Below are 72,089 nucleotides of genomic sequence, written 5' to 3'. Positions count from 1 at the left end.
TGGGATGATGACAAGGGGATGATGAAGGGGGGATGTGTGGGATGATGACAAGGGGATGATGAAGGGGGGATGTGTGGGATGATAAGGGGATGTGTGGGATGATGACAAGGGGATGATGAAGGGGGGATGTGTGGGATGATAAGGGGATGTGTGGGATGATGACAAGGGGATGATGAAGGGGGGATGTGTGGGATGATGACAAGGGGATGATGAGGATGTTAATGACGGGTCTGGATGATGACAGGGGGGATGAGGTATTTCCCACCCTAGGCTTATACTCGAGTCAATAACTTTTCCTGGGATTTTGGGTTGAAATTAGGGGTCTCGGCTTATACTCGGGTCGGCTTATACTCGAGTATATACGGTATTTGCACATAAAGCCTCAAACGCAAGAAAAAACGCCAGAAAAAAAGCCAAGAACGCAGGGCAGTTTTTCTGGAGTTTTTTCTGGCGTTTTTTTGGACAAAAAAAAAAACCACTGCAAAAAAGTCAGTGGAGACCCAGCCTTACAGAGTTAGAAAAATGCAAAATTTTCAAATTTTTCATGACATTTTTGAATGTTTCACCAAGAAATTATGCAAGTATCGACGAAAATTTACCACTAACATAAAGTACACAAAAAAACAATCTCAGAATCAGTATGATAAGTAAAAGCATCCCATAGTTATTAATGCATAAAGTGACAGAGGTCAGATTTGCAAAAAATGCTCCTGTCCTTAGGTTCAAAATGGGCTCTGTCCCAACAGGTTTAAAGAAAAAACAACTACGCATTATTGAGTATGCATATAAGAAAATAAAGGACAGGTGATACAGCTAAAGGAGGAATTGCTATGACAATGGAAAACAGAGGATTTATTTTGTGACCACGTGCTGGGATTCTGCAACAGAGATCAAGAAAATACTTCAAAAACACTGGCACATCCTCCAGAGTGATGGCCTTCTGAAGGATGAATTGCCAAATAGACCACAGATTACTAACAGGTGGGCTCCTTCTCTTAAAAATCTACTTGCCCCCAGTGTAATTAAACACCACAAGACCTTTTCCATGGATTCTACTCTACCAATAGGTTCCTACAGATATAATAACGTTGTCTATTTTGTAGAGATAAAAAATGGAATCACAGGATACCATTCAAACATGAAATTCAGACTCATGTCAGTCCTCTTATGTAGTTTACCTTCTGGAGTGTGTATGCGGACTCCCAAATGTTGGTTGGACGATTCAACCCCTTCGGAATCACCTTTACAAGTATAGGCAGAATATAAGAAATAAATTCCTCCTACACTGTGTATCCATGCACTGTACTATAAATCACCCCGAAGGGGAGGATCTAATTTCTGTCATTCCCATAGACCATATTCCAGAGACTATGTCCAACTTCTTCAAATTGTGTACTCATGCTTCAGCCAACTCCAGGCTGTGTCATTCAGCCACTATGTGGTCTGCTCATGCTGCCAACACCTCCACACTGTGTCATTCAGCCACTATGTGGTCTGCTCATGCTGCCAAAACCTCCACACTGTGTCATTCAGCCACTATGTGGTCTGCTCATTCTGTCAAAACCTCCAGGCTGTGTCATTCAGGCAATATATGGTTTACTGATACTGCTGCTGGGCCTGGGTCTGGGAATAAAATTTTTGTTATGGTAGGTAGTACTAGCTATCCAAAATCTTCAGTTTAAATTTCTGAATTCATTTTTTAATCTTAGGGATTGTGAAGGCCTAGTATCTACTCATGCTACCAACACCTCCACGCTGTGTCATTCAGCCACTATATGGTCTCCTCATGCTTCAGCCTCATCCAAGCTGTGTCATTCAGCCACTATATGGTCTCCCCATGCTGCCAACACCTCCAAGCTGCATCATTCAGCTACTATATGGTCTCCTCATGCTGCCAACACCTCCACGCTGTGTCATTCAGCCACTATATGGTCTCATGCTGCCACCACCTCCACGCTGTGTCATTCAGCCACTATATGGTCTCCTCATGCTGCCAACACCTCCACGCTGTGTCATTCAGCCACTATATGGCATCCTCATGCTTCAGCCTCATTCAAGCTGTGTCATTCAGCCACTATATGGTCTCTTCATGCTGCCAACACCTCCATGCTGTGTCATTTAGCCACTATATGGTCTCCTCGTGCTGCCAACTCCTCCACGCTGTGTCATTCAGCCACTATATGGTCTCCTCATGCTGCCAACACCTCCACGCTGTGTCATTCAGCCACTATAATGTCTCCTCATGCTGCCAACACCTCTATGCTGTGTCATTCAGCCACTATATGGTCTCCTCATGCTGCCAACACCTCCATGCTGTGTCATTCAGCCACTATATGGTGTCTTCATGCTGCCAACACCTCCGCGCTGTGTCATTCAGCCCCTATACGGTCTCCTCATGCTGCCAACACCTCCACGCTATGTCATTCAGTCACTATATGGTCTCCTGACACTGATGCCACCTCCAAGCTCTGTCATTGTGCCGCTATGCGGCAGTGATTATAAAAGCAATGCCGGTAATCTGCATGTTATTCTGAATAACAGTATTATTTCACTACCCCAGCACCATGCGTTTTAGAACACAGTAAAGTGTTCCACACCCCTATTGAGGCTCTCTGTAGACCAGAAATAGCTGCTTTTAATATAGATTCGCCGCAAATAAATTCGGATCAAAACAAATTTTTTCGAAAAATCTGGTGAATTGGCCGAATGAAATTTTTGAAAAGTTTGCTCATCTCTTATTAAGACGTATTGACCCGTTACCAACCGGGGGTGATCGAAATCAGGAGTTATTGAGACAAGAAACAGTACTCATTCTCAGAACAGAAGCATTGGGCCCTATGGGTATGAATGAAAGGAGCGATTTGAACAGTATATTTTAATGAATTTAGTCAAGACCTGACTGATGCATTGTATACATTTGTATTTTCCCACCCATTTTTTTCTATTATTGATCTTAATGGATTATAGTTGAAATGACATTTGTTTCATACTAACTATTTTTAAGTATGTCCTTTCTCTGTTCCCTGCTAATAAAGTTTGTTTGGGAAGGTTGGGACTTTTTAAGGGGGAGGAGATCCCTGGTTCAATTAGGCTGTGAAAAAGCTACCTGTGAGTAGCAAAACAATTGTTGCTGAGCATTTCCACCTGCAATAAACTGCTTGACCCGATCCATTGTGCCCAGTGCTTTTTCGTCTTCACTTACTTCATGGAAGTCTGTCCTACTTTTGGCTGAGAGCACTGGTGGTCAGTTTTGCAGACGTCTGGAGGTTTGCTGGGAGTTGCTAGATTCTTGTGGGACTAATACAGTAAGAAGTGCCGGCTACATTTCTTGTTGGAGTATCTATATATAATGTGTTGTTGCTTTAAGAAATGTACCCAGGAGGTACCAGTGACCAGGTGATCCCAGAGGTGACCTATGGGCTCCCTGCTAGTCTCCCCCATATAAGCCCTGAGTGGAACTAGCTCATTCTCTTGGAGCTTAGAGCTCTTGTTGCTGAGGTCCAGTGCAATCAAGTCGTGTCTAGGTGTGTGTCCAGAGTCATTGGAGGCCTCAAGTCAAGTCTGCAGCCACAGTCAATTGCAAGACAGTCATAGCTTTGTCAGTCCCTGTCAGCAACTGTCAAGTCAGCGTGGCCTGCATTAAATTGTCAAATCCTACTACAAGTCCCAGCAAGCCCCTAAAGGGGTACTCCGGTGGTCAACGTGTTTTTTTGTTTGTGACTTACCCTATTTGTTTTGTTTCATTTCTATTCTTGTTGTTTAGACGACTCTATTTCCGTTCTTTGTTGTCTTTTTATCCCCCACTTTGTTTTCCTATCTTTGCTTCTATTCCCTGTTTCTTGCTGTGCTGAAAACTACAAATCCCAGCATGTCACATGCCTTGCTGGTTTGGGGCGGCTGCTTTTTTTTTTTTTGTTTGTTCCGTCCTTTACCCATCCTACCATTTTCCCGAGTCGGCCCCCTTCTACACAGCACACTAATATAATCAGCCCTCTTTGGGATACACTGGCATACACACACAAAAGGGACTACAACTCCCAGCATGTGTCATTCAGGAGTCTTCAGTCTGTGGTATAACACCAGCATGCTGCCTCTGTAGTCTCCTGGGGGTTGTAGTTCACCACACCTCTGTAGGGCATACACCAATGTTTCCCAACCAGGGTGCCTCCAGGTGTTGCAAAAATACAACTCCCAGCATACCCTGACAGCCTTTGGGCATGCTAGGAGTTGTAGTTTTGCAACAGCTGGAGGCACACTGGTTGGGAAACACTGGTGTAACATGATGTGTATGCTGAATGGGCTAGAACAGTGTTTCCCAACCAGTGTGCCTCCAGCTGTTGCAAATGTCCAACTCCCAGCATGCCAAAAGTCTGTCAGGGCATGCTGGGAGTTGTAGTTTTGCAACAGCTGGAGGCACACTGGTTTGTAAACACTAGCATACACACACACAACAGGGACTACAACTCCCAGCATGTGTCATTCAGGAGTCCCCCCCCTCCCCTTTCACATATAGAGATCTTCCCCAGTATGAGATTTATTCCCCTGCAATCCATACATCCCAAGCATGTGTACCTTGTCATCCTCCCCTTCAGATAACACACTCATCTTATCTGTGTTCCTTCTCCTGTGCAGACCTGCGTCCTTAGAATACAGAGCAGGGGGGAGGGGAGGTGATGAGCTGTGTACTCAGCTGGATGAGATGAGGGGGCGTGGCTTATTTCTCTCATGCAGACAGAGAAAAAAAAATGCTATGACATCTTGTCCACAACAGACTCAGAACTGTGGACAACAGTAAAAGAAAACCCTCTGAACTACAGAACTTCCTGCCCAACAAACAGGTAAGAAAAACACACACATGCTGCCAAAACATATAACACATGTATATTGCAAAAAAACAAAACTTACAAAGAAGATGCCATATAGACAAAAAAATTAACCACTGGAGTACCCCTTTAAGGTCTCTGAGTCACTGGTCACCTCCGTGGGCCCTGGCTGAGCTGTATAGACTTTACTCTCAGTAAAGCTACCGTTATCCGTAACTTGGCGTCGGAGTCATTATTGCCCCCATGCCTAGCCCAGGATCTAGCGGTATACCTTCGGGTGGTATTGAGGAGAAACCCCGCCCTGGCATCATGAATATAAGGGGTTAATTCCTTCTGCCCCTAGGGTAACAACATCTGCCCTCATCACACCCCCTAACCACAACTTTTGATGTCCTACAAACAGGATACGGGTGTGTGCCTCAAAATTATATATTTTTCCCTTAAGATGAAGCAGTGGAGAAATCTTGGGCACTGAAATTTGCGAGTATATGCTTGGATGGGCAACTGCTATGAAGAAATGTAATCCATAAATCCGTGGTTAAAATTCCATTTTGCAGGGGATTATGATAAGGGTTGTAATCCCCCTCCATTGTTGTTTAATAAAGAGAAAGTTTTCCACAGTGGTATGTAGGGTGAGGATAGGCCTCTATAAAGCTACATACAGATATTTGGTAATGTTGTAATCCTCAGATATAGGTATTAGGTTTCTATGTCTTGGTGTTAAGTTTTACGCTAATTTTATTGGATTTTTATAAGGAAATAAGTAAGCAATATTTACAGTGTAGAAAAGAATAACAGGGCACTCACCATAGGTGTATAACTTCTTCTTTATTCCATATCAAAGAAAGGTGCTTACAGACACAGGAACAGACAGACAAAAGGTGCGGGGATGACTCCATTGGCAACATTGCCGTTTGACGCGATTATCGCTTCAACTGGCCCACAGCATCATGACATCAAAGTAATGTGGTAGCTTGGTGCTGTAGGGTATATGGGGTGTAGCTGTGCGGTACTTTAATGGGATCTGTTTAACCCTTTCTACTCGTGACGCCAGGGTGAGGGCTCCTCTGTAATGCTTGTTCTACCGCCACCCTTCCCAAGAGCGATAGGGAGGTATGAAATAATTGAATGTCTACAACCGGAGAGTTTGCTGAAAACAATCGGAACTTTTACTGAAGATTTTATGCAAGCTTCATAACCGGACCAGTCTCTGTACAAGCAAAGTCTCTTAGATATTGACAGTGGTTGGGACCTTAAGCATTTAAGAGTCCATAGACTGATATGCGCTGTTCCGCTGGATTTAGGGGATTTAGTTGAGCTCCCGCAATCACGCTAGCTTTAGCAGGGATTTAGTTTAAGAATCACGTTTTGAGTTCACGCTGAGGCCAGCAGGCTTCAGGCCTAAGGTTGTCTTTGCAAGTTGCACAGATCTTTCCTCTCTGATAGTCCGGGACCCAAGAGAGCAATCATTGGCTGCAGCTCCCTTATATGGGCAGGGGCTGGCCTTAAGCTGATTGGTCCAATACTTCTGTCAATTATCTGTACAAAGAGTTATGGGTTATCATTATGACCCAAGGGCTTCCAAAGGTCCTCCAACATACTATAGAGGAATTAACAGTCACATGACCGAAGGTCCTGCGACGCTACGAAGGTAAGCATACTAATATACATTATATTAAATATATACATTTAAACATTACAAAATTAGAAAAGAAAAAGGCGACTAGGGGCTTTCCCACCTGGGGAACCCTACCTGAACGTAGTAACTCTGACTTTGGGGACCACCATACAGGGTACGGTATGCAATACGGTACCGGGACACCACAGTATGTCTTAAAGGGGTACTCCGCCCCTAGACATCTTATCCCCTATCCAAAGCATAGGGGATAAGATGTCAGATCACCGTGGTGCCACTGCTGGGGAGCCCCGGGATCCCCGCTGCGGCACCCCGCTATCATTACAGCACAGAGCGAGTTCGCTCTGCACGTAATGACGCGCACTACAGGGGTCGGAGCATCGTTACGTCACGACTCTGCCCCACGTGACGTCACGGCCCGCCCCTTTCAATACAAGTCTATGGGAGGGGGCGCGGCGGTTGTCACGCCCCCTGCCATAGACTTGCATTAAGGGGACGGGCCGTGATGTCACGAGGGATGGAGCCATGATGTCACGCGGCTCCGTCCCCTGTATCGCCCGTCATTACGCACAGAGCGAACTCGCTCTGTGCTGTAATGATAGCGGGGTGCCGCAGCGGCACCACGCCAATCTGACATCTTATCCCCTATCCTTTGGATAGGGGATAAGATGTCTAGGGGCGGAGTACCCCTTTAAGTAGCCTTTCACCTCACGTTCCCATGGTGATGAAAATAAACAAAAGTGCGTGACAAGTTAAAAACATCTCTAAAATCAAACAATGACAAAGGGGTTTATAGAAGCGCACTATATTCGTTTTTTTTCCATTAAAGAGAACCTATCATAAACTAAACTTTCCCCAATCCTCCCCCCAGCTGTCCCTGACTCTCTTTGACACTATCCCTGTATTTTTTTCTTTAAAAACAGCTTAAACACCTTATTTCCTTTGAGCTCTGCTGCTCATGCTGCCGGCCGTCTGTGAGAGAGTGGCCCAGCAGGCATGACATCACATGAAGCCTGGCTTGGCTAACTTCCGTCCTCCTCTATGCTGCTTTCCATCTCAGGAGCGCGCATAGAGACTCAGCAGAGGGCAGGCACGGCCGCTTTGAATCTCCTCCTCCCTGTTATGATCTGCACGTGCCATACAGAGAGGAGAGAGATCGGAGGACAGAGCTGCTGTGCCCGGCAGCAATAAATCAATAAACAATGGTGGGTGCATTCTAGAAATGTTTACAGGAGAAGGATGAGATGCAGGGGAAAGGGATATTTAAATTAAGCATGCGCCGTGCACGCACAAGCACTGCGCTTGCTCTCTGCCTGTTTCTTATACAGGCAGAGAGCGAGCTGTGGCCTGACGTAATTTCCTGGGATGGGACCACTGCCCGGCCAGCAGTGGTCTGAATGTGCTGCGCGTGAGGGGGTGAAAATTCATGCTAGACCAGTAGGGAGACCCCTAGTGGCCAATATTTCAACTATAAAAAAAAAAGTGTTATACCTAGATTTTTTTTTAAACAAATATATTAGAAAGATTTTTATTTTTAAATAAGGTATAACATATCAAAATTTATTTTAATGAGAGTGCCCATTTAAAGTCGTCGACAAAACGTAAGTATAATTTTGTCTTGCCAATATAGGAATTTTTTGATGTGTAAATATGATTGCTTTCCAGTATGGCGCGGAATATATTGGCGTATGAACATGAGGCTGGGGAACCCATAGGGGTCCCAAGTAATTGCCTATACCACTCCCTGCCATATTGGAAAGCATTGTTCTGAAGGATAAATTGTAGGGACTCTGTTATAAATTCTATGAACTCCATAGATTTATCTGTGCTTGCTAGCATTTCCCGGGTCGCCTGTACACCCGCATCATGAGGGATGCGGGTGTACATGCTCTCCAAATCTATGGATGTGAGCTTTAGCCCTGGCTGCCAATGAAAATCCTCCAATATTGTTATTAAGTCACCTGAATCTTCTAAATAGGATGGTATTCCTTTTAATAGGGGTGCGATTAGCCAGTCTATATAACTAGACAGATATTGAGTTGGTGAGCAGATCCCCGAGATGATAGGACGTCCCAGGGGTCGGCTCACCGATTTGTGGACTTTAGGTAACAGGTACCATTTTGGTTTCCTAGGATTTTTGGGGAGAAGTTTTTCTGCTGTATTTCTGCTGATAATGCCTTTTTCATGAGATCTACGTAAAACTGACCTGTTATATGACTAGTAGGGTCACTTTTTTTTATTCATATAGGTGTCATTATTACTCAGCTGTTTCATTGCTTCATCATTAAAATCCTTCTTACTCCACAAAACAACTGATCCTCCTTTATCAGCCCTTGTAATCAGGATATCCTTTCTTTTCTTTAGTTTCTCAAAGGCTTCCTTTTCTCTTATGGAAATATTAAAGTGGGAGGGTGGATATATTAGGGCCTTTATCTCCTTAATCACTGATTCATGAAATAGATCTATGGGGCTTCCTTGCACAATAGGAGGATTAAATACAGACGGATTGCCCCCCTTGAAACTCTCATCACTATTCTCCTCTAAATCATACACATTGTCAGTTAGTAGCATCAAACTCATTGTTTCTTCCCCCACAAACTCTTTTGGTACACAAAAACCCAAAGGGCCAATCTGACATCTTTCATGACCCTCTATTTTGTTTGTTGAGAACAAGTTGCATTGAATTGTCCAATTCCATATCTGTGAGGTTAAGGACGATGTCTTCATTAGGCACTATTTCCTCCAAGTGACGGGCTTCTGTTTCGGGGTTCTCCTCCTTAGAGTCCCTTGATTTTCTCCTTCCCCTCCTGATTTTTCTTTTCCTCCCCCTAATGGGATGGTAGATGTGGCAGTGGTAGCAGATCTTCTCTCTATGTCAGATTCATTGGGTTTACTACTATCTGAGTCCGTTGTCGTAAAGTCCGAGATTTTTCTTTTATAAGAAGCATTTCTTTTCTGATGCTTCCTCGCCTTTGTTCCTTTCATTTAACTCCAAGAGAATATCTGCTGCGTCTCAAAGTCTCTTTTATTGCATAAAAATTTATCACACTTGATTTCCTTGATGAAGTTTTGTACTCTAAATTACGGATGAATGCGGTATATGCTCCTTCAGACAATCTTGTTCTTAATTCCAGTTTGGCTCTGCATTCTGCCGTCACCTTCTCATATTCGCTAACATGTCTATCCAGCACTAGCTTTTGAATGTTAAACAAATGTTGCAAATGCAAGTCGTCCCTCGCTTGGATGAAATCTGAATCTTCAGTATATTGAGATGGATATTTGTAGACTCTCAAAGCTCTTGGTATGCAATTGTTTTCTATGTACGCTTTTAAAGAATTAATCGTCCAAAATAGACAAGTTTCTTTATCCGCTAGAGTATTAATTTTAAACTCCAGTGTCTTAGTGCTAAGCACCTGTATCTCGTCCCTTTGTTCACAGAATGGGAAGAATATCCCCGCTTCTGCCTGTCCTGTCCTGATAGCTGTCTCTTGGGAGACACTTGGCATTTCTTTTTCCCTTGTAGATCGAATAGGGTTAGATTCACACTATTGCATGCTCTGGGTGCCAAGACAAAGTCCAACTATACAAATGCATCCAAAAGAGAGACCCGGCACTGCTACTGACTCTACCCTTGGAAGTTAATTGACCACTCCCGACAGCTCACCTGCCAGGTGGTGCTCACTGCTCCCAAAACAAAGTAATCCAGCATTTACAGTGTAGAAATGAATATCAGGGCACTCACCATAGGCGTATAACTTCTTTATTCCATATAAAATAAAGGTGCTTAAAGACACAGTAACGGATGAACAAAGGTGAGGGATGACTCCACGGGCAATGGTGCCGTTTCGCTCGATTAGTGCTTCAACTGGCCCACAGTGTCATGACATCAGAGTACTTAAGTAACCTTTCACCTGATTTACTAATGTGTCGCACTGGAAATTTTTTTGTGTCGCACGGGTTGGAAATTGTGTTGCATGGTAAATTGTATATATGCCCCCCACACAGTGCAATCATATGCCCCCAGCAGCGCATGTGTATATATCTATTGCCCCAGCACAGCGCTATGATATACCCCCCGCAGCGCATGTGTATATATATATATATATACCCCCCGCACATCACTATCATATATCCACCACAGCGCATGTGTGTATATATATATATATATATATATATATATATAAATATATATATATACACCCCCCGCACAGCGCTTCTATACACATATGCCTCTGAAGTAGTGTTGAGCGGCATAGGCCATATTCGAATTCGCGAATATTCGCGAATATATGGACGAATATTCGTCATATATTCGCGAATATTCGCATATTCGTTATATTCTTGTTTTATTTTCACATTTGTAAATATTCGCGTATGCGAAAATTAACATATGTAAATATTCACATATGCGAACATTAACACATGCGGATTTTCGCATATGCGAATTTTCGCACGACAGTCTCACACAGTAGTATTACAGCCTTCTTTACACCACACAAGCTGGAAGCAGAGAGGGATGATCACTGTGAGGTGTACTGTGAAAAAAAAAAAAAAAAAAAAAAACGAATATTCGTAATTACGAATATATAGCGCTATATTCGCGAAATTCGCGAATTCGCGAATATGCGATATTCGCGAATAATATTCGAATTGCGAATATTCGTGAGCAACACTACTCTGAAGCGCTATCAATGACTAATGCTTGTCATTGATAGCGCTTCAGAGGCATATGTGTACAGAAGCGAAGTGGGGACCAGACATATAGCGTTATCTGGTCCCCACTTCGCTTCTATACACAATCCTTCTGAGTACAAACACCACAGCCACCCCATCGCCTCCCCCATCCCCGGTGTTATAATTACCTGTTCCCGGGGTCCGCGATCCTTCTGGCTCCGTCACCGTTAATGCGCACAGTGACAGCACACAGCAACAGCGCCGTTGTGAGGTGAAAAATTAAAACCCATGAGAGCCAGAAGGATTGCGGACCCCGGAAAAAGGAAATTATAACACCGGGGATGGGGGAGGCGATGGGGCAGCTGTGGAGTTTGTACTCAGGAGGATTGTGTAAAGAAGCGAAGTGGGGACCAGATAATGCTATATGTCTGGTCCCCACTTCGCTTCTATACACATATGCCTCTGAAGCGCTATCAGTGACAAGCATTAGTCATTGATAGCACTTCAGAGGCATATGTGTATAGATGCGCTGTGCGGGGGGCATATATAATATATATCTACATGCGCTGCAGTGTGTATATGATAGCGCTGTGCGGGGGGCATATGTATATACACATGCTCTGCGGGGGGTATATGATAGCACTGTGCGGGGGGCATATGTATATACACATGCTCTGCGGGGGGTATATGATAGCGCTGTGCGGGGGGCATATATATATATATATATATATATATATATAGAAATGCGCTGCGGGTGGGTGCGGCAGGGGACAAGACATATAGCGAAGCAGGGGGCAAGATATATATAGAAGCTGTGGGGACATATACATTCCCCCCAGCGTTTCCATATATCTTTCCCCACCGCAGCTCTTCTATTTGAGAACCCCGCCAGGATCCCTGAATGGCTCTTCAGTACCGGCCATTCAGGGATGCTGGCGGGGAATTTGAAAATGAAAGTAAAATACATTGTACATCGCTGGGGAGCGGAGCATGCCGCCCGCTCTCCTGCTTAATAACTTTTGATCGGATCAGGTCTCAGAAGTGAGACCCGATGCGATCAACCCTTTAGCCCCTGTACTACTACCCCCAACATGGAAAAGACCCTGTTCCATGATGGCGATAGGATTCACTCGGTTTTCAGTAATTTCCCGACAGCTCAGAGCTGTCAGATTTTGGTGAAAAAAAATTCACAGGTTTTCCTGTGAGTTTTTCATCATACTTCGAGTGTTTTTTCTTTTTTGTCGGGAACACGCCCCTTTTTGGGATAACCACGCCCATTTTGACGGGTTTAAAAACACTCGGAGTGATTATATATTTTGTCGGGTTGTGCGCCCAAATTTGTGTCGTGTGGGCTATGCGACACAAATTTGGTCGCACAACCAGACAAAAAACGTCGGGTTGACACTAGTAAGTGAGGGCTATTGTTTCCTTCTTTTATCTTCTGGTTTATAGGTGTATAAATGTTGTATATTTGAAATTAAAATAGTTAAAAAAAAAACCTGTGTAGAGGAAGGGTGGGGCAGTTGTCCATGGCAACCAATCAGATTGCTTATTTCATTTTTCACAGGTCTCTTTAAAATTAAAGAAGCAATCTGACTGGTTGCCATGGACAACTGCACCACTCTTCCTCTGTACAGTTTTTGATAACTCTCCCCCTTGTGTATACCAAGTAATTTTTTTTCCATCTTTCAAACTGGTTAAAATATTTTAAGCTTCATTTCTTAATGTTTGAAAAGCTGTACTTGTGAAACCCATTCAAATAAAAGTACAAATAAATACTATTTAAATGTTAAAATGGTATTCTGCAATTAAACTAGTGTGCCAGGCTCAGGGAAACGATGCAGCAATAAACAGTCACCTAGGGATGCTTTATACATCCCCAGCTTACTGTTAAAAGATTCCCTAGCCCTGGAGACAGTAGGCCAGCACTGACATACCTACTAATGCTTAAAGGGTCACTCCGGTGGAAAATATTTTTTTTATTCAACTGAAGCCAGGAAGTTAAAGGGGTACTCCACTGGAATTTTTTTTTTTATCAACTAGTGCCAGAAAGTTAAACAGATTTGTAAATTACTTATATACTATAATTTTTTTTATCCTTTCAGTACTTATCAGCTGCTGTTATGATCCACCGGAAGTTCTTTCTTTCTGAATTTCCTTTCTGTCTGACCACAGTGCTCTCTGCTGACACCTCTGTCTATTTTAGGAACTGTCCAGAGCAGGAGAGGTTTTCTATGGGAATTTGCTCCTACTCTGGACAGTTCCTAAAATGGACAGAGGTGTCAGCAGAGAGTACTGTGGTCAGACAGAAAGGAAATTCAAAAAGAAAATAACTTCCTGTGGATCATAACAGCAGCTGATAAGTACTGGAAGGATTAAGATTTTTTAATAGAAGTAATTTACAAATCTGTTTAACTTTCTGGCACCAGTTGATAAAAATAAAATAAAATAAAATAATGTTTTCCAGTGGAGTACCCCTTTAAACGGATTTGTAAATTACTTCTATATGAATATCTTAATCCTTCCACTACTTATCAGCTGCTGTATACTACAGAGGAAGCCTTATAGTTCTTTTCTGTCTGACCACAGTGCTCTCTGTGGACACCTCTGTTTGTCTCAGGAACTGTCCAGAGCAGGAGAAGTTTGCTATTGGGATTTGTCCCTTCCCTTGGCAGTTCCTGATATGGACAGAGGTGTCAGCAGAGAGCACTGTGGTCAGACTGGAAAAAACTACACAACTTCCTCTGTAGTATACAGCAGTTGATAAGTACTGGAAGGATTAAGAATTTCAAATAGAAGTAATTTACAAATCTGTTTAATTTTAACCAGTTGATCTTAAAAAAAATAGTTTTCCACTGGAGTACCCCAATATTGACACAGGGTTTCTGGTTCAAGAACCATAAGGGGGTGCCAGATATTGGCTCACAGATCAAGCTTTGTGCCAAAATCTGGTGGACCTTCAGCTTTTTACCTAGGAAACCCTGTGGCATTTCAATCCCGGACTCCATGGGATCAAATAAGAAGAATTTGTATATATATATACATATATATATATATATATATATATATATATATATTTATATAACATATATATAGTGTCCATTACTAAGCTTAGTGTTAGCCCACAGAATGACTAACATTAACCCCTTCCCCATTATTATACCGATACCTACCGCCATAGGGTACCTGGAAGAGCTTGGTACTGTCAGGCCTGGATTGTCAATAATGACAGTCCAGGACTAGGCCACGGGCAAGCTGGCATATTAGGCTGGGACGGGCTAAAATAAACAATTGCTTTTCTCACGCTGGTTTTGAATCTGGCTGATCAGTAAAAATGCAGGGGGTAGCACATATTTTTTTATTTAAATAAATACAGTGGGGTCCATGTTTTTTTTGTGTACAAACCATGTATTTCTCCCCATTTAGTACTTACAGGTGCAGGAAAGCTCGACTATACAGACTACATAAAAGAGCAGGAGTATACAGCTAGGCTCTGGCCAAAAGGAAGTAAAGAGCAATGCTGTGCATCTTCCCTCGTGGTGGCCAAGGGAACGATAAAGGTTATACTGTGTAGTCCTTCACTTATTTTGTCACATGGTGGTGTGGTGTAGCTAGCCCAGTGTCCCCTGTGACTCCCACGATCTTTTGTCAATGTAATTGTCTCCGTAGTGCAAAGTGCAGGAATGAAAACTCTGGACACTAGGGTTCTGTAAAAAAACTTTAAAGGAGTACTCCGGCACGCACTTTTTTCCTTTTATCCCGTCCGGGCTGCAAAATAAAAGAAAACATGCTTTCTCTTACCTGCCAACGAGCCCCCGGAGCTCCGGTGCACTCCGGTACAGGTGTTCGGTCCCCGGGCTGTATTCTTCTTACTTCCTGTTAGCCCGGCACGTCACACGGAGCTTCAGCCTATCACCGGCCGAGACGGGACATCGCTGCGGCCAGTGATAGGCTGAAGCTCCATGTGACGTGCCGGGCTAGCAGGAAGTACGAAGAATACAGCCCGGGGACCGAACACCTGTACCGGAGCACCGGGGGCTCGTTGGCAGGTAAGAGAAAGTGTGTTTTCTTTTATCTTGCAGCCTGGACGGGATAAAAGGAAAAAAGTGCACGCCGGACTACTCCTTTAAAAATGACCTGTCATTGCAGGTGACTTTTCAGGATAAGCTGCTATGTGTATGTACATGAGAAGCAGAATCAGAAACCAGACGACACAGGTAAGGATACATGGACTAACAAGATCAATGTAGCACACCTTCACTTGGAACCTTAGAATCAACAACGCTCAATCACAAGATGTTGGGTGGAGCAAGCCTAAATAAATAATGCAGGTCAGGGATAATAGGGGAACAGATTAAGGGTATGTGCTCCATTCCTAAAATAGACATTTAATGTATGGTGTTTGATGTTTGTGTACCATGTGTTTGTTCTGGATATTTAAATAAAAGACCTGTTTTTATACTGCACCGGTGGAGATGGATTCCGTGTTTTCTATATTATCTGCGGCTGGGAGTCATTGCCAGACTTTTCGTGCTCAGGGGTGTGAAATGGACGTGAGAGCTGTTACCTTTGCTTTGGGATTAAAGAATAGACAGGATCATGTGCATGCCCTCTAATGGTCAAAAATGGAAATGCCAACAATAACACTAAGGTGGTGGCGAAGGAGGGAGGGACAGGACTCCTGCAAAAGGAACCTGTCAGCATTACACACTAGCCAGGATAGAGCAGGGCAAGGGCACAGAGGTAAATTGGAGAATGTTGGTGTTATATCCAGTCTCTTAGTCACCTACTTCATAAAGCCAGTGAGATAGTTGGATCAAATGACATAGGATTGTATTTCTACAGCCAGCTTTAAACTATAACAGACCACAAGGGGCTAGGATTGTGGTATTGGGGTGTGATGCAGGGCGGATGGAATTACTTTAGGGGGCAGATGGCATTAACCCCTTGTATTCGTGACACCAGGGCATGGTTTATTCTCAATACCACCCGAAGGTATACTACTGGATCCTGGGCTAGGCACAGGGGCAAAAATGACTCTGATGCCAAGTTACGGACAACAGTAGCTTTACTGAGGTTAGATAGGTGGAAAAGTCTATACAGTTCAACCAGGCCCCCCCGGAGGTGACCAGTGACTCAGAGACCTTAAGGGCTTACTGGGGCTTGTAGTAGATGGGGTCAATTTTATGCAGGCCACGTTGACTTGACAAATGATGACTGTGACTGACTTGACTGATGACTGACAATAGTGAGACTGTGGCTTACTTGTAGCTGCAGACTGGACTTGAGGCCTCCTTTGACTCTGGACACACACACTTAGGCTCGACTTTACTGCACTGGACCTCAGAGAGCTAAGAGTTCAAAGAGACTGAAGAGACTCCTCTCGGGGCTTATATGAGGGAGACTAGCAGGGAGCCCATAAGCCATCCTTGGGTCACCTGGTCACTGATACCTCCTGGGTAACAATCACATGACAAATCACATATTAAACAGACGTAAAGTGACAATGCTTTCTTCATACATTATGCAGCATAATACATAAAAAAACATATTTACATGGGGGGACATAGGCATGGGTTCAGGGGACACTAGAGAAGGCTGCCTGACAGGGCAGCAAGGGTACGGGGTAACACCTCCCGTACTGGGCCACCACAGGATTTGGGGGATTTTGTGAGGACCCTTATTGTACAGAGGAGGTGGCATCACACCACCACATTCACAGGAAGTCCTAGTGCTCCCATTAGGCTCAGTTTCCACTTGGTTGTTTTTCTGGCAGTTTTTGGAAAACTGCCACTGCAGTTTTTGAGCCAAAGCCAGAAGTGTATTCAAAAGGAATAGGACATATAAAGGAAGGACTTACACTTCTACTCCCTTATGGATCCACTTCTGACTTTGGCTCAAAAACTGCAGTTGCAGATATCCAAAAACTGCCAGAAAATAAAACAAGTGGAAACTTAGCCTTCCACCTTCATTGGTACAGTACATTTTTTACTTTCTTGTTTACTAATATTGTAGCAACTGTGGAAAGCACTTGCATGTCCTGTTAAAATGGAGACAAAACCAACTTGGAATCAATCACTTCCTCCAGGGGTCACATATCAGCCAAACAGGCCACTTCTTTTGGATGGATTCATAGTAGTAGATTTTATTTTGGCTACATTCGTATCTTGTTTTAATTACTTGTGATGTTTTTTCTATGATTTTTAATGAAGTTTTGATAAATCTGAAGTTTGATAAAACATACATCTAGAGGTTGACAGATTGGGCACAGTTCTTCAAGAGTGTTAGATGGTAACTTTTGTTGTTTCTGACATCATTGTGACTGTTCATTTCCCACCTTCTCAGCAGTGTTGTAAAGAGATTTATAATCTGGACTTGATACAAAGTCCAGATTCAAAATTTTTGGCAGGAGACAGAGTTGAATGTATGATCAAGTAAAAGGTCAGATTTAGTTAAAACCAATTTAGAGCCATATAAAGGTAGAAATGAGTTGCACAAACCCATAGAAGTTTCATCTACTCTATCCCGTACTCTGAAAAAAGAGTGAATGACAGAGGATTGCCTGTACTCCAAAATAAAATGTTTCTGCCTAAACCTGGTCATAGATGAGTAACTGGGAAGTTGTATTTAAAAAGGTAGAAGTTTTGAACAGCTGCTATACAACAGCTGCTCTGATAATCTGATGCGAATGTGGAGAATGAAAAAATGGGGTTTGTTGAGAGCGCTCCTGTGTGACGACGGCGGTCAAATGAAGCAGAGGTCTGAGCCAGCACTTACGCAGGACTAACTTTTATTGCAAAAAGAAGTCAAACAGGTAAAACAGGACAACGCGTTTCGGCGCTCACTGGCGCCTTCCTCAGGTCCACAATAGTAGGTATGTGTAGTCCTGGCCAGGGTCCTGCAGGTGGGAATATGGAAAACAAGGTGTGAAAGCAGCAGACTATAACCATCTTCCTCTCTTCCTACCCCCCACCATACCTCAGAGGCCCCATACACCTCTGTGCGCAACGTCTCAAGGTCAGTACGTCACCTTGGGTATTGGTGGCGGGTATCTTTTTCTAAGAAATACTACACAGGGAGCGCCCCGTTGTGTTTTCTCCTCCTTTTCCCTGATAATCTGATATAAATGCAGCAATCGGGGCATTCAAAATGAAATAAATTATCACTGTAAGGATAAGATTTAAATACATTATGATGGAGGGCTCAGTACTTCCACTTCTACATTTCATTTTACATGTATGGTCTGTTTATAATACATGTTATAAAATGATACAACTGTTATTTGCTACATCTCTAAAGAGGTGCAGGTTTACACTGATACTTACACATGCAAATAAATGGCAAGTGCTAAGGTTGGCTTCACAATAGTCTAGCACAAATAACATATTGATTAACGTCTATTAACTCTTTCTGGTGGAAAAGGGAAAAACCTATCAATAATTCTTTACCAGCGCTCTACTCCATTCACTTCAATGAGCCAAATGCTGTCTGGGCATGCTGGGGGTTGTCTTGCAACAGCTGGAGACACACAGTTTGGAAAATGCTGATCACTGCAAATCCAGAATCTCTGATCCTCTGTAACCAGCTGCATACACCTGGGGAAGTTGCAGCAGTGTGAGATGTCCCCCTATATGTGCCAATAGATATGATATGGGGTTACCCTAGTTATCTTTGTGCTGCTCAATTCATGTCTGCAAATAAGCAATTTTAAAGAATCTATAAAAGTAGCTGCTTTTTCTTTAGTCATACTTATTGATTCACTAGTGTTGCTCGCGAATATTCGCAATTCGAATATTATTCGCGAATATCGCATATTCGCGAATTCGCGAATTTCGCGAATATAGCGCTATATATTCGTAATTACGAATATTCGTTTTTTTTTTTTTTTTTTTTTTTTTTCTTCACAGTACACATCACAGTGATCATCCCTCTCTGCTTCCAGCTTGTGTGGTGTAAAGAAGGCTGTAATACTACTGTGTGAGACTGACGTGCGAAAATTCGCATATGCGAAAATTAGCATATGCTAATGTTCGCATATGCGAATTTCCACTTATGCTAATTTTCGCATGCGCGTATTTTCACATGCGCGAAAATAAAACGGGGATATAACGAATATGCGAATATTCGCGAATATATGACGAATATTCGTCCATATATTCGCGAATATTCGCGAATTCGAATATGGCCTATGCCGCTCAACACTATGATTCACACACTGTACAACTGTATAAGTACAGTTTTATGAGACATGGTTATAATTTCTGAGATGTTTCTATAGCCCAATATTCTAAAATGATGTTCCTTCAACTTGCTGGGACTTGTGGACTGATCTGTATATCAGATCTGTTTTCTGGGCGTGACATACAACAAATTATGTAATTATAAATTGCCAGTATATATTTATAATATTTTGTAACTGTATACACATCAAAATTTTCAGTTGTGAACTGAGAGTAATTGCAAGAGAGAAGAGAAAGAGAGGAGAGAGAGAGTTCCTCTGACATGTATCTGGCCTATTAACACAGTTTTGTAAAATTTCATATTTTTTTGAAAACACCTTAAATCTTTCTAGCTGCATACACGCAAACACACATTATACAGTACTAAAAAGCCTGTGAATTCCAAACACATTAGGCTTCTAAAGCGACTATATTTTTTTAATTTTGGTTTTAATAAACTTGCCTTACATACCTTGTTGTAACACAGTTCAAAGCAATGAAACTTAACCCCTTAAGGACGCAGGGTTTTTCCGTTTTTACATTTTCATTTTTTCCTCATCACCTTCTAAAAATCATAATGCTTTCAATTTTGCACCTAAAATTCCATATTATGGCTTATTTTTTGCACCACCAATTATACTTTGCAGTGACATTAGTCATATAACCAAAATTTCCACGGCGAAGTGGAAAAAAATTAATTGTGCGACAAAATTGAAGAAAAAAATGCCATTTTGTAACTTTTGGGGGCTTCTGTTTCTACACAGTGCATTTTTTCATTACATCCTATCTTTATTCTGTAGGTCATAGGGTTAAAATGATGCCCTACTTATATAGGTTTGATTTTGTATTACTACACGCATAACTACATCATCATAACTACACGCAGGAAAATTTATACGTTTAAAACGGTCATCTTCCAACCCCTATAACTTTTTTATTTTTCCATTTACGGGCCGGTATTAGGGCTAATTTTTTTGTGCCGTGATCTCAACTTTTTATCGGTACTATTTTTATATTGATCAGACTTTTTATCGCTTTTTATTCATTTTTGCATGGTATAAAGAGTGACCAAAAATACGCTATTTTGGACTTTGGATTTTTTTGTGCATACGCCATTGACCGTGCGGTTTAATTAACAATATATTTTTATAGTTCGGACATTTCCGCACGCGGCGATACCACATATGTTTATTTTTATCTACATAATTGTTTTTAAATGGGAAAAGGGGGGTGATTCTTACTTTTATTAGGGAAGGGGTTAAATAACATTTATTAACTTTTTGTCACACTTTTTTTGCAGTGTTATAGCCTCCCCTAGTGGCTATTACACTGAACATACTGATCTCATGCACATATCATTGCCATGCATTGACATGGCAAAGATCAGTGTTATCGGTGGACAATTGCTCAAGCCTGGAGCAATCAATCGCCGATCGGACACGACGGAAGCAGGTAAGGGGACCTCCGCTCGTGTTCTAGCTGATCGGGACATTGCAATTTCCCCACGATGGTCCCAATCAGTCCGACTGAGCTGCCGGGAAGCTTTTACTTTCATTTTAGACACGGCGATCAACTTTGAGCGCAGCATCTAAAGGGTTAATATCGCGCGGCACAACGATTGGTGCCATATGCTATTAGCCCAAGTTCCCGGCTGTCATTAGCAGCTGAGACCGACCCCGCGTTATATACCGGGACCTTAAGAGGTTAAAGTTGAAAAAAGTTGGTGAAAAATGACCCAAAAAAGATAAAAATTATTCTTAAAAAAATACTTCTAGTAAAGGAATTGTCCCTCCTACAGGGTCTGTTTCCTCATCTCTCTCTTTGCTTTTCCCCCTACTGCTATGCAGAAGGATAGCACTAGCCACGAGAAGGAGTTGGGTCACGGTCAGCCTTTGGAGCGTGTTGCTGAGGTGGGGGAAGGGGCTGCAGTGGCCGAGCATAGCACTAGTGGGACTGGTGGTAGTCGTGGTGAGGATTCTGGAAGGCATCATGGCGGATGTGGTGTGGGGGAACAAGGAGGCCACGATGACATCAGAATTGCTAACTGAGAGAAGTAGTGGAGATGATGAAGAGGAGGTTAAAGAGGAGGATGTCAGTGAGCCTCCTGGTCTGAGCAGCTCAGGAGCAAGTGATGGCGACACTGGTGCTGGATCTGAAGGCTTGAGAAAAAAACAGGGGCACAGTCGAATGTTGATTTACCTAGCTATTAACCGTATACTGCCATGTGGAAATTCTTTACTATGTTACCAGATGCAGGAAAGCAGGCACGGTGCCATCTCTGCGGAGAGAAAGTGAGTCACAGGCAGGGTCCAAATTTAGGAATTAGGCCTCTATGTCAGCACCTCACGTATCACAAAGCCTGGGTAGAATTATACCTAGTCCACCAATGCCTGCTCTCTGCTAGCTGCAGATAATGCTACCTCCCCACCATCTGCTGTACGCTGGCTATTACTAGTAACACCAATCCACCATCACCCCACTTCCAGCTAGGCCAACACGTACACAACCCATCATCCACAATAAAAGGGATAATTCTTGCGAGGCTTGGGAAAATCCATGCCGCCTTCTCCCAACTGTCAGCAGCCAGGTCTCTTCCATAGGCACCGCATTTTTGGGATTTGCCTAATCTGTGTCGTGTCCTCCTCCTGATCCCGTCAGTTATCCATTGAGGAATCCATGTTCTCCAGACAACAGTATTGTCACGATTAGGCTACAGGTTGTGGATCCTCTGTGTCAGCGAGGGATTGGCGTGGACCGTGCTGGTGGACCGGTTCTAAGAGGCTACTGGTGTTCACCAGAGCCCGCCGCAAAGCGGGATGGTCTTACTGCGGCAGTAGCAACCAGGTCGTATCCACTAGCAACGGCTCAACCTCGCTGACTGCTGAGAAGGCGTGGGACAGAAGGACTAGGCAGAGGCAAGGTCAGACGTAGCAGAAGGTCGGGGCAGGCGGCAAGGTTCGTAGTCAAGATGGATAGCAGGAGTTCAGGTAACACAGGCTTTGGACAACACTAAACGCTTTCACTGGCACAAGGCAACAAGATCCGGCAAGGGAGTGCAGGGGAAGTGATGTGATATAGCCAGGGAGCAGGTGGAAGCCAATTAAGCTAATTGGGCCAGGCACCAATCATTGGTGCACTGGCCCTTTAAGTCTCAGAGAGCTGGCGCGCGCGCGCCCTAGAGAGCGGAGCCGCGCGCGCCAGCACATGACAGCAGGGGACCGGGACGGGTAAGTGACTTGGGATGCGATTCGCGAGCGGGCGCGTCCCGCTGTGCGAATCGCATCCCCGACGGCCATGTCAGTGCAGCACTCCCGGTCAGCGGGACTGACCGGGGCGCTGCAGGGAGAGAGACGCCGTGAGCGCTCCGGGGAGGAGCGGGGACCCGGAGCGCTCGGCGTAACAAGTATTCTCCCAGTCATCCTGTTGTAGTGTGCCTCAATTCCTACTTGGCCAAGTTGTTGATGTCACAGGCCCTCCCATACCACCTTGCGGACACCACAGCCTTCAGGCAACTAATGAAGTGTGCCCAGCCAAGGTGGCATGTACCTAGTCACCATTATTTTGCTAAGACAGCCATACCATGCATGCCACGGTTGATTCGTGGAGGGCTCCATTTCTATTGCCTCAGTGGGATTTCCCAGCCTGGCTGGGGAAAAATTACATTTGGCCAGCCAAAGCTTGTGGCCAGCCAAAGCTTCTGGCCAAAATGAGTACCTAGTCGCTATTATTTTGCTGAGACAGATGTACCCTGCATGCCACTGTTGATATGTTGTACTTACAGCCAGGGGCAATACATGTCATAAAAACTGTTTTGCTCCATTCATTGCTGCTACTTCCAGCCAGACCTGAGCCATCTGACTGGGGCGAAGTTCAATAAATTTATAGCGGTTGCTGGGCAAAATGAAATTGACTTTTTTGGCAAACCTGCTACTTCCAGCCAGGCCTGGGCCGCCTGGCTGGGGCAAAATTTAAATTGATTTTGAAGGTTTCTCAACCTGCTGCTGTATGCAGGATACTACAACCTTCAGTAAGCCACTTTGTCATGTTCTGCTGTTAGTTTCAGCCAGGCCTACGCATAGACAACCCATGTAAGCATCATCAGTCCAGGAACCATAAATTAACATTTTTATTTTTATTTCAAAATTAAATTCCTTTTGGAGCAGATGCTGATGGCGATGATGAAAGAAGCAGTGATGGAGGGTACTTCACATCTTGATGGCAGCAGTACAGATGTTCTCCTTGTGGAGGAGGAGTTGGATGAGGAGGTAGTGGCACCTGAGGAGGACGATGTGGAGATGGACTCTAAGGAAAAGAGAGGGGACAAGGACTTTATTCAAGGCGAAACTGATGAGGACAAGGAGGAGCATGACTAACTTTGGCTGTATGGGACAAAGGTGGAACAAGCTAGGCCCTCAGAAAAGCTGGCAAGGAGGGCTAAGTATATGCTTTCCTGCTTGCACAATACTATGCTATAAAAATCTGTCTTGCATCTCATGCTGTACGCTATTAACATCAGTCGGCCACCACCTGCTGTACATGGTATACTACTAGCAACACCAATCCACCATCACCCTACTTCCACCGGGCCTACACATACACAACCCATATCCCCAGAAAAAGAATATTTTTTACAGCTTTTCATGCAAGAGCTATTTCTTCTTCAGTCTTCACTATTTTAGAAAACCAATTCTGTTACTACTGCCAAAAAAGGGATAATTTTTGGCATGCTGGGATAAAGCCACGGCATCTTCCCATGCCTCCGTGTGCATATCAACTCTGGCAGGCATCTAACAACAACCAGGGATACTTTATGCCGCTTTATTTTGGTGTGAATAAGCCTAAAAAATGGACAAGCAGGAAGAGTTACCATAGGATATTGCATGTTGCCATAACTGAGCCTTAAAAACACTTTAAATCTACTTGAATATACTCCTAACAGTGTTGGACAGGAGTATAGAGCAGTTAGGCAGTGTTTTAAACATGTTTAGGGGCTTTTTTCAGTCGAGTCGAGACGAACTCGCGATTTTCGAAAAGTTCGATGAACCAAACTTTTCAAAAGTTCTCTCAACTTTATTGGTCACTGTTTTTTTTTTTTTTTTTTAAACCTGTTCAGAGGAAAAGCTGACCAGTTGCCCATAGCAGTCAATCAGACAGCTTCTTTCATTTTTTAATAGGCCTCTGAAAAATTAAAAAAAGCGATCTGATTGGTTGCTATGGGTAACTGGTCAACTTTTTTTTCTCATCACAGTTTTGGACGAATCTTCCCCTATGGGTGGTCAAAATATTATAGAGGTTGGATCACACATCCTACATGTCAATTTACACTAGATCACTTCTACTTGCTTTCAATACAAAATCCATGCACCGTGCCTGTCAGTTAGCTTGCTGCCATTTCTTGGCACTTCCATCCATATGTAAAGAGACCATGGAACTTCGGAGGAACCGGGAGTTTTCGTGGTGCTGAACGGGACAAAGACAATCCCGGTGCGCATGTCAAGATAGAGAAACATAGATGTAAAATAAGACATGGCTTTATGCTCCACAGCCTATCGAGGCACTTCACCAATACAAACCAGGGATAGATTGATTCCCTGCGGCTTAAAATTATAGAAAATATCCCAGATGATAAACTGAATAGATACCAACAATTAATAAACAGAGAATCCTTTTGGATCCATAAATTAGCATCATTAGTACCTTCTGGGCTGAATAAAGTGGTTGAAGGTACTAGATAGTCTGTGGAGCATATTGATAATTTAAATTTTTTTATTTTATTTATTTATTTTTCCATATATATATATATATATATATATATATATATATATATATATATATATATATATACTTTTTCATTATATGATTATTTATTTATTATTATCATTTTTTTAATGATCATTTAATATATCTTTTGTAATTTTTGAATTTATCTATACTGCACATATATTCATACATTTTTTGACTACATGTTCTTCCATTTTTTATCATATATAATCCCCTTTTTTATATTGGAGCCTGTATACCGCAGATCGCATTGGACAGGGTTGCTACTTTATACTTTTTTCCTCTGAGTTTTCCAGTACAACCTTCCAGGGCAAATCCATATAAATCTACAGATTTTTATATTGGTTATTTTGAATAACGTAAGTTTACATTACATATTGTAATTTTTTACTGCAATTTAGTTGTGTTATGAAGTGTACCTGTTAATAACCTCTCTTTTGAATTTATATATGTTTTTGTATGGGTTCTATGTGAAAAACATTCTTGTTTGGTATTTGAAAGGCTAAATATGGGGTATATATCCCTAAGCTTACCTGCACTTGTCATGCCTGAGGAAGCTGCGCCTGCGCAGTGAAACGCATTGCATTCTGGTCATTAAAGGAATTTTATCTTGACGTACGCACCCAGATTGTCTTTGTCCCAATCAGCGCTACGAAAACTCCCGGTTCCCCCGAAGTTCCATGGTCTCTTAAAGTAAATGCGGGAAGGCTGCAGACGGGTCTCAGAATACATTGTTATTCACTATGTGCTGTCCATTGTTGTGCATGTCTGTACACATCCGGAGCGAGGCCAAACTATCATTCTGACAGCAGGTACCTGTAGTTTCGGTAGTTTATGGATCCCAGATTGCTCAGACGCTCTGCAAATTATTATAAATCAGGTGATATCTACTTGAAATTTGCATTTCAAATTTTCTGCCAGTGAAATATCAGACTTACCCCTACAATTTGCTCTGACTGGTTAATGCTTGCAGGATATTTTTAAACAAATTCAAGTTGCTTTTCAGATCAAACCCAGGATTGAAAGAAGGTGTCTTCTCTAAGAGGATGACGGATAGCATTAAGGCGCAATGAGCAGTTAGTCCCCATATAGTAAATCTTTTTTTGGTGTCTGCATCCATGTAGAGAAATTGATGGACAATATGTGGTCCATGAGATGGTATATTTACTTGTAGAGGTGTATAGTGCTCTGTGCTGATAAAAAACTCCAAGGGAACAAGAAATACATCTGCAACTTCACTGGGGTTGGGTGTTGGCTGGAATGAGTCTTCAACAATGCCTACAACTGGGGTAACCAAGTAAACAGGAGACTGGAAGACAAAAAAACACTACAATGTGATAGGGAAAAACTACAAAAACAAGACAGAGTATATATACATAAACAGAGTGGAAATAGAAAAGTACTCACTATACCACCACTGGATCCATTAGACCTAGGCGCACATGGGGCTGCAGTTAAAAAGTGGAGGAGGGAGGGCTTAGCTCATCTGTACTGGAGATCGCTACGTGGTACATGAGGTGTGTATTTGTTACACTTTTTTATCCTGGCACAAAAGGGGGGGGCAGATACCTACATACTGGTGGTGGGGTGAGGGGATACCAAGTCACCTACCTGCCTAGCTACCTACCTACCTAGCTAGCAACCTAGCTATCTGTTTATCTTGCTACATACCTCCCTTGCTTTATACCAACATGGCCATCTACTAACCTGAGTAGCTACTAACCTGGTTGTCTACCTAGCTGGCTAGCTAACTACCTAAATGCCTGGATACTGACTTCCTAGCTAGCAACCTACCTGGCTTCCTACCTACCTAGCTAGCAATCTAGCTACCTGGCTATCTATCTACTTGGCTACTTACCTAGCTACCAACCTACATAGCAAATGACTTACCTACCTGGCTACCAAACCACATAACTAGCTAACAACTTACCTAGCTACTTACCAACCTACCTGGCTACTTACCTAGCTAACTAACAACCTACCTAGCTAGCTGACTGGCTACCTACTGTATGTAGCCACCTACCTATCTGACTAGCTACTATTTATCTACCAGACTACTTACAGGGACAAATCCACAAATCCAAATGCAGTCACAGCTAAGACAAAAGGTTGTGCAAAAAAAGCTTAGGAATTCTTGAGAAAGACCCTTCAATGCCAAAATGTCGCATTTGTGATGTCTGGTAGAAGAAAACTACAGCTTTTTTTCCCTCAGCTTGGGTCTCCTGACTTTGCTGTGACTGCATATCCCTTAAAGGGGTATTCCAGGAATAAAAAAAAGCACCCTCCTTGTCTCCACTTTGGGTGTGGTATTACAACTTGGCTCCATTCACTTCAATGGAACTAAGCTGCAGAACCACACCCAAACTGGAGACAAACAGGGAGAGGTATTTGAAAGAAAAAAGGCCTGTTTTTTTAATTCCTGGAATACCCCTTTAATAAGGGAACTATCTAACTACTGTGGGACATACCTAACTAATGGGGGAACTACTTACTTTCTGTGGGGATATATAATAAATGTTATAGTTACTTATATGGTATACAGTGTGCAGAGCTGGTATCTACCTCTATATGATGAATGTGCATAATCATTTATATGGTATGCTGAGCCTGTGTACAGCAGTTATTTACCGTATATACTCGAGTATAAGCCGACCCGAGTATAAGCCGAGACCCCTAATTTCAACCCAAAATCCCAGGAAAAGTTATTGACTCGAGTATAAGCCTAGGGTGGGAAATACATCATCCCCCCCCTGTCATCATCCAGACCCGTCATTAATAGTGTTGCTCGCGAATATTCGCAATGCGAATATTATTCGCGAATATCGCATATTCGCGAATTCGCGAATTTCGCGAATATAGCGCTATACATTCGTAATTACGAATATTCGTTTTTTTTTTTTTTTTTTTTTCTTCACAGTACTCATCACAGTGATCATCCCTCTCTGCTTCCAGCTTGTGTGGTGTAAAGAAGGCTGTAATACCACTGTATGAGACTGGCGTGCGAAAATTCGCATATGCGGAAATTAGCATATGTTAATATTCGCATATGCGAATTTTCACATATGTTAATTTTCGCATACGTGTATTTTCGCATATGCGAAAATATAACGAATATGCGAATATTCGCGAATATATGACGAATATTCGTCCATATATTCGCGAATATTCGCGAATTCGAATATGGCCTATGCCGCTCAACACTAGTCATTAACATCCTCATCATCATCACCGCCTGTCATCATCCAGACCCTCATCATCATCACCTGTCATCATCCCCTTGTCATCATCCCACACATCCCCCCTTCATCATCCCCTTGTCATCATCCCCACCCCCCTTCATCATCCCCTTGTCATCATCCCCACCCCCCTTCATCATCCCTTTGTAATCATCCCACACCCCCCCTTCATCATCCCCTTGTCATCATCCCCACTCCCCTTCATCATCCCACACCCCCCTTTCATCATCCTCTTGTCATCATCCCACACCCCCCCTTCATCATCCTCTTCTCATCATCCGCCCTCAGTGGTCTTCAACCTGCGGACCTCCAGAGGTTTCAAAACTACAACTCCCAGCAAGCCCGGGCAGCCACCGGCTGTCCGGGCTTGCTGAGAGTTGTAGTTTTGAAACCTCCGGAGGTCCGCAGGTTGAAGACCACTGCGGCCTTCGACATCATCCAGCCCCCTTTCACCCCCCTTTAGTTCTGTACAGTACTCACCTCCGCTCGGCGCTGGTCCGGTGCTGCAGGGCTGTCCGGTGAGTAGGTCGTCCGGTGGGATAGTGGTTCCGGGCTGCTATCTTCACTGGGGGTGCCTCTTCTCCGCGCTTCCGGCCCGGAATAGAGGCGTTGCCTTGACAATGACGCAGAAGTACGTTGGCAATGAACGTACCTCTGCGTCGTTGTCAAGGCAACGTGACTATTCTGGGGCCGGGCCCGAAGCGCTTAGAAGAGGCCTCCCCGGTGAAGATAGCAGCCCGGAACCACTATCCCACCGGACGACCTCCTCACCGGACAGTCCTGCAGCACCGGACCAGCACCGAGTGGAGGTGAGTACTGTACAGAACTAAAGGGGGGTGAGAGGGGGCTGGATGATGTCGAAGGCCGCAGTGGTCTTCAACCTGCGGACCTCCGGAGGTTTCAAAACTACAACTCCCAGCAAGCCCGTACAGCCGATGGCTGCCCGGGCTTGCTGGGAGTTGTAGTTTTGAAACCTCTGGAGGTCCGCAGGTTGAAGACCACTGCGGGTGGAGAGTTCACTCGAGTATAAGCCGAGGGGGGTGTTTTCAGCATGAAAAATCATGCTGAAAAACTCGGCTTATACTCGAGTGTATACGGTACCTCTATATAATCATTTTTATATGTAGGGGATGAGAGCTGTTAAAGTGAAGTAGTGCGTTACGTGATGTCTCTTTTCTGTGGGATGTAGTGATGAGAGTGTCATCCTTTACCAGGACCTACACATCTAGAAATTCCAATTTGTCACCACCACCACCTAGCTGCCCACGAACCTATTATTACGCAAAAAAGAAATAAAACATTAGTGTCACGATCACACCCTATCGGTCCAGCCAAGACATTAGAGAGAGTGTGATGGTGCAAGGGTTAAAGCCGCCAGACTTCTGGGTATCCACTACTAGTCCCAGCAAGTCACCAAATTAACCCTTAGATAAACGTGTTTTCACCAGAGCTTCCTTCAGAAAGGTGAGCTCCTATATTTAGAGATCAAAGACCAGAGCTGATTAGTTAAACATTTAATCTGATAAAAGGTATCACAGTGCTGTATATATAAAAATACAGGAACAAATGACATACAGGTACAAAAATATATAAAGGAGTTTGGCAAGACAAGTTCAGAAAACAAAAGATGAAGTTCTTACAGCATGATGATATAGCCCTCCTTGGGAGTGAGAGTCCAGCTCTTGTCAGCTTTTTGCACAGCCTTGAACAACAGTTGAGTCCAGCATTTTAAGTCTTATCTGCTTCTTTGGAGGGAAACTCCATTACCCCCCTCCCCTCTGATCCCACCAGGTGGGGCATCTCTCTTCCTGACCCCTTATCTCTTTGATTATATGATGAGACCAGAGTGCATGACTTCAAAGGAGATACAAACAAACAGCCAGACCCCCAATAAAATGCAATACACAAAAAACAAAGGATACACCATCTGAATGACCCCTCACCCATGTCTTAATTTATACACAGATACAATTATAAAACACAAGTATGTTTCCATAATCAGGCCTTGGGCCTGACACCTCCCCCTTAAGATGGAGACAGAGAGATCTGGCCTCTCCAGGCTGATAGATCTGTCTCCCTTAACCATCCATTTCTTTTCTTGACACCACAGGTCCTGCATATCCAGGCAAAGATGGCACTGAAGGGGCCTATTTCCTCATTTAGCTTCCTTTTCTTTGCAGCTAAGAGCTGTGGATTGATCTCTACACCCTGAAGGGATCCCTGGCTCTTAGATTTCTCCACTAGGTCCAGTAGGGGATCACTACCCAGCCCTTCCACTGGTGCACTGCATACACTGAGTATCACCTTCTCAGGGTCATAGTATGCCATATTAATGTGGTACTGTCTCGGCCTCTGACCTTTCTCATGAAGGGCAACTACATCTGTGGTGGGTTCTAGGCACTGCAAAATGGGGAAGGGACCCTCCCAGGCAGCCTGCAACTTATTCTGCCTGATGGGGATTGGAACCATTGCCTTCTGTCCCACTTCATAGACCCGGTCCCTTGCATTGTGATCATTCCAGTACTTCTGCTTGGACTGTGCTGCTATGAGGTTGTCCTGTACCAGCCCAGTCAATGTCTGCATCCTGTCCCTGAATCTCAGAACATACTCCACCACAGAAGTCTCTGGGGCAGGTAGCCCCCCTTCCCATTCTTCCCTAACTAAATCTCGGGGTCCCCGCACTTTGTGACCATATAATAACTCAAAGGGCGAGAAACCTGTAGGCTCTTGGGGTACCTCCCTGTAAGCAAATAACAGATGGGGTAAATACTTTTCCCAGTCTCTGCCCTCCGATTCTACAAATGTTTTTAGCATTTGTTTCAAGGTGCCATTGTTACCGGACACTCTGTTCAACCAATGTAGAGGGTTGTGATCAGTTATGACAGTAAAATCCCTGCCATACAGGTATGGCTGTAATTTTTGCAAAGCCCAGACCACAGCTAGACATTCCTTCTCTATGACCACTTACGCCACTCCCAAATGTCCTGCCAGGGGGGTCTCATGGGCCCACCTGAGCAGCTCTTTCCTGTACTGCCTAGGAACCACAATGGCCTTTCTCCCTCCTGGGCCCCTAGCGTGCCTTTGGAAAGGGACTCCCAGTACAAGATATCATTTTCCCAATATACCTGATGCCCCTCTGTGTCAACATCTGTATGCTCAGCACGTTGTCTCAGCCCTTCAAGGGAAGGGGCACTGCGCAGAGCTTCCCGGAAATGCTCATTTCCCTCCCCCCATCTTGGGGCATCAGGGAGCACATTTCCCCCAGGTGAACTAGCATCTCCACCTTCCTCTCCTTCAGTTTCAGACATAACAATGTTACAGGCATCATACACAGGGCTATCACTCCTTCCCTCCTCCTCCTTAGGCTCACAGGATTGGGACATATCACTCACTGCTGGTACCTCATCCTTAAATGTCACCAGGGGCACACCAACCCCTCCCCCTAGCCCATCTCCACTAGGTTTTGGCATTGGCAATGCATTGTCACCACATTTTACAATACACCCCATTTCACTTTTGGAAAACATTACTAATTCAGTCACAGGTAAACAATTATCAATCCCCTGCACTCCCTCCCAGTTACCACATTTCACAATACACCCCATTTCACTTTTGGAAAACATTACTGGTTCAGTCAGGGGTAAACAATTATCAATCCCCTGCACTCCCTCCCAGTTACTACATTTCGCAGTGTCTCCCAAAGTCTCGCACAGTACCTCAGAATGAACAAGGCCCTCTCCTAGTCCATCTGGTGTGCAGGTAGTGTCCTCTGGAGCATAATGACAGAGCATTCGCCCAAATTATTCCCCAGCAGAACATTAACAGGGATGTCCTCAGAGACCCCCACCTCCCGCAAACCTTTGTCTGTACCCCAATCCAGGTACACACGGGCCATGGGCACAGCAGGCCGCACACCTCCAATTTCTTTTAAGGCCATGGTTCTTCCAGGGATGATGTCCTCTGTATCACCACTTCAGGCCGCACCAAGGTAAATGAGGCTCCAGAATCTCGTAACTCCACTGTCACCCGGTCACCCACAGTTACACTCTGTAGGTTATCCCCTTATTTTCTCCACCGCTCCAGACACCAGAAGAACGGCTGTGTGTCCTCCAGCTACTGGGGGAGAATTCTTTTTGTTGGGGCAAGTGGTACTCAGGTGCCCAATATTGTTGCATCTGTAACATCGGCGGGTGTCCCCCTGACCCAATGTGGCTCCTGTTGCTTTTGGTGCTGATGGCAAGAATTTTCCGGCTGGCTTGGTGCTGCTGGTGGTGCTCTGTGGGCGTGTGGCTCCCCTCCAGGTACTTGCTCCAGCTTGTGCAGATCTCCGCTTTGCTATTGGTGCCCGGTTGTTGGCAAAGTCATCTCCAAGGTCTGCTGCTTCCGTTGCGGTCTTGGGCTTGCGGTCCAATATCCACTCTCTGGCTTCAAAGCTCAGTGTTTGGAGAAACTGATCCAGGACCATCAAGTCCGCCAGGGCCTCATAGGTAGTGACTTGTAGGCCCCCAGTCCATTGCCTGAATGCAGTCCTTAGCTGACCTGCATGTTGAGTGCAGCTTTCTGTGGCACTTTGTTGCAAAGTCTGAAACTTTTTCCGATAAGCCTCTGGAGTCAGATTAAAACTTTTTAGCAGGGCAGATTTGCCTCATAGTCCTGGTCACTCTCAGAGGGAAGCGAAGCAAACACATCCAGAGCTTTCCCTCGCAGCCGTGGGGTTAGATATCGTCCCCACTGTTCCTTAGGTAGATGGAACTGCCGGCAAACCTTTTCAAATCCCCTCAGGAACACATGCAGATCACCATCTTTTTCCAACATGGGGAAATGTTCCAAGCGAGGTTTGTGGTCTCCTTGATCCTGCACATCACTGCGTGCAGATAAAGCATCCCCTCTCAGCCTCAGAACCTCCAGTTCATGCCTCTGCTGGGCCTCTCTCTCTGCCGCCTCTCTCTCTGCTGCTCGTGCCTGGGCCTCTCTCTCTACCACCTCTCTCTCTGCGGCTCGTGCCTCTCTCTCTGCAGTTTGGTACTGGAGAAACAGTTGGAGTTTCATATTGGCATCCACATTCCCAAGGTATTGTAAGGCAGTCCGCATATAAGAGTCCAACGCCTCATGTGGAGTACTGTCCTGATGGGGAGTAATGTGGTATTCCCCAGGAGATATCAGTCCTTGCATGGCAGTTCCAGCTGTAGGACTTTGTCTCATGTCACTCAGCTCTTCTGCACGGGCATCATACTCCACAAGATCAGCAATAAGTTGTTCCTTGTTCTTTCCTGCAGTAGGGATGTCCTTTTCTTGGCACATTAGCTCCAGTGCAGGCTTGGACTTCTTGCAATATGCCTCCATATTTCCGAGATGAGACAGAGGAGGTAAAACAGGAGATGGGGATGTCAGAACTGTCTTGCACTCTTTTTGTATGTCTTTTAAACCAGCACTGAGCTCTGTCTTTGGAATTTACACACAAGAATATGTATGCAATTTCTTTTTAGTGCTAAGATTTCCTTACAGGTAAAATCCAGCAAGCACTAAAAATCTCTAAATATATCCCACCGCTGCCACCAGTTGTCACGATCACACCCTATCGGTCCAGCCAAGACATTAGAGAGAGTGTGATGGAGCAAGGGTTAAAGCCGCCAGACCTCTGGGTATCCACTACTAGTCCCAGCAAGTCACCAAATTAGCCCTTAGATAAACGTGTTTTCACCAGAGCTTCCTTCAGAAAGGTGAGCTCCTATATTTAGAGATCAAAGACCAGAGCTGATTAGTTAAACATTTAATCTGATAAAATGTATCACAGTGCTGTATATATAAAAATACAGAAACAAATGACATACAGGTACAAAAATATATAAAAGAGTTTGGCAAGACAAGTTCAGAAAACAAAAGATGAAGTTCTTACAGCATGATGATATAGCCCTCCTTGGGAGTGAGAGTCCAGCTCTTGTCAGCTTTTTGCACAGCCTTGAACAACAGTTGAGTACAGCATTTTAAGTCTTATGGGTAATTTTAAATGTCACCAATGTAATATTTGTGTCACGGATCGGCAGGCTGGTGGTGGATCCTCTGTGTCAGAGAGGGTTTGGCGAGGACCGTGTCGGTGGACCGGTTCTAAGTAGCTACTGGTTTTCACCAGAGCCCGCCGCAAAGCGGGATGGTCTTGCAGCGGCCGTAGCAACCAGGTCGTATCCACCGGCAACGGCTCAACCTCTCTGACTGCTGAGATAGGCATGGTACAAGGGATAAGGCAAGAGCAAGGTCGGACGTAGCAGAAGGTCAGGGCAGGCAGCAAGGATCGTAGTCAGGGGCAACGGCAGGAGGTCAGGAACACAGGCTAGGAACACACAAGGAACGCTTTCACTAGGCACAAGGGCAACAAGATCCGGCAGGGAGTGCAGGGGAAGTGAGGTATAAGTAGGAAGTGCACAGGTGGAAACTAATCAAGGTAATTGGGAAGATTGGGCCAGGCACCATCATTGGTGCACTGGCCCTTTAAATCTAGAGAGCTGGCGCGCGCGCGCCCTAGAGAGCGGAGCCGCGCGCCAGAGCATGACAGCCGGGGACCGGGACAGGTAAGTGACTTGGGACGCGATTCGCAAGCGGGCGCGTCCCGCTGTGCGAATCGCATCCCCGACGGCCATGACAGTGCAGCGCTCCCGGTCAGCGGGACCGACCGGGGCGCTGCAGGGAGAGAGACGCCGTGAGCGCTCCGGGGAGGAGCGGGGACCCGGAGCGCTCGGCGTAACAGTACCCCCCCCCTTGGGTCTCCCCCTCTTCTTGGAGCCTGAGAACCTGAGGATAAGACTTTTGTCCAGGATGATGTCCTCAGGTTCCCAAGATCTCTCCTCTGAGCACTCAACTCCAAAGGGTCCAAGATAACGTGGTCCGAGATTAAAACTGGGGACACGGAAGCGGATATACTTGGTGGAGAGCCACACAAAAACAGGGGGGGTTCTTCGTTTTCCTTCGGCAAGCTTCTTCACCCGGGATGAGGCTAGTATGAGGGATTTAAGAGTCTTTTCCCAGATGGTGGCGAAGCCCCGGAAAACCTCATCAACAGCGGGCACACAAGAAGGCGTGGGGGTGGGGAGGGAGGGAAGAGGGTCAAGCCCGGCACAGGGCAGAGTGTCAACAGGACGGGAGCCGTGAGGAGGAGACACAGCATAGTCCAGACAGGCCTTGGGGAGGCCAGGTAAAGGGGGAGACACAGAGGCTTGACTGACGGGACTGGGAGCAGACGTGAGGCACTTCCTGTGGCAAGAAGCACCCCAGCTCCCGATCTCCCCGGTGGTCCAGACAAGGGCAGAAGATGGGGGTTGGAGCCATGGCAGACCGAGGAGGACTTCAGAGGAGCATTTGGGCAAAACAAAAAGTTCCATGCTGAAGAGCAGGGGTTCTGTGCGGTAACGCACAGTGCAGTGTAGAAGTAAATCTTCTTTCTTCCTGCGGTGAGTCCTCTCTTCAGGGGTCAGGCGGGACCGATCCAGTTGCATAGCCTCCTCGGCGGGAGGCACAGGGGTGGATTGCAAAGGATACTGTAAGAGAGGTGCTCCGGGCGGTGTGGCACATGGCAGGGCCTTCCCAGGCAGGAGACCACGGCAGAGTCTAGAGTCCTCATCAAATTTGTCCGGCAGGGACAAGCAGGGGTTAGGAGCGGCCGGTTGCTGCGGAGGAGTTGCAGGAGCCGGCGGAGGAGATGGTTGTTGCAGCTGCTGTGTCTGTGACTGAAGTTGCTGTATCTGCGGCAGCAGCTGCTGTATCTGTGACTGAAGTTGCAGTGTCACGGTGGTCAAGTATGCCAGCTGGTGATTTCGTTGGGTGATCTTTAGGGCTTGCTGGACGATCACCGTGGAAATGTCGGCAAGACTTGACAGCGGCACCTCAGCGGAATCCATGGCCGGATCTACTGTCACGGATCGGCAGGCTGGAGGTGGATCCTCTGTGTCAGAGAGGGTTTGGCGAGGACCGTGTCGGTGGACCGGTTCTAAGTAGCTACTGGTTTTCACCAGAGCCCGCCGCAAAGCGGGATGGTCTTGCAGCGGCGGTAGCAACCAGGTCGTATCCACCGGCAACGGCTCAACCTCTCTGACTGCTGAGATAGGCATGGTACAAGGGATAAGGCAAGAGCAAGGTCGGACGTAGCAGAAGGTCAGGGCAGGCAGCAAGGATCGTAGTCAGGGGCAACGGCAGGAGGTCAGGAACACAGGCTAGGAACACACAAGGAACGCTTTCACTAGGCACAAGGGCAACAAGATCCGGCAGGGAGTGCAGGGGAAGTGAGGTATAAGTAGGAAGTGCACAGGTGGAAACTAATCAAGGTAATTGGGAAGATTGGGCCAGGCACCATCATTGGTGCACTGGCCCTTTAAATCTAGAGAGCTGGCGCGCGCGCGCCCTAGAGAGCGGAGCCGCGCGCGCCAGAGCATGACAGCCGGGGACCGGGACAGGTAAGTGACTTGGGACGCGATTCGCAAGCGGGCGCGTCCCGCTGTGCGAATCGCATCCCCGACGGCCATGGCAGTGCAGCGCTCCCGGTCAGCGGGACCGACCGGGGCGCTGCAGGGAGAGAGACGCCGTGAGCGCTCCGGGGAGGAGCGGGGACCCGGAGCGCTCGGCGTAACAATTTGCAGTCATAACCTGAGTAAAAATTCTTTCAGATTGGGGGAGAGCATGGTTGTAGTAAATCAACTTAGTATACCACATGAGTAGTTTGGCATGTTATGTCTGGTATGTCCCTACTATATAGGGAAAACGAAAAGAAAATTTCTGCTACGAATAAAAGAGCATTTACGTTCCATCACGCGCAGGGATAGGGGATAGGGGCCTCCCGGTTTATAAAACATATTCAGTAGAGTCACAGTAGTAACTTGTCTGCCATAAAATTTGCTGGAATTGAGAAAGTGGAAATACCTCCTAACAGGGGAGATCGTGACCTGATATTAATGGAGAGAGAAGCCCGATGGATCATTAGAACGAATGCACTCTGCCCTCTTGGTCTAAATGATAAGAATGAAATGGTCGCCTTTCTCCATTAAGTAAGAAGCCGGATTGTATTGTACATTGTTTTAAATGTGTGATTCTTTAGTGCACTATTTTTCTATTTTTACTTACCTCACGGAAGGTGATGTCATTTCAGTAACGCCCAGTTGCAACCACATAAAGTCTCCACCTTGACATAATGATGTGAGCGTGGGCCAGAGGAAGCACCGCAGTGCGTGAAACCGGTTGCCAACCCCTTGTCACGCCCCTGCCTCACCTGTTCCATCCACGCTCCCTGTGTGTCTGTCTGGTATGTTTTACCGGCTCAAGTCTGGAATAAAAGTTCTATCCTGTTGCTGAACCTTTGACTGCGGTGAGTGCTTTATCTACACTCTCTACTTGCTAAAGTTTCACATATATATAGTATACAGATACTGTGTACTGCTGGTCTCTACCTCTATACGATCGCTGTATGGGGGAATACCGGTATGTGTACAGTGAATTTATTCTGAAACTGTATGGTACAGTCAGTCACTGTGAGGTGTATACTGTGTTCCGGGGTGCAACAGTATTATCTGTTCCTATTGTTATTTATATTCTGGTATTATTGGTATTTTTGACCTGTGTATAGTAGTTTTTTTTACTCAGTATGGTGGTATCATCCAGTCTTTGCGTCGTAATTTCATTTGTTCCATGTATACTGGTATTATTGGTCTCAATATGCAGGATTTGGTCAGTAATAGTATAAAGTTAATATGTATGTCTATTTAATACCTCCTTTTTGTCACGATTCGGCTTCCAGGTAGTGGATCCTCTGTGTCAGCGAGGGATTGGCGTGGACCGTGCTAGTGGACCGGTTCTAAGAGGCTACTGGTGTTCACCAGAGCCCGCCGCAAAGCGGGATGGTCTTGCTGCGGCAGTAGCAACCAGGTCGTATCCACTAGCAACGGCTCAACCTCGCTGACTGCTGAGAAGGCGTGGGACAGAAGGACTAGGCAGAGGCAAGGTCAGACGTAGCAGAAGGTCGGGGCAGGCGGCAAGGTTCGTAGTCAAGATGGATAGCAGAAGTTCAGGTAACACAGGCTTTGGACACACTAAACGCTTTCACTGGCACAAGGCAACAAGATCCGGCAAGGGAGTGCAGGGGAGGTGAGCAGATATAGTCTGGGAGCAGGTGGAAGCCAATTAAGCTAATTGGGCCAGGCACCAATCATTGGTGCACTGGCCCTTTAAGTCTCAGAGAGCTGGCGCGCGCGCGCCCTAGAGAGCGGAGCCGCGCGCGCCAGCACATGACAGAAGGGGACCGGGACGGGTAAGTGACCTGGGATGCGATTCGCGAGCGGGCGCGTCCCGCTGTGCGAATCGCATCCCCGACGGCCATGACAGTGCAGCGCTCCCGGTCAGCGGGACTGACCGGGGCGCTGCAGGGAGAGAGACGCCGTGAGCGCTCCGGGGAGGAGCGGGGACCCGGAACGCTAGGCGTAACAGTACCCCCCCCCCTTAGGTCTCCCCTTTTCTTTGTCCGGTAACTGCCTCCCCTGGGATGAGGACACCGGGAAAGAATGGAGGGTTTCCTCAACGGCAGGCAGTACAGCAGGAGTGGGAATGGGGAGGGAGGGCAGAGGGCGAAGCCTGGCACGGGGCAGTGTGTCACCAGGACGGGGGCCATGAGGAGGCACTGAGGCTTGCCTGACGGGACTGGGAGGGGGGGAGAGGCACTTCCTATGGCAGGCGGAGTCCCAGTTCTTGATCTCCCCGGTGGTCCAATCAAGGGTGGGAGAATGAAGCCGGAGCCATGGCAGACCGAGGAGGACCTCAGAGGTACAGTTGGGGAGGACGAAGAGCTCAATCACTTCGCGATGGGGTCCAATACACATCAGGAGGGGTTCTGTGCGGTAACGCACGGTGCAATCCAATCTGACTCTGTTGACCGCGGAAATGTAGAGCGGCTTGACGAGACGGGTCACCGGGATGCGGAATTTATTCACCAGAGAATCCAGAATAAAATTCCCAGAGGCACCAGAGTCCAAGCAGGCCACGGCTGAGAGGGAGGAGTTGGCTGAAGGAGAAATCCGCACGGGCACCGTGAGACGTGGAGAAGCAGACTTAGAACCAAGAGACGCCACACCCACGTGAGCTGGGTGCGTGCGTGCGTTTCCCAGACGTGGAGGACGAATAGGGCAATCCACCAGGAAATGCTCGGTACTGGCACAGTACAGACAAAGATTTTCTTCCCTACGGCGATTCCTCTCTTCCTGGGTCAGGCGAGACCGATCCACTTGCATGGCCTCCTCGGCGGGAGGCCCAGGCGTAGGTTGCAACGGAGACTGTGGGAGAGGTGCCCAGAGATCTAAGTCTTTTTCCTGGCGGAGCTCTTGATGTCTCTCAGAAAAGCGCATGTCAATGCGGGTGGCCAAATGGATAAGTTCTTGCAGGTTGGCAGGAATCTCTCGTGCGGCCAGCACATCCTTGATGCGACTGGATAGGCCTTTTTTAAAGGTCGCGCAGAGAGCCTCATTATTCCATGATAATTCAGAAGCAAGAGTACGAAATTGGATGGCGTACTCGCCCACTGAAGAATTACCCTGGACCAGGTTCAGCAGGGCAGTCTCGGCAGAAGAAGCTCGGGCTGGTTCCTCGAAGACACTCCGGACTTCAGCGAAGAAGGACTGGACTGTGGCTGTGGCAGGATCATTGCGGTCCCAGAGCGGTGTGGCCCAAGACAAGGCCTTTCCTGAAAGAAGGCTCACTACGAACGCCACCTTAGACCGTTCTGTAGGAAACAATTCCGACAACATCTCCATATGCAGGGAACACTGAGACAGAAATCCACGGCAGAGTCTAGAGTCCCCATCAAATTTGTCCGGCAGGGACAAGCGGAGGCTAGGAGCGGCCACTCGCTGCGGAGGAGGTGCAGGAGCTGGCGGAGGAGATGGTTGCTGCTGTAGCAGAGGCAGAAGTTGCTGTAACATGGCGGTCAACTGCGACAGCTGCTGTCCTTGTTGGGCAATCTGCTGCGATTGCTGAGCGACCACCGTGGGAAGGTCAGCGAGACTTGGCAGCGGCACCTCAGCGGGATCCATGGCCGGATCTACTGTCACGATTCGGCTTCCAGGTAGTGGATCCTCTGTGTCAGCGAGGGATTGGCGTGGACCGTGCTAGTGGACCGGTTCTAAGAGGCTACTGGTGTTCACCAGAGCCCGCCGCAAAGCGGGATGGTCTTGCTGCGGCAGTAGCAACCAGGTCGTATCCACTAGCAACGGCTCAACCTCGCTGACTGCTGAGAAGGCGTGGGACAGAAGGACTAGGCAGAGGCAAGGTCAGACGTAGCAGAAGGTCGGGGCAGGCGGCAAGGTTCGTAGTCAAGATGGATAGCAGAAGTTCAGGTAACACAGGCTTTGGACACACTAAACGCTTTCACTGGCACAAGGCAACAAGATCCGGCAAGGGAGTGCAGGGGAGGTGAGCAGATATAGTCTGGGAGCAGGTGGAAGCCAATTAAGCTAATTGGGCCAGGCACCAATCATTGGTGCACTGGCCCTTTAAGTCTCAGAGAGCTGGCGCGCGCGCGCCCTAGAGAGCGGAGCCGCGCGCGCCAGCACATGACAGCAGGGGACCGGGACGGGTAAGTGACCTGGGATGCGATTCGCGAGCGGGCGCGTCCCGCTGTGCGAATCGCATCCCCGACGGCCATGACAGTGCAGCGCTCCCGGTCAGCGGGACTGACCGGGGCGCTGCAGGGAGAGAGACGCCGTGAGCGCTCCGGGGAGGAGCGGGGACCCGGAGCGCTAGGCGTAACACTTTTATACAGGTATTATTGCTAATAATATCTCTAGTATACAGGATTTGTTCTGTTACACAATGATGGTAATATATATGGTGATAATATTCCTTCCTTGTATACTGGTATGATTGGTCTCAGTGTACAGGATTTAGTCAGTAACAGTATGATGGTAACATGTATGTGATAACATTTCTCCTTGTATACTGGTGTTATTGTTAATATTTGTTCTCAGTGTACAGGATTTGGTCAGTAAAATTATGATTGTAATATGTATAGTGATTAGAGATGTGTGAATTTTTCAAAAATTTGATTCGGCCGAGTAGCCGAATTTTCCGGAAAAATTTGGTTCGGTCCGAATTTATTTGCAGCGAATCACTATTAAAAACGGCTATTTCTGGTCTAAAGAGAGGCTCAATAGGGGTGTAGAATACTTTGCTTTGTCCTAACACGCATAGGGAGTGTGCTGTGTTAGTGAAATAATATTGTTATTCAGTATGACATGCAGATTACAGGCATCGCTATTAGAATCACTGCCGCAGAGTGTCTGGATGTGGCAGATTTTTAATGAAATTTTAATGAAATTTTATTTTAATTTATTTAAATTTTTTGGTTACCCATTCTGGTGAGCATCAAGCTGGCGGTCTGCCGTGATGTGAGCTACCACCTGTTCCAGCCCTGCCTCTCAGCGCACCCCCATACTCTGAGTGTCCACTTGAAAAGGGAGGGAATGCAGTACCAGCAACTTGGACAGGAGCACATTCAGTTTCTGTGCCGTTGCATAAGTGGGCGCATAAAGCTAGAAGTGGCTGCAGTGAAAAAGCTTGTACTTGTATCTTAAAATACTCCACCATTCGAGATACCACCTGTTCCAGCCCCTGCCTCTCAGAGCCCCACTGACTGTGAAAGTGTGAACGTTTCATTTAATCTGTTATGGTTCATTGTTATTGCTCCAAGCTGTTTCATTGGATTCTTGTGATAATTCCACAGGTAATATGACGGCGACAATCGATTTTTTGTAATTTAAATTTAAGATTTATATTAGATTCCCAAGTTTAATGTCCCAGTGTTTACTTTGAACTAATACTGTATGACCACAAAACCCAAACTAACAAGGAGTCACATTGAGCCACAATGACAGAGCCTAGAGGTGGCAGCAGCATGAGGAGACCATAATCTGGCAGAATAACACAGCCTGGAATTGGCAGCAGCAAGAGAAGACCATATATTGGCTGAATGACACAGCCTGCAGCTCGCGGCAGCATGAGGAGACCATAGGGCCTCACAATCCCTAAGATTAAAAGATTAATTTTAAAATTTAAATTGAAGATTTATGGAAAAATGTGTAGATAATGTCCCAGGCCCAGCAGCATCAGTAAACTATATAGTCGCTGAATGACACAGCCTGCAGCTCGCGGCAGCATGAGACCACAGGACCTCACATTCCATAATATTAAAACATGAATTTTAAAATTAAAATAGAAGATTTATGGTAGCTAGTGCTACCATAAAAATGTTTAGGTAATGTCCCAGGCCCAGCAGCATCAGTAAACCATATAGTGGCTGAATGGCACAGCCTGGAGTTGGCGGCAGCATGAGCAGAACATGTAGTGGCTGAATGGCACAGCCTAGAGTTGGAGGCAGATGAGGGGACCATATAGTGGCTAAATGGCACAGCCTGGAGTTGGCGGCAGATGAGGAGACCATATAGTGGCTGAATGGCACAGCCTGGAGTTGACAGCAGCATGAATAGAACATATAGTGGCTGATTGGCACAGCCTGCAGTTGGCGGTAGCATGAGTAGAACATATAGTGGCTGAAAGGCATAGCCTGGAGTCGGCGGCAGTATGAGAAGAACATATAGTGGTTGAATGGCACAGCCTGGAGTTGGCGGCAGCATGAGTAGAACATATAGTGGCTGAATGGCACAGCCTGGAGTTGGTGGCAGCATGAGTAGAACTTACAATGGCTGAATGGCACAGCCTGGAGTTGGCGGCATATGAGGAGACCATATAGTGGCTGAATGGCTTAGCCTGGAGTGGGCGGAAGCATGTGGAGGCCATATGGAGCAGAATAAGACAGCCTGGATGTGGCAGCAGCAGCATCAGGAGTCCTGAAAGTGACCTGGTGACAGAGTGGTGCGGTGGGTGGCAATACCAGTACCCGTTGACGAAGGTGGGTGAGAAAAGTTCTGATGCAGAGGAATGTTTGTAACTGGGGAGCAGCGCCTTAAATCTGTTTAGCACTATACATATTTGTGAAGTGTTGATGTGACACTATGGTCAATCTACTCTGATGCATCAGGCATTGTTGGGTGGAAATCCTGGCTGATCCATGCCTGATTCATTTTCACAAAGCTCAGTATCTTCACATTTTATGGGGAGAGACGAGTTCTCCTTGCGGTGATTGTAGCCCTAATGGAACACTACTGGCTGGTTAGGACGGCTTTTCCAGGGCAAACTCTGCTAGTTGCGGCCCCAAATCAAGTTTGGCTGCCCTGAAGTCCAGCGGATCTTCAAGGTGTGTTGGCATGGGCATGTCAAGGTATGCCACCACCTGCTGGTTCAGGTCCTGCTCCATGTCTACCTGCTGCTGATGAGTTGCTTCACTATGCAGGTGAAGAAAGGTACCCATTGTGGACTGTAGACTCTGGCTGCTGCTGATGGAGCTGGTACTGCTCCTGCCACCCCACCCCTCCCCAGCAACCATGGCAGTGGAAGGTGAGCACAAATAGCCCCCCCCCCCCCGAGTCAGACCTGCGAGAGGATAGACGATGGAACTGACTACAAAGGATGTCTCTGTAGTAGGTCGGTTTGTCCTCCCTCTCAGTGGGTGTAAAAAAGGCCCCATTTTGTGGCAGTAGTGAGGGTCCAATAAGGTGGGGAGCCAGAAGTCATACCGCTGCCGAATGGTGACAATTCGGTGGTCACTACGCAAGCGAGCATGCATCGTGCCATTTGTGCAAGTGACTCGGAGGGACTCCCTGCCTCCATCTCCACTGCATACTGCCACGGTTCCTAAAATGGACAGAGATGTCAGCAGAGAGCACTGCGCTCATGATGTCAGCAGACAGCTCTGTGTTTCAAACGGAAAATAATTTCCACTGTAGTATTCAGCAGCTAATAAGTACAGGAAGGATTAAGATTTTTTAATAGAAGTGATTTACAAATCTGTTTACCTTTCTGGCACCAGTTGATTTAAAAAAAAAAAAAAAAGGTTTTCACCGGAGTACCCCTTTAACGACTTGGTACTTCTGACTTCTCCTGGCTTTGACGCAGTAAGTTGACTCTGGACTATTGTGTGAGTGTTTAGTTATATTTTGTTAGTCTGTCTGTAATCCCACTGATCCCGGACCTAGTCAGTTTCATTGTAGTTTATTGTTTTGACTATTACGCCCCTCACGTATACAGGAAGGGACTGTTTTTGTGGTTACAGACCTGTCGTTTAGGGCAGGTACGTAAGTAGGCAGGGATAGGGAAGTGCACTCCTTCCCTGCCCATACATGACAGCTTGACAATCAGATTGAACACGTGTGCCTTGTTGAAGCGCAGACAAGATGTTCTTCCCGTTGTCAGTCACCATGGTTCCCATTTCCAGTTTTCGTGGAGTAAGCCATGCTCGGATTTCTTTATGAATTACTTTTAGCAGTTCCTCCCCTGTGTGACTCTGTTCGCTAAGGCAAACCATGTGAAGAACAGCGTGACACCTCTGTGCCCTGCACATATGGTATGCTGAAGGGGCACTGAGACTTGTCTGTGCAGTGGAGGCTGAGGGCACGGTGGAGGATGAGGAGGCAGAGTCGCACACTGTCACAGGACCAATGGCCTGAGAGCATGGAGGAGGAAGCGGTGTGACCTGTCCAACTTGGTGTTGTAGCTGTGCAGGAACCACATTCATCCAGTGGGCCGTAAAGGACATGTATTGTCCCTGACCATAGTTACAGCTCCAGACATCGGCGCTGCCATGCACTTTGGTACACACTGACAGGCTCAAGGACTGGCCCACCTTCTCTTCCACAAAATTGTGCAGGGCTGGTACTGCCTTCTTCACAATGAAATGACGGCTTGGGACTCTCCACCTCGGCTCGGCACAAGCCATCAGTTCTCTGAAAGGTGCAGAGTCCACCACTTGAAAAGGGAGGGACTACAGCACCAGCAACTTGGAAAGGAGCACATTCAGCTTCTGCACCGTTGGATGAGTGGGCGCATACTGTTGTCTCTTTGACATGGCTTTGCCGATGGATTGTTGGCGGAATGACTGACTAAAAGTAGGAGGAGCAGGAGAATCTGGAGCGACAGAAGGTGGGTATGACACACAGGTCCCTTTGGCTGAGGTGGTGGAGCCTTGGCTGTCTGAAAGAGGGAGCGACGTGCCACTGGGTGATGCAGCAGGCTGGACCGCTACATCGGAGCCACGGTTCTCCCAGGCTGCTTTATGGTGGAGCAGCATATGTTGACGCAGGGCCGTGGTGCCAACATTGGGACCCTGGCCACGCTTCACCTTCTGCCGACACATCTTGCATGTGGCTATGTGAGGGGTAAGGACAAATAAAACATAACGTTTAATCGTACTAGTAAAACAACAGAATCCCCACTGACATACAAACAACAAGGAAATGGATCAAGGAGGCCCAGAGGCCACAACTAGCGATGATAGTTGGAGTCAAAAAGTTCAGTGGCCTGAGTAAGAATAACAAGTGGGGTGACCGGCAAAATGTGGAGACCAGGTGGGGTGGGACTCGGACCCTAATATACCCTGCCAGGGGAGATGTAGTGCCCACTAGCCCTGCTCGCTCAGGGAGCTGTCGGGGCACTCGTCCTTGGAAGGATGACCCCTGCCCCGGTCTATCCCTTGGTCAGCCCCTAAACTAGAACAATTGTAAAGCCCGCCCAACGCGTTTCCCCCAAGTTAATGGGTTCATCAGGGGCTCCAGGGCAAACAAAAAAAGGGGGGTTAATACTGCGTTACCGAATGTAAAAAATAATACATAAGGTGCAAAGCAAAAAGTGCAAGCAAAAAATCAATGAATAGGCCAGCAACGTGCAACAATAATAATGATGAAGTGCACTAGTTAGAACCAACACGTGAACAAAGTCCACAAAAACAAACACAATTCCCTTAGAGCAAAACCAAAGGAGAAAGTGAAATAGATGTGCTGGTTACCCAGAGCAGAGCCCTGCTACTGGGTTTGACTCACGTGACCACAGTAGCGGTCGGCGAGATGTCGGGAACTGCAGTGGCAGAGTACGCGGTTATGGCGTCTGTATCCCGTCGGTCACATCAGTGAACCTGGGATCCTTAAATAGCACTTACCAAACAGGCTGCTTCCACGCTCGAATGTGCGCGCGCCACTTCCGGGTGCCGGCGCCACAGCGGTGTGTCGGCGTCACTTCCGGGGGCGCGTCTAGGCTACGGAGCGGAGCGTCCTGCGTTGCTAGGCGATGCTGGTAAGCCAGTACGCATGCGCCACGGCAACGTATCTTTTAAATTACGAATGAGTATTAAGTGGTTGGTGTTGACAGTTTACACAGGTAAATATTTATTTACAGAGAGAGTGAGAGAACTGAGCAAGTAATGAAGTGGCTGTGGTGGGGAGGGGGAGGGAGCTAGCCAGGGGGAGAGAATGTGGAGGACAGAGTTAGATATAGCATGCGAAACTCAACTGATCATTAAGACCTTTGGGGGACTGAGTCTGCAGGCGGAAAATCCATTGAGTCTCCTTCTGCAGGATCAGCCTATCCCAATCCCCACCTCTTGTGGGGGGTCGCACAAGCTCAATCCCCACAAAGCTGACCACTTTAGAATCCCCTCCGTGCTTGTCATGAACATGTCTTGCCAGGGGTTTATCTGCTGAGTTAGTAATGTCTCTCAGGTGCTCCCCCACCCTCCTCCTCAACTCACGTTTAGTTTTCCCAATGTATTCCAATCCACAAGTACAGTTGGCCTTATAGACCACCCCCTTGCTACGACAGTTGATAAAGTCTCGAATGGTGTATGTATCACCTGTCACAGAACTTGTAAAGGTTTTAGTAACCGAAATGTGAGCACAGGCGATGCAGCCTGAGCATCTGAAGCAGCCCTTGATGTTACGATGTAGCCAGGTGGGAGTCTGACCGGGTCTTACAAAATGACTATGAACTAGTCTATCTCGCAGATTCCGTCCCCGCCGGAACGAAATCTGGGGGCGAGTGTCAAGGACCCCCTGGAGGTCCTTGTCCATCAAGAGGACATGCCAGTATTTTTCAATTATGCTTTTAACTTCGGGGGTGCCATTGTCATAGGTGGCCACTATGCGGGTGAGGACTTTCTCAAATGGTTTTTGTCTAGGGGTGAGGAGTGTACTCCGTTCTCTTCCCCTAGATTCCTGATACGCTTGTCTTAATACCCGATCGGGGTACCCGCGTTCCCTAAATCTGTGGCGCAGGTCAGCCGCCTGCCTCACAAATTCTTGTTCTGTGGAACAGTTGCGTCTAATGCGCAAGTATTGCCCTTTGGGGATGCCTCTACAGACAGACCTAGGGTGATGGCTATCCCAACTGAGCAGGGAGTTCGTGGCTGTAGGCTTGCGGTAAATAGTGGTGTCAAGACCGCCCTGGCTATTCTTAGAAATTAGAACGTCCAGGAAGGGGATCTGATCAGTGTGGAATTCAAATGTGAAATGCAATCCCAAATCGTTCTGATTAAGACTAGCCACAAATTCCCTGAATTGGTCTGACGACCCATTCCAGAGAATGAAAATGTCGTCTATATACCGGGCCCACAAACCGACTCGATCCGTGTACTGCGACAGAGACTCACCAAAAACCACTGACTCCTCCCACCATCCTAAATAGAGGTTGGCGTAGGTGGGGGCGCAAGGGCTCCCCATCGCGGTCCCGCGCACTTGATGGTAAATCCGCCTATCAAAGACGAAATAGTTCCTGGTGAGAGTGTAACGCAGCAAATCGGAGACCAGCCGGCTGTGGGCCCGAAATTGGAGGCCCCTCATCTGAAGAAAAAATTCCACTGCTGTTATCCCCAAATCGTGAGGGATAGAAGTGTAAAGGGATTCGACGTCTATGCTTGCCAAGAGACACCCCTCCTCAATGGTCAGACCATCCAGCTTCTGCAACAGATCTGTTGTGTCCCTGGTGTAGGAAGGAAGTGCCAACACAAATGGTTTTAAGATGGTATCAATGTATACGCCTACGTTCTGAGTAATATTTCCAACACCCGAAACTATTGGTCGACCCTTGAGAGGAGAGGTGCCCTTGTGGACCTTTGGCAAAGCATAGAACGTCGCAACCCTGGGGAAGCGGGGTACAAGGAAATCAGCCTCATCATTACTTAATAAGTTAAGACTCTTAGCCCCTTCCACCAGCTGTTTTAGCTCCGAGAGGTAAGTGTCAGTGGGGTTCCTCTCCAGAACCTCATAGCTGGTAGCATCGGCCAAAAGAGTTTGGCACATGTCCCTGTATAGCGACCAGTCCATGACCACAATATTGCCCCCCTTATCAGAGGGCTTGATGGCCAGGGACTGGTCGCGCTCCAGAGACTGAAGTGCCAGCATCTCACTATGTCCAAAGTTGGTACGAGTGTGACTCTGAACCGTCTCCAAATCCTTGGTGACCAGGCCCAGAAACACTTCAATGCATGAGATGTCCCCAGCCGGGGGCATCTTTGTGCTCTTATTTTTAAGAGCCGTGAATGGACCAAGGCCACTTGTGACCTCGCTTTCGGTGAGAAGATCCACCAGGGTGTCGACACCCTGTAGAACGTCCCTCGGTAGTCCTAATTCAAGGGCTCTCCTTCTTTCAGTGTTCATATGGAATTTATGCCATTGTAGCTTACGCGCAAATAAGTGTAAGTCTTTTACCCAATTAAATTTGTTGAAGTTATTAGTAGGGACATAGCCCAGACCTTTACTGAGGATACACATCTCCGCTGTGGTTAAGGAGTGGGAGGAGAATGATTTGAGATGTGGTTAATGATTTGAGAAGTTGACGCGCCTAGGTATTGCGGTTGCGGAGGGGGTAGACAGAGTACTGGTTCTGACGCTCTAAAAAAGAAGAACTGTCATTCGTGGCAGAGGGACCACCTCTCCTTCCTCTGTAGTTCCCTCTACCTCCCCGTTTGGATTTACCTTTGCCTCTGCCTCTACCCCTACCTCTGCCTTGCGAGTCCTTATCCGAGTCAGAGACGTCAGTCTCTGTGGATGAGCACTCGACCTCTGACGTTCCAGTACCGCCTTTAGGCAGGACTCCGTATATTTTGTTATCCTTAAAGTCCTGGAGGTCCCTAACAAATTGTCTATGTTTCCTTTCTTTAAGGTGGTACTGGAAGCGTTCGACAGTGCCCTTGAGTTGTGTTTCCTTAGCCTGAAATTCAGGTTCTCCTGAGAAACCTTGTGTAATCTCAATCTGGGACCTAAGTTTCTCTTCTAAGGTAGAGTGATTGATTTTTTCCTCCTCTAGGAGCAGACGCATCAACCTCAGAGAGCTTAGAGTGGCCTCTTTCTCCCACTTTGTCATGAGCCCAGAGCTCCTGATTCTGGCCGCTGGGGTGAGGTTGATGCGTAATCCCCTAGGGACAATTTGATTTTTAAGATAATTTTCGATGCTTTGTATCTCCCACCAGGAGGTGATGTGTTCCTTATATAAATTGGTCAATTCCCTGAAGGCAGATTTGAAAGAAGGGGTGTATTGTTTCTGAATATAAAGTTTATCTGAAAATACCTCAGAAACCTCAGTCACCCAGCTCTCTGTGTTTAGGCCTGTTGCCAAAAAACCAGCCATACTCATATAACTGAAACAATAATTCACAGATGAAGCAAATCAATACCCTGCTAACAATATCGGTTCACAGAAGGGGTAAGGACAAATAAAACATAACGTGGCAAGACATGTTCATGACAAGCACGGAGGGGATTCTAAAGTGGTCAGCTTTGTGGGGATTGAGCTTGTGCGACCCCCCACAAGAGGTGGGGATTGGGATAGGCTGATCCTGCAGAAGGAGACTCAATGGATTTTCCGCCTGCAGACTCAGTCCCCCAAAGGTCTTAATGATCAGTTGAGTTTCGCATGCTATATCTAACTCTGTCCTCCACATTCTCTCCCCCTGGCTAGCTCCCTCCCCCTCCCCACCACAGCCACTTCATTACTTGCTCAGTTCTCTCACTCTCTCTGTAAATAAATATTTACCTGTGTAAACTGTCAACACCAACCACTTAATACTCATTCGTAATTTAAAAGATACGTTGCCGTGGCGCATGCGTACTGGCTTACCAGCATCGCCTAGCAACGCAGGACGCTCCGCTCCGTAGCCTAGACGCGCCCCCGGAAGTGACGCCGACACACCGCTGTGGCGCCGGCACCCGGAAGTGGCGCGCGCACATTCGAGCGTGGAAGCAGCCTGTTTGGTAAGTGCTATTTAAGGATCCCAGGTTCACTGATGTGACCGACAGGATACAGACGCCATAACCGCGTACTCTGCCACTGCAGTTCCCGACATCTCGCCGACCGCTACTGTGGTCACGTGAGTCAAACCCAGTAGCAGGGCTCTGCTCTGGGTAACCAGCACATCTATTTCACTTTCTCCTTTGGTTTTGCTCTAAGGGAATTGTGTTTGTTTTTGTGGACTTTGTTCACGTGTTGGTTCTAACTAGTGCACTTCATCATTATTATTGTTGCACGTTGCTGGCCTATTCATTGATTTTTTGCTTGCACTTTTTGCTTTGCACCTTATGTATTATTTTTTACATTCGGTAACGCAGTATTAACCCCCCTTTTTTTGTTTGCCCTGGAGCCCCTGATGAACCCATTAACTTGGGGGAAACGCGTTGGGCGGGCTTTACAATTGTTCTAGTTTAGGGGCTGACCAAGGGATAGACCGGGGCAGGGGTCGTCCTTCCAAGGACGAGTGCCCCGACAGCTCCCTGAGCGAGCAGGGCTAGTGGGCACTACATCTCCCCTGGCAGGGTATATTAGGGTCCGAGTCCCACCCCACCTGGTCTCCACATTTTGCCGGTCACCCCACTTGTTATTCTTACTCAGGCCACTGAACTTTTTGACTCCAACTATCATCGCTAGTTGTGGCCTCTGGGCCTCCTTGATCCATTTCCTTGTTGTTTGTATGTCAGTGGGGATTCTGTTGTTTTACTAGTACGATTAAACGTTATGTTTTATTTGTCCTTACCCCTTCTGTGAACCGATATTGTTAGCAGGGTATTGATTTGCTTCATCTGTGAATTATTATGTGGCTATGTGAACCTCCTCCGGATGCTTGATGAAAAACTGCCACACCGCCAAGTAGCTGATTTTCCCACCAACACTCCGCACTAATTGACTGCTACTGCCGCTGTCTCCAGGGACCCCTGCTCCACTACCTCCCGGGAAGGTAGGCTGCCGCGAAGCAGGTGGTCTCCCCCGGGCACATTTGGCTCCAACATTTCTACATTTGCCACCATGCTGACTGCCAACCATGCTACCACCTTGCTGGCTCAGCTGCTGCCTCACGGTAAACCTGCACCCCTCTTCTCCTGATGATGATGAAGCCCCTTCTGCACCCGGCTACCAATTGTGATCGGCTTCATCATCATCAACAAGTGTCTGCACGTCATTGATGTCCTCCTCAGGTTCCTCAACAGTGTCTGCTTAAAGGGGTATTCCAGGGGAAAACTTTTCTTTTATATATATCAACTGGCTCCAGAAAGTTAAACAGATTTGTAAATTACTTCTATTAAAACATCTTAATCCTTTCAGTACTTATGAGCTTCTGAAGTTAAGGTTGTTCTTTTCTGTCTAAGTGCTCTCTGATGACACGTGTCTCGGGAAACACCCATTTTAGAAGAGGTTTGCTATGGGGATTTGCTTCTAAACTGGGCGTTTCCCGAGACACGTGTCATCAGAGAGGACTTAGACAGAAAAGAACAACCTTAACTTCAGAAGCTCATAAGTACTGAAAGGATTAAGATTTTTTAATAGAAGTAATTTACAAATCTGTTTAACTTTCTGGAGCCAGTTTTCCTGAATAACCCCTTTAAGGACCCTGAACGCTGGCAACACTGCCCCCACTCCACTCTCCTCATTACTACTTGCACTCTCACATAGAGTATGCTTAAAAAACGTATTGGAGTAAAACACCAGCCGGTGATTATTTTTGCCTGGCCTTTCACAGTATCTAGGCCCTTGATAGATTAACAGGTACAAAATAGTACACTACTTAGATAAGGGCAGAAAATGCACTACAGTACGCTTAAAAATCTTATTTTTGCACACCAGTAGTACACAACAGTGCTGCAGCAGTTGCTGTGTACTAAACACAAAATTTTACTCTCTCAAAGACTATTATGAATGGACTACTAGGTATTATACTGTCTACAGACTAGTATAACCAGCAGACCATTTGTTGTGGACAAAGACACAGAGTTGCACTGAAAAATTATTCCTGCCTCCTCCGCTAAGGTTTATGAAGTTGGGGCAGCTTGTTCAAATGTATGAGGCAACACAGCTCTCTTCCCCTCTCTGTAATACAATGCTATAGAAAGTGACTGGGAGGTTAATGGCTACAGTAAAAAAAAAATTCTGTGAAAAATTCACGGCTCTCTGTCCACCAGAACGCTGACGTGACTGAGGTGAAACACTGCTGGAAAAAGCTTTTCTGTGTAACACACAGCGCTGTCCTATCTTACTGCAGTGAAAGGATGAAGTGACGAGCCGGAATATGGCTGCCGATTATATAGGGCTGTGACTTCACAGGGGTGACTGGCTGCTGATAGACTGCATCCTGCATGTAATTCAGGGTCTTCCTGCCTTCCCAGAGTTCCTTGCCCCATGTGCTCACATGTGGATCCACCATTTTAGATGCCCTGGAGCCTGGACTGCATTAAAAGGAGTTTAATGAAGTGATTTGCATGATAGAATCGTGGCGATATTCGCATTCATTGCAAATCAAATTTTTCATAAAATTCATAACGAATTCGTATTCGTCAGATTTGATTCGCTCATCTCTAATAGTGATCATTTTACTCCTTTTATGCTGGTGTTGTTTGTTTTAGTATATACGATTTGGTCAGTAACAGCATGGTGGTTATATGCATGGTGATAATATTCCTTCTTGTATACTGGTAATATTGGTCTCAGTATACAAGATTTGGTAAGCAACAGTATGATGGTAATATGGCTGGTGATCATATTCCGTCTTGTATACTGGGATTATTGGTAATAATCTGTAATTTATTCATTTGATGAGCGGTTTGGGTGGAATAGGAGCAGGACAAAGGTGTGGTCAGCAGTGGAGTCTCGCAGGGGGCCCTTGCTTTATTTAGTCTGGGTGCCCTGAGTGTTGTCAGTCCACTTAAAGGAAATTTGTCAGGTTCCCAATGTGCTATCGGCCCTTCCTAGTATCTTTTAGATGAAGGGCACAGCGTACAGACACTGTGCCCATAGTCTTCCTTAGATGCCACAAGTTGTTATTAAAGTTGTTTCTAATAACCTGAAGCATCCAAGGAAGCTTATGTTCATGGTGTCCAAACGCAGCATCTCATTCTCAGACCCAGGCCTTGGGCTAGCGCTGACATTGCTGTCATGTTTCCCATGAATGTATGGACTTGTACAGAAGGCATCCTAAAAAGACTATGATAAACTAACTACAGTTTTTTCCTTGAGTCATTATTCTAGAGTTAGGTTCTGCTTCTGATATAAAGGAACAGCAACCCTGTGTTTTAGCTTTGCTTGGAGTGTTGCTTTAAAGCTTTTATCCAGGAACAGAAAAACAGAGCTAATTTCTTTCAAAAACAGCACCACATCTGTTCTCAAGTTGTGTGTGGTATTATAAGTTGGCTCCATTTACTTCAATGAAACTGAGCTGCCATACCACACATAACCAGGAGACAGGTATGGTGCTGTTAAGAAATCATCTCTGTTTTTTGTAATCCTGGATAACCCCATTAGCAATCCCTAAACAATCACCTATGTTTTATTGTAAAATCATTCCTACTTCAGGTAATGCAAACACAGAGTCAATAGAGAATAAAAAAAACAAGGCATGGTCACAAGTCTTCTCAGCAGAACCTGCCTGCTCAGCCAATTACTGACCACAGCAGTTTCTTATTTCAGTGATTGACTGAGCAGACCGCACCCGCTGTCAGCAACAAGCAATGTGGAATAGGGGGCTGGAAAGTGCTGGCTTGTGAGCTACAAGGGACTGAGGTAGGTGAGTATAAGTTTTATTTTTTATTTTTACTGCTGCCCCAGAAACAGATCACTTTTTCTTTATACTAGAATATTTAGATCTTTCAATTCCCCACAGTTTATATAAGGGTTTATCAGTGGATCAAGATACTTCAATAAATGATAGACTATAGTGTGGCTACAAGACGTAGCATAAAGGCTATCATAAAACAGTTCATAATTGGGTGTCAGGTAATAGTGAGGTATTTGAATATCCTGCAGCTTCTCTAGTCTATGCTGGATCACTTCTGCACATCCCATGATAATGTAATAAATGTTGTAAAAAATGAGGGCAGTGTTTATTAACTGCAGACCTAAAGGTACCTCCATCAGGTTATCACTTCAGGATATCCCATGTAGTCTACATTGACACTGTCGGTTGTGTCCGGCAGTTTGAAACCTGTTATTTTCGGATCGCGAATAGCGGGAGAAAAAATTGTGCTTGCACTATCTTTTTCTCCCACTATTCTCTCTCTGACTATAATAGGGTCCATCGTGACCCCTTATTGCCAGTTATGACCCGTCAAAATGACGGCCGTTAAAAAACTGCAAAAAAAAAGAAAAAAAGAAAAAGAGAGTTTGACGGCTGTTATTGCCGGGGCATAATGGCAGTGTGAAAGGGGCCATAAACAGACCTTTGTTATATTAAGGAGATCCTGGAAACATGACCTGAAGTCTTCAGTTAAATCCCCAGAGTAATCTTTACCTTGGTGAGACAAGGCATTAGCCTGCCAATGATTTCTACTTGCTCAGGGCACAGACCAATCTCTTCTTTGCTTTCTCTAAGAGCTGTCTGTATATCATCTTCATCTGTAGGTTCCTGTCTTCCACCTGGAAAGCACACCTGTCCAGGCATTGTTTGTAGCTGCAGACAAATATGATGCATTAGACATCTATAGGCATATAATATAGACATATTGCTCAAAAAAATATAGGGAACACTAAGATAACACATTCTAGATCTGAATGAATGAACTAATCGTATGAAATACTTTCATCTTTACATAGTTGAATGTGCTGACAACAAAATCACACAAAAATTATCAATGGAAATCAAGTTTATCAACCCATGGAGGTCTGGATATGGAGTCACTCAAAATCAAAATGGAGAACCACACTACAGGCTAATCCAACTTTGGTGTAATATCCTTAAAACAAGTCAAAATAAGGCTCAGTAGTGTGTGTGTGGCCTCCACGTGCCCGTATGATCTCCCTACAAAGCCTGGGCATTCTCCTGATGAGGTAGCGATTGGTCTCCTGAGGGATGACCTCCCAGACCTGGACTAAAGCATCTGCCAACTCCTGGACAGTCTGTGGTGCAACGTGGCGTTGGTGGATGGAGTAAGACATGATGTCCCAGATGTGCTCAAATGGATTTAGGTCTGGGAAACGGGCAGGCCAGTCCATAGCATCAATGCCTTCCTCTTGCAGGAACTGCTGACACACTCCAGCCACATGAGGTCTAGCATTGTCTTGCATTAGGAGGAACCCAGGGCCAACCGCACCAGCATATGGTCTAACAAGGGGTCTGAGGATCTCATCTCGGTACCTAATGGCAGTCCGGCTACTTCTGGCAAGCACATGGAGGACTGTGTGGCCCCCAAAGAAATACCACCCCACACCATTACTGTCCCACCACCAAAGGGTTATGCTGAAGGATGTTGCAGGCAGCAGAACGTTTTCCATGGTGTCTCCGGACTCTGTCACGTCTGTCACATGTGCTCAGTGTGAACCTGCTTTCATCTGTGAAGAGCACAGGGCACCAGTGGTGAATTTGCCAATCTTTGAGTTCTCTGGCAAATGCCAAATGTCCTGAATGGTATTGGGCTGTAAGAACAACCCCCTACTGTGGTCGTTGGGCCCTCATACCATGCTCATGGAGTTTGTTTCTGACAGTTTGAGTGGACATGTGCACATTTGTGGCCTGCTGGAGGTCATTTTGCAGGGCTCTGGCAGTGCTCCTCCTGCTCCTCCTTGCACTAAGTTGGAGGTAGCGGTCCTGCTGCTGGGTTTTTGCCCTCCTACGGCCTCCTCCACATCGCCTGATTTTTTTAATTTTCTATGGACATTGCTACTACGCTGAATAAAGTCCGGATTTTCTTTGAAGTCAAGTGGTGAGTGCAGACATTTTTCTTCTTGCATAAAGATATCGATTCACATCGCCTGATGTACTGGCCTGTCTCCTGGTGGCGCCTCCATGCTCTGGACACTATGTTGACAGACACAGTAAACCTTCTTGCCACAGCTCACATTGATGTGCCATCCTGGATGAGCTGCACTTCCTGAGCCACTTGTGTTGGTTGTAGACTCTGTCTCATGCCACCACTAGAGTGAAAGCACCGCCAGCATTCAAAAGTGACCAAAACATCAGCCAGGAAGCATAGGAACTGAGAAGTGGTTTGTGGTCACCACCTGCAGAACCACTCCTTTATTGGGGGGTGTCTTGCCCATTGCCTATAATTTCCACCTGTTGTCTGTTCAATTTGCAAAACAGCATGTGAAATTGATTGTCAATCAGTGTTGCTTCCTGAGTGGACAGTGTGATTTCACAGAAGTGTGATTGACTTGGAGTTACATTGTGTTGTTTAAGTGTTCCCTTCAGTTTTTGAGCAGATATATACATCCACAGACACACACACACACACACACATATATATATATATATATATATATATATATATATATATATATATATATATAGATTAGTTAGGAGTAGCCGTATTAGTCCAGTGATGCAAAAAGCAAAATCATCGGTAGTTGCAGTATCTTGTAATACCTTTTTTATTGGACTAACAAGATTTTGTAGAGACAAGCTTTCGGGATTCCTCCCTTTATGAAGTCATAAGCATTTCTATATATATATAGTAGTTTTTTTTATTCATCTTGATATTATTTTATTTTGTGCACACAAATTCTGTAGCGCTGTATGTAGTGTCTCTGTATGACTGTTGAGTGTATGACTCTATGAGTGTCTCTGTATGACCAGCTACCATTGTAAGAAAGTTTTCGGTTTGCTGAGAGTCTTAAGATTTGTTTTATGCATATTATGTGTATAAGTTACTAGAGGGTTTAGCAAATGTGTATTTATACATTGTACTTCATATATTTTATTTATTTATATTTTTTATACACTGTACACAGTATAATGATGCTTTGGTCACATGACACTCTAGCCAATGATTGCAGGATTAGATGCCTAGTTAAACCTCTCTATCCCTGAGCAAAGGGTGGACTCAAGCCTGTCAGAACAAATTAGATAGATGCAGTCAGGCTCAGGTCTTCCCAATAGAAAAGAATTCTGAATCATGGCTTCACTGAATTACACCGATTTCTTTGTTGGCCTGTCAGTGCCATAACCAGTGTATGGGATCTCTGCTCATTCATTAATGGGAGAATCAGCATTAGTGTGGTGGGTAAATGATAAAGCTAACACTTGTTCTCTCTTAGAAAAGAGCATGTTGAGAGCATATATGGAGTACAACGTCACAGAAAGTCACAGCAAAGATTCATAGTTGACTTACTTGCATTGATCTGACAGTGAGGACGAGATGGGGTTTTCCTTGTCTAATTAACAATGGGAGCAGGATAGAAGCTTTCGTCAGAGGAATGTGACTGTATTGACTGCCGACATCATATTTCCCAAGGAGGCTCTTGATCTTCTCCCTAAGACTTGTCATAAAACAGATAAAAATAAGCAACGGAATTCACTGTGCAGACTTAAACTATACCCATGGACCTAGGACATTATCTCCTCACTTTAATTATATGTTGCAGCAGGGATATGGTTTAGATGAACGAATCCTCAGTGCATTGGGATAGGATGTCACAGGCCTGCAAGGTGACCAAATTTTGAAGGCAAAAAACTGGACACCCATTACATACAACATACAACCATACACCCATTACATACAACACTGCCACCATATTTGCCATGATAGTGGAATATATAGTGGAAGATACCAGCTGTACGAAAGCCCTGCATAGAAGTGATTACAGTTACATCTAGTGACTGACAGGTGATGTCTTCTCTGATTAGAGTTGTTCATTTTCCTATCCTTCTCTATCCAGCCTAGACTGCCATGAAGATTTCCCCTGGCCAAGACTTGTCTCCACAGAACCTGCCACACAAACATTAAGATTTCTTTCCTCAAGACAATGCCTACTTCTTTGCACCCCCATGTGTATTGCCTTAAACAGCATTAGTGCCCTCTCTGTGCCCCATAGTTGTAGGCCCCCCTTTCTGTTCCCCCATAGTTGTAGACTCCCCTGTCTGTGCTCACATGCAGTAGTTGTAGACTCCTCTCTACCCCCCATTTTTTTTGTAGGCTCACCTCTAGTTTTCGGCTTCCCTCTCTGTGTCCCTATAGTTGTAAGCTCCTCTCAGCCGCAATAGTTGTAGGATCCTCTTTCTGCGCCCCTATAATTGTTGGCTGCCCTCTCTGTGCCCCATCATTGTAGGCTCCCCTCTCTGTGCCCCATAGTTGTAGGCTCCTCTTTCTGTGGCCACAGTTATAAGCTCCCCTCTCTGTGCCCTCATAGTTGTTGTAGGCTCTCCTTTCTGTACCCCCTTAGTTGTAGACTTCCCTTTCTGTGCCTACATAGTTGTAGGCTCTCCTCTTTGTGCCCCCATAGTTGGAGGCTCCCCTCTTTGTGCCCCTATAGTTGGAGGCTCCCCTTTCTGTGCCTCATAGTTGTAGGCTCCCCTCTCTGTGCCCCCATAGTTGTAGGTTCCTCTCTCTGTACCCCCATAGTTTTTGTAGCCTCCTCACTCTGTGCTTCTATAGTCGTAGGCTTCCCTTTCTGTTCCCCTATAGTTGTAGGCGGCCCCAGACATACTACCCCACTTTGTCACTCCTCTGGTCTGGGGTTGTGGCTTACTGCTATGGAGTAGGTCCCCGGATCGTGGAAGCATTATGTAGCATATTAGCATACCCTTTTTTTTTAGACATGGGCATACGTTATGGCACAAATTTATGCCTGCTGGCTCATAGCTATGTAGATTTGGTGCAAAGATAACCAAAAGATGCACCAAATGTAGTAAGAAATATGCGCGTCTTAAAAAATCTTGCGTGTTATACTTTGTACCTTAAAATAAGTCTGGAGTCTAAAAAGCCAGTATTGGTAAATTCCCTCCTTCATGACCAGAAGCTACAAAGAACACACAGTGATATGCAAGCATTCTCGACAACGCTTACCTTGGTCCCATACACAATTCGGCAGTGGGGCTGTTATGTGCTGCGTGACCAACAACTTTGCCTCAAAACTGCACTTGGTTTTACAGTAAATTGTTGCAGATTTACAATACAGCTTGTACAATGAGCTCCACTTGTACACAATACTGCAATGCAGCTCTCTTATGTACAGGCACCCTTACTGAGCTGAGTTTCTGCATCTAAAATGTTATAATGTTAAAGGGTTTATCTAGGAAATAAAAAACAGAGCTAATTTCTTCCAATAACAGCACCATACCTGTCCTCAGCTTGTGTATGGTTTTTCTACTTGGCTCCATTCACTTCAATGGAACTGATCTGCAATATCACATACAACCTGAGGACAGACGTGCTGCTGTTTTTTAAACAAATCAGCTTTGTTTTTCTCTTCCCGGATGACCATGCTACTGATTCTTACAGAAAAACAGTCCAAAGTAGTAACATTTAGACTATGTTCCGCATATTCCAATGAATGGGTCTAGCGGGGTGATGCTGTGGTATACGCTGGTGTTCCAGTGTCCGGTGCTGACGATGTATACCACAGAAATTAGCATTGGACATGTGTGAACACAGCCCAAATGACAGGTCTAGCTATGCTTCATACAGGGGATCTACTTCCTGTCTGCCGTGGAGCTACAGAACAATCCTGTCTCTTCCTGCTTGTGCTCCACTTCCCTGCAGTTCCATAATCCATGTTATCCTTACCACATGTGATCAGGACTTTGCTCACTGCTGCGGGGACACATGTCGACTGTCCCTCCCAACCCTCAGCAGGGGCACACATCACCCACCGTTCCTGATATAACAGCAGAACAGTCAGACCTCAGCCATTATAGTCACGTCACTGTGCCCAGAGGAGGAGGGGAGGGGACAATGCTCATGCTACAGCTACAAACTCAGATATGTGCACGCTGGTCAGCTGACTGTAGTTACGTCTTTGTTTAATCATGTGGCATTTAACCCCTTCTTGACTAGGCTTGTTTCCCAGATTCATGATCAGACACACTTTAGTATGTGCAGATTTGAAAGCTATAAAGTTTCTTCTCATTTAGTTATTCACATGATTTTTGCAGCATTTTGTCGTCAGGCTTATTTGTATGTCATTTTTATAGTAGTACAGGTTTATTTTTTGTGATATTGGAGGAAAATGTAAAAACGGAAATGAATAGACTTGTCTGTGCTACAACTATTGATAAAAAAATAATAATGTAAAAAAAATAAAGTGCTATTAAAATACTGTATTAGGGAAACAGCAGTTTACTTTACCTGTAACCCCCACACCTGACATCACGCAATGCCCCCTCGTGATGTCCCGCCACGCCCCCTCAATTCTTGTCTATGGGAGGGGGCGTGATGGGCGTCACTCCCCCTCCTATAGACATGAATGGAGGGGCGTGGTGTGATGTCACGAGGGGGCGTGGCGTGACATCACATCTCCAGTCCCGGAAACAAAGAGGTTTCCGAGACTTGAGACGCAGCCCCGCATAGAATGCGGGTGCTGCCATGGTGATCACTGGGTGTCCCAGAGGCAGGCCCCCTTCTGTCAGACATCTTATACCTTATCCTTTGGATAGGGGATGAGATGTAATTGGCCGGAATACCCCTTTAACTTCTACACTATTAGGGGGTACAAGTGCATCGGGTAATACACAAGGCGGGACCCCATGATCTCTTTTTTCTCTTCCTATCTACAGGAAAAGTTAGGGCATGTGCCCTGGATACATGTGCCAGCAATGCCACTTACAGACCCTAAGCTGGGGGCCACAGTGTATGTGTTGGCTCTTGCAGCCATGGGCCTCTCCGAGCGCTAAACTGCCCATGCTGAGATCTGCCACTGGATGTCACTATAATAAAATATTACCGGGTGAACTTTCGAATCTCACAGGAACTGTGTGGGTTATTTATTGTGGTGTCCCGGTACCGTAAGGTATACCGTACCTTGTATGGTGGTCCCCAAAGTCAGAGTTACTTCATTTCAGTAGCATCTTCCTGGTGGGATAACCCCTAGTCACCTCTTCTTTCTTTAATTTTATGATGTTTACATGTATAAGTAATTACAGTGGTCCCTCAACATACGATGGTAATTTGTTCCAAATGAACGATCGTTAGTTGAAACCATCGTATGTTGAGGGATCCGTGCAATGTAAAGTATAGGACAGTGGTCTACAACCTGCGGACCTCCAGATGTTGCAAACATACAACTCCCAGCATGCCCGGACAACCAATGGCTGTCCGGGCATGCTGGGAGTTGTAGTTTTGCAACATCTGGAGGTCCGCAGGTTGAAGACCACTGGTATAGGACGTTATACTCCCCTGTATCCGCCGCTCACCGCTGCCCTGGATGTCGCCCTCCATCGCTGTCGCTGCGTCCCCGGACCGTCTCTGCTGAGTCTCTTCATCGCCGCTACGCACGCCGCTCCTATTGGATGACGGGACGGCGTGCGCGATGACGATGATGGAGAGCGCCAGCAATGCAGCGGATTCCGAAGAGGACGGTCTGGAGCACCGGTACAGGTGAGTGACACCCACCGGACCACACGGGGCACCTTAAACGGCTATCCGGCAGCAGCTGAAGCAGTCAGCGATGCCGGATAGCCGTTTATGCGATGGCCCTGACATAAAAAAACATTGTATGTTGATGCTGCCTTCAACATGCGATGGCCTCTCAGAGGCCATAGTATGTTGAAATGATCGTATGCCGGGGCCATCGTAGGTCGGGGGGGTCACTGTATATATTTAATTGTCTATATAGTGTTTCAGGACCTTAGGTCACATGACTAATGTTACTTCTTTAGGTTATGCTTAAGGACCTTCCAAGGTCACATGGTATGGTCACATATCAGACCATAATCCTTTGTAAGGAGAATTGACATATGGTATGGACCAATGAGCTGAAGGCCAGCCCCTGCCCATATAAGGGAGCTGCCAGCCAATCCTCGCTCTCTTGCTCCTGAGCTGCAAATCAAGCAGCATTCTCTCTTGGGTTCCGGACTAGCAGAGAGAGAGAGAGAGTGGATCCGTGCAACTTACAAAGACAAGACCAGGCCAGAAGCCGGCAAATTCCACAACTTGTGAAACCGTGAGTTTAAATAATAAAGCTAGCGTGACTACTGAACCTGATATCAATCCCCTAAATCCAGTGTAACAGCGCATATTAACATCCTAAGCTCTAGAAACTCACGAAGTCCCAACCAGCTGTCAAATTTCAGATAGACTCTGTTATATGGACTGTTCCTGTTTAAGTCTGCATAAAAGCTGCAGTAAAAGTTCCGACAGTTTTCTGAAAATCTCCGGTTGTGGACAATCATTTATTTACTATCTCCCTATCGCTCTCGGGGCGGGTGGCGGTAGGACAAGCATACAGAGAAAACTCTCACCCTGGCGTCACGACAGTTAAGGGTTAAACCAGTGCCCTTTCATCACTGCACAGCTACACCCCATATACCCTACAACCCAAGGCTACCACATTATCAATAATGTTCTTTGATAGATAATTTTTATTTTATTTATATGGTTGCACTTTTTTTTGTCTGTGCTGCGCCAAATGTATCATATTGTCACAGTGACCGTGATAAATTTTACGCAAATCCGCACAACCACACCCAGATCATTTTCTTCCGGCGCTTTCAGATCACATCTATCCTTCTTCTGAGTAGCTTGTTTGTCCATGTGTTTGCCTTATTTCCCTATTTTTTTTCAATTTAAGACAAATTCATGTCTAAGGGTGTGTTCACACGACTGTCTGTCCCCGTTTTTTCCCCCCAATTAGGTTCTGTTGTTGCTACTTGTAATTGGATTACAAATGGTTGTAAAATAAGAGATCACTTGAAATAATCCATAGTGAAAAACTCCAGCACTTCCAGAGTGGATAAAAAAAGTATAGAATTTATTCAATCTCCGTGGAGGTAAAAAACATGCATAGAAGGCAGGAAAATACGATAAAAACCGACGCGTTTCGTTAGCCTTTGTCAAGATATGAACTCTTTAGCCTTAAGACATGAATAAATAGTAAATCTTACAAAGATCTGCCCCCTTCATTAGGTAGACACCGGTGGAGCTGCAAGTGAAACAATTTAACCCCAAAGTTTCCAGTAAGAAAAAAACATAGTCATTATATCTAGCTTGTTATATAGTATACATTTCTTAAAATCAACACATAACATTGTATGTAAAATCAATTTGTGCCGCAAATGTATAACATGTATCCAACACCGAAAAAAAAATATATATATGTGAATATACACTAATTTTTACTAGATAGTATTCATGTAATTTGTAAGGGGAAAATCACGTACAATCCGCATGTGTGAACATGTCTCAATGTGAAATAACTTGATAATGAAAATGATACAAGTCTGCACCAAATGAGTCTGCATGGTGAGAAGCGGTGAACAATCGTATTACACTTGTATGAAAAAAACGCACAGTGTGATCATGTCCCACCTGATATACTTATCAGATACGCCCAATCCATTTACTTATTATGTAAGTGCGCTCATGATTATGTGAGCATGTGAACAGGTCTCTAAAAATTCAGAGACTGAAGTACCTGTCCATACTGATATAGGCGCGGCCATAGCTGAAAGTGTGAACATGTCTCAATGTGAAATAAACTTGATAATGAAAATGATATAAGTCTGCACCAAATAAATCTGCATAGGGAGAAGCGATGAACAATAGTATTATACTTGCATGACAGAACCGCACAGTGTGATCATGTCCTACCTGGTACACTTGTCAGATACGCCCAATCCATTTACTTGTTGTGTGAGTACGCTCATAATTATGTAAGAATGTGAACAGGTCTCTAAAAGTTTATACACTGAAATACCTGTCCGTGTTAGTGTAGACACGACCATAGCTAATAGTGTGAACATGTCTAAATATGTGTTACGCCGAGCGCTCCGGGTCCCCGCTCCTCCCCGGAGCACTCGCAACATCCTCGCTACGGCAGCGCCCCGGTCAGATCCACTGACCGGGTGCGCTGCGATACCGCCTCCAGCCGGGATGCGATTCGCGATGCGGGTGGCGCCCGCTCGCGATGCGCACCCCGGCTCCCGTACCTGACTCGCTCTCCGTCGGTCCTGTCCCGGCGCGCGCGGCCCCGCTCCCTAGGGCGCGCGCGCCGGGTCTCTGCGATTTAAAGGGCCACTGCGCCACTGATTGGCGCAGTGGTTCTAATTAGTGTGTTCACCTGTGCGCTCCCTATGTATACCTCACTTCCCCTGCACTCCCTCGCCGGATCTTGTTGCCATCGTGCCAGTGAAAGCGTTTCCTTGTGTGTTCCTAGCCTGTGTTCCAGACCTCCTGCCGTTGCCCCTGACTACGATCCTTGCTGCCTGCCCCGACCTTCTGCTACGTCCGACCTTGCTCTTGTCTACTCCCTTGTACCGCGCCTATCTTCAGCAGTCAGAGAGGTTGAGCCGTTGCTAGTGGATACGACCTGGTTACTACCGCCGCTGCAAGACCATCCCGCTTTGCGGCGGGCTCTGGTGAATACCAGTAGTAACTTAGAACCGGTCCACTAGCACGGTCCACGCCAATCCCTCTCTGGCACAGAGGATCCACCTCCTGCCAGCCGTATCGTGACAGTAGATCCGGCCATGGATCCCGCTGAAGTTCCTTTGCCAGTTGTCGCCGACCTCACCACGGTGGTCGCCCAGCAGTCACAACAGATAGCGCAACAAGGCCATCAGCTGTCTCAACTGACCGTGATGCTACAGCAGCTACTACCACAGCTTCAGCAATCATCTCCTCCGCCAGCTCCTGCACCTCCTCCGCAGCGAGTGGCCGCTTCCGGCCTACGACTGTCCCTGCCGGATAAATTTGATGGGGACTCTAAGTTTTGCCGTGGCTTTCTTTCACAATGTTCCCTGCACTTGGAGATGATGTCGGACCAGTTTCCTACTGAAAGGTCTAAGGTGCCTTTCGTAGTCAGCCTTCTGTCTGGGAAAGCTCTGTCATGGGCCACACCGCTCTGGGACCGCAATGACCCCGTCACTGCCTCTGTACACTCCTTCTTCTCGGAAATTCGAAGTGTCTTTGAGGAACCTGCCCGAGCCTCTTCTGCTGAGACTGCCCTGCTGAACCTGGTCCAGGGTAATTCTTCCGTTGGCGAGTACGCCGTACAATTCCGTACTCTTGCTTCCGAACTATCCTGGAATAATGAGGCCCTCTGCGCGACCTTTAAAAAAGGCCTATCCAGCAACATTAAAGATGTTCTGGCCGCACGAGAAATTCCTGCTAACCTACATGAACTCATTCATCTAGCCACTCGCATTGACATGCGTTTTTCCGAAAGGCGTCAGGAGCTCCGCCAGGATATGGACTTTGTTCGCACGAGGCGTTTTTTCTCCCCGGCTCCTCTCTCCTCTGGTCCTCTGCAATCCGTTCCTGTGCCTCCCGCCGTGGAGGCTATGCAAGTTGACCGGTCTCGCCTGACACCTCAAGAGAGGACACGACGCCGCATGGAGAATCTCTGCCTGTACTGTGCCGGTACCGAACACTTCCTGAAGGATTGTCCTATCCGTCCTCCCCGCCTGGAAAGACGTACGCTGACTCCGCACAAAGGTGAGACAGTCCTTGATGTCAACTCTGCTTCTCCACGTCTTACTGTGCCTGTGCGGATATCTGCCTCTACCTTCTCCTTCTCTACTATGGCCTTCTTGGATTCCGGATCTGCAGGAAATTTTATTTTGGCCTCTCTCATCAACAGGTTCAACATCCCGGTGACCAGTCTCGCCAGACCCCTCTACATCAATTGTGTTAACAATGAAAGATTGGACTGTACCATACGTTACCGCACGGAGCCCCTCCTAATGTGCATCGGACCTCATCACGAAAGAATTGAGTTTTTGGTCCTCCCCAATTGCACTTCCGAAATTCTCCTTGGACTACCATGGCTTCGACACCATTCCCCAACCCTTGATTGGTCCACAGGGGAGATCAAGAGCTGGGGTACCTCTTGTTTCAAGGACTGCCTTAAACCGGTTCCCAGTACTCCCTGCCGTGACCCCGTGGTTCCCCCTGTAACCGGTCTCCCTAAGGCCTATATGGACTATGCTGACGTATTTTGCAAAAAACAAGCTGAGACTTTACCTCCTCACAGGCCTTATGACTGTCCTATTGACCTCCTCCCGGGCACTACTCCACCCCGGGGCAGAATTTATCCTCTGTCCGCCCCAGAGACTCTTGCTATGTCTGAATACATCCAGGAAAATTTAAAAAAGGGGTTTATCCGCAAATCCTCCTCTCCTGCCGGAGCTGGATTTTTCTTTGTGTCCAAAAAAGATGGCTCCCTACGTCCTTGCATTGACTACCGCGGACTTAATAAAATCACGGTAAAGAACCGCTACCCCCTACCTCTTATCTCTGAACTCTTTGATCGCCTTCAAGGTGCCCACATCTTTACCAAACTGGACTTAAGAGGTGCTTATAATCTCATCCGCATCAGGGAGGGGGACGAATGGAAAAACGGCATTTAACACTAGAGATGGACACTTTGAGTATCTGGTCATGCCCTTTGGCCTGTGCAACGCCCCTGCCGTCTTCCAAGACTTTGTTAATGAAATTTTTCGTGATCTCTTATATTCCTGTGTTGTTGTGTATCTGGACGATATTCTGATTTTTTCTGCCAACCTAGAAGAACACCGCCAGCATGTCCGCATGGTTCTTCAGAGACTTCGAGACAATCAACTTTATGCCAAAATGGAGAAATGTCTGTTTGAATGTCAATCTCTTCCTTTCCTAGGATACTTGGTCTCTGGCCAGGGACTACAAATGGACCCAGACAAACTCTCTGCCGTCTTAGATTGGCCACGCCCCTCCGGACTCCGTGCTATCCAACGTTTTTTGGGGTTCGCCAATTATTACAGACAATTTATTCCACATTTTTCCACCATTGTGGCTCCTATCGTGGCTTTAACCAAGAAGAATGCCAATCCTAAGTCATGGCCTCCTCAAGCGGAAGACGCTTTTAAACGGCTCAAGTCTGCCTTTTCTTCTGCTCCCGTGCTCTCCAGACCTGACCCATCTAAACCCTTCCTATTGGAGGTTGATGCCTCCTCAGTGGGAGCTGGAGCGGTCCTTCTACAAAAAAATTCTTCCGGGCATGCTGTTACTTGTGGTTTTTTTTCTAGGACCTTCTCTCCGGCGGAGAGGAACTACTCCATCGGGGATCGAGAGCTACTGGCCATTAAATTAGCACTTGAGGAATGGAGGCATCTGCTGGAGGGATCAAAATTTCCAGTTATTATCTACACCGATCACAAGAATCTCTCCTATCTCCAGTCTGCCCAACAGCTGAATCCTCGCCAGGCCAGGTGGTCTCTGTTCTTTGCCCGGTTTAATTTTGAAATTCACTTTCGCCCTGCCGACAAGAACATTAGGGCCGATGCTCTCTCTCGTTCCTCGGATGCCTCGGAAGTAGAGCTCTCTCCGCAACACATCATTCCTCCTGACTGCCTGATCTCCACTTCTCCAGCCTCCATCAGGCAAACTCCTCCAGGGAAGACCTTCGTCTCTCCACGCCAACGCCTCGGAATCCTCAAATGGGGTCACTCCTCCCATCTCGCAGGCCATGCGGGCATCAAAAAATCCTTGCAACTCATCTCTCGTTTCTATTGGTGGCCGACTCTGGAGACGGATGTTGTTGATTTTGTGCGGGCCTGCACTGTCTGTGCCCGAGATAAGACTCCTCGCCAGAAGCCTGCTGGTCTCCTTCATCCTCTGCCTGTCCCCGAACAGCCTTGGTCTCTGATTGGTATGGACTTTATTACAGACTTACCCCCATCCCGTGGCAACACTGTTGTTTGGGTGGTCGTTGATCGATTTTCCAAGATGGCACATTTTATTCCTCTTCCTGGTCTTCCTTCAGCGCCTCAGTTGGCAAAACAATTTTTTGTACACATTTTTCGTCTTCACGGTTTGCCCACGCAGATCGTCTCGGATAGAGGCGTCCAATTCGTGTCAAAATTCTGGAGGGCTCTCTGTAAACAACTCAAGATTAAATTGAACTTTTCTTCTGCTTATCATCCTCAATCCAATGGGCAAGTAGAAAGAATTAACCAGGTCCTGGGTGACTATTTACGGCATTTTGTTTCCTCCCGCCAGGATGACTGGGCAGATCTTCTACCATGGGCCGAATTCTCGTACAACTTCAGAGTCTCTGAATCTTCTTCCAAATCCCCATTTTTCGTGGTGTACGGCCGTCACCCTCTTCCCCCCCTCCCTACTCCCTTGCCCTCTAGTTTGCCCGCTGTGGATGAAATAACTCGTGATCTTTCCACCATATGGAAAGAGACCCAAAATTCTCTCTTACAGGCTTCATCGCGCATGAAAAAGTTTGCCGATAAGAAAAGTAGAGCTCCCCCCATTTTTTCTCCCGGAGACAAGGTATGGCTCTCCGCTAAATATGTCTGCTTCCGTGTTCCCAGCTACAAATTGGGACCACGCTATCTTGGTCCTTTCAAAATCTTGTGCCAAATTAATCCTGTCTCTTACAAACTTCTTCTTCTTCCTTCTCTTCGTATTCCTAATGCCTTTCATGTCTCTCTTCTTAAACCACTCATCATCAACCGTTTCTCTCCCAAACTTATTTCTCCCACTCCTGTTTCCGGTTCTTCGGACATCTTTTCCGTAAAGGAGATACTGGCCTCCAAAAAGGTCAGAGGAAAAACTTTTTTCTTGGTTGACTGGGAGGGCTGTGGTCCTGAAGAGAGATCCTGGGAACCTGAGGACAATATCTTAGATAAAAGTCTGGTCCTCAGGTTCTCAGGCTCCAAGAAGAGGGGGAGACCCAAGGGGGGGGGGGGTACTGTTACGCCGAGCGCTCCGGGTCCCCGCTCCTCCCCGGAGCGCTCGCAACATCCTCGCTACGGCAGCGCCCCGGTCAGATCCACTGACCGGGTGCGCTGCGATACCGCCTCCAGCCGGGATGCGATTCGCGATGCGGGTGGCGCCCGCTCGCGATGCGCACCCCGGCTCCCGTACCTGACTCGCTCTCCGTCGGTCCTGTCCCGGCGCGCGCGGCCCCGCTCCCTAGGGCGCGCGCGCCGGGTCTCTGCGATTTAAAGGGCCACTGCGCCACTGATTGGCGCAGTGGTTCTAATTAGTGTGTTCACCTGTGCACTCCCTATGTATACCTCACTTCCCCTGCACTCCCTCGCCGGATCTTGTTGCCATCGTGCCAGTGAAAGCTTTTCCTTGTGTGTTCCTAGCCTGTGTTCCAGACCTCCTGCCGTTGCCCCTGACTACGATCCTTGCTGCCTGCCCCGACCTTCTGCTACGTCCGACCTTGCTCTTGTCTACTCCCTTGTACCGCGCCTATCTTCAGCAGTCAGAGAGGTTGAGCCGTTGCTAGTGGATACGACCTGGTTACTACCGCCGCTGCAAGACCATCCCGCTTTGCGGCGGGCTCTGGTGAATACCAGTAGTAACTTAGAACCGGTCCACTAGCACGGTCCACGCCAATCCCTCTCTGGCACAGAGGATCCACCTCCTGCCAGCCGTATCGTGACAATATGAAATGAACTTAATAGTGAAAATGATATGTCTGTGCCAAATATGTAATGAAATGACAAATATTTAATGAATGAATATATGTCCAGATGAACGGATAATAAATTAATGAGTAGTGAATACTCGATATGTAAATAGCTAATGATTCATAATGCAAAATATTTATGTGAATATCAAATGAAACATAAGAAATTAATTGATATATTTTAATGTAATGTATATAGTAACTATGTATCCATGCAATTTTGAAAAGGGTGGGAGATGAATATAGATTTGGTAAGTAGATGATACATTTCTATATGTCCATGTTATAAACAATTGCAATGTAAATTTACATTCGTCTGAAGAAATGTAACATATGAGGTAAAAAATGCTAATAAAAAAAGCATGATATCCGACGTAAAATTCATGCCTTTTGGCATTCTTGTGTCCACATAAAGTATCCAAAATACTTCACGTGAATGTAACTTTTTAATCCAATCCCCTTCTCTTACTGTTTTTTTGACATGTTCTACAGCTATGACTTTTAATTTACTGACCCTTGATGTTGTTCCCTAAAGTGTTTTGATGCTCCCGAGCATTTGCGGGCAAGGGTAGTGAAGCGGGCCCCCCACTATATGTTCGGAGATTAGTTTTTTAAGAGGTCTACTTGTTGAACCAATGTACTGTTTCTGACATTCTGTACAGCTAATACAGTACACAACATGTGTTGTCATATATGAAATGTAAGTTTGATTTTTAAAGCTACGTGTGGTAGTTGTATAGATGACATTTTCTGCTTGCACAATGTATTTACATATGGCACACTTACCGCGACCACACAGAACACTACCAGTATAATTTAGCCATGTTTTCGATTGTACCGCGTCCTTTAAAGAAAATAAGCTTGGGGATAATTTGCTGCCTATTGTATTATTCCTTTTTGCCACAAATCTGCAACCATCTTGAAGAATATCATTTAAAATGGGATCATCATTTAAGACCGGTAAGTACTTAATGATGATATTTTTGATTTTGGAATATTCTTTGCAGAATTTTGTGGAAAGTACAGGTTTCGGGTTTTCTTTGGAGTTGGATACATTGTCACACAATGCCCTTTTGTCTTTCAAAAAATCAGACCTAGATTTGTTTATGACCCTGTTTTTTGCTCTACCTATGATGCCCCTGCTATATCCTCTATTAAATAATCTTGATTCTATGATGTTACATTCACGAAAAAAGGCATTGTCAGTAGAGCAAAGCCTACGGGCTCTAATAAATTCCCCCAGGGGAAGATTGTCAATAGTGTGTTTTTCATGTGAACTTTTAGCATTTTTATCGTAATTTCCTGCCTTCTATGCATGTTTTTTTACCTCCACGGAGATTGGATAAATTCTATACTTTTTTATCCACTCTGGAAGTGCTGGAGTTTTTCACTATGGATTTTTTCAAGTGATCTCTTCCTGTATTGTTTGCCTCGTGGAGCGGCCACGTTTCCTGTGCACCCAGACTGGATGAGCAGCAGAGACCAAACACTACGAGGGTGAGCTGTATATATTTTCCAGTTTCTCTCTGTAAAATAATCCCTTTGATGTCAATGGGATTTTTTTTTACAATCCTTTCACATCCGTTTGCACCCTTCTGCACTCATTTCCATTTTTTTACAGGAGAAAAGATGGTGCATGCAGTTTTTTTTTTATGCCGGCAAAAAAACTGAAGAAAAAACTGATACAGTAAATTTAACATTGAAGTCTATGGAAAACGGATGAACCTTTAATGTCATCTGTTTGCATCCGTTTTTTTTTATATCCTTTTTGATCCGTTTTTACTTCTGAGCATGCTCAGAACAAAAAAAAAAAAAAAAAAAAACATCAACAAGAATACAATGATAAATAACCCCCTTTGGAAATAGCTGCCTGTAGCTTTAATAAGGCACATGAGATACTGCCCAGTCATGCTTTTATTAATTTGGTATAACTTCTCTGCAGTGGGCCACAATACCCAAAGGGGCAATCTAGTGTAGAGTTGGGCTGAGGCCTGTATTCCTAGAT

The 72,089-nt window shown here is 46.0% G+C and overlaps 1 protein-coding gene across 4 annotated transcripts; it reads right to left on the bottom strand.

Moving 5' to 3' along the window:
• Positions 1-17,897: 17,897 nt before the first annotated feature.
• On the bottom strand, positions 17,898-60,432 carry NUDT7 (nudix hydrolase 7). Of its 4 annotated transcripts, none has more exons than XM_056526113.1 (5): positions 60,247-60,430; positions 57,853-58,000; positions 55,038-55,196; positions 26,302-26,442; positions 17,898-18,031 (listed from the first exon to the last, which is right to left on the bottom strand). In XM_056526113.1, exons 1-5 carry the CDS (start codon positions 60,285-60,287, stop codon positions 17,990-17,992), a joined length of 531 nt encoding a protein of 176 aa, XP_056382088.1. In that variant the 5' UTR covers positions 60,288-60,430; the 3' UTR covers positions 17,898-17,989. The 4 variants fall into 4 exon arrangements, with proteins under 4 accessions (XP_056382088.1, XP_056382086.1, XP_056382085.1 ...); XM_056526111.1 differs by having other exon boundaries at positions 17,913-18,031; positions 26,072-26,442; positions 60,247-60,432; XM_056526110.1 differs by lacking the exon at positions 17,898-18,031 and adding an exon at positions 23,461-23,654 and having other exon boundaries at positions 26,072-26,442; positions 60,247-60,432.
• Between the last annotated feature and the right edge of the window lie 11,657 nt (positions 60,433-72,089).

Source organism: Hyla sarda, chromosome 6 (genome assembly GCF_029499605.1).
Source record: "Hyla sarda isolate aHylSar1 chromosome 6, aHylSar1.hap1, whole genome shotgun sequence".
NCBI lineage: Eukaryota > Metazoa > Chordata > Amphibia > Anura > Hylidae > Hyla > Hyla sarda.
Note: the sequence above shows the minus strand (reverse complement) of the source record. Positions and strands in the feature narration are given on the sequence as shown.

Coding starts and splice junctions, on each gene's coding strand:
- NUDT7 (XM_056526111.1), bottom strand. CDS start 60,287: ATGTGTCCCCGCAGCAGTGAGCAAAGTCCTGATCACATGTG. Junction 55,197..57,852: donor TCACTGTCAGATCAATGCAA/GTAAGTCAACTA, acceptor ATTTGTCTGCAG/CTACAAACAATGCCTGGACA. Junction 26,443..55,037: donor TAATGCCTTGTCTCACCAAG/GTAAAGATTACT, acceptor TTTGTCTTCCAG/TCTCCTGTTTACTTGGTTAC.